This window comes from Talpa europaea (genome assembly GCF_964194135.1).
Source record: "Talpa europaea genome assembly, chromosome: 1".
Taxonomy (NCBI): domain Eukaryota; kingdom Metazoa; phylum Chordata; class Mammalia; order Eulipotyphla; family Talpidae; genus Talpa; species Talpa europaea.
The window spans coordinates 4563212-4631354 of NC_140073.1; the positions used below are offsets into that span (position 1 = coordinate 4563212).

At 53.8% G+C, this 68143-nt stretch overlaps 4 protein-coding genes across 7 annotated transcripts in view; 3 read left to right on the forward strand and 1 right to left on the reverse strand.

The window, feature by feature from the left end:
• Positions 1 to 19415: 19415 nt before the first annotated feature.
• On the forward strand, positions 19416 to 35155 carry MAJIN (membrane anchored junction protein; the record flags this gene model as incomplete). Its single annotated transcript, XM_084252438.1, has 10 exons — positions 19416 to 19516; positions 24566 to 24611; positions 27011 to 27086; positions 27260 to 27385; positions 28133 to 28164; positions 28467 to 28558; positions 29700 to 29763; positions 33219 to 33291; positions 34319 to 34436; positions 35041 to 35155. The coding sequence occupies 10 exons, from the start codon at positions 19416 to 19418 to the stop codon at positions 35153 to 35155; spliced, it is 843 nt and encodes a 280-aa protein (XP_084108564.1).
• A 2422-nt stretch (positions 35156 to 37577) lies between these two features.
• Positions 37578 to 38189, forward strand: GPHA2 (glycoprotein hormone subunit alpha 2; the record flags this gene model as incomplete). The annotated part of the gene is made up of 3 exons (XM_084230996.1): positions 37578 to 37680; positions 37819 to 38003; positions 38088 to 38189. The coding sequence occupies 3 exons, from the start codon at positions 37578 to 37580 to the stop codon at positions 38187 to 38189; spliced, it is 390 nt and encodes a 129-aa protein (XP_084087122.1).
• Positions 38190 to 39014: 825 nt separating this feature from the next.
• Positions 39015 to 44743, reverse strand: PPP2R5B (protein phosphatase 2 regulatory subunit B'beta; the record flags this gene model as incomplete). 2 transcript variants are annotated; one of them, XM_084228687.1, is made up of 13 exons in its annotated part: positions 39015 to 39162; positions 39547 to 39648; positions 39803 to 39930; positions 40666 to 40785; positions 40892 to 40942; positions 41013 to 41066; positions 41405 to 41513; positions 41648 to 41707; positions 42605 to 42735; positions 42863 to 42955; positions 43068 to 43169; positions 43719 to 43915; positions 44545 to 44743. In XM_084228687.1, the coding sequence occupies 13 exons, from the start codon at positions 44741 to 44743 to the stop codon at positions 39015 to 39017; spliced, it is 1494 nt and encodes a 497-aa protein (XP_084084813.1). The 2 variants fall into 2 exon arrangements, with proteins under 2 accessions (XP_084084813.1, XP_084084812.1); XM_084228686.1 differs by having other exon boundaries at positions 39015 to 39213.
• A 7318-nt stretch (positions 44744 to 52061) lies between these two features.
• Positions 52062 to 68143, forward strand: part of ATG2A (autophagy related 2A) — a gene marked incomplete at both ends in the record, with an annotated part of 17972 nt that continues 1890 nt past the window's right edge. Inside the window, 37 exons of one of the 3 annotated variants that reach the window (XM_084235211.1) lie at positions 52062 to 52232; positions 54264 to 54426; positions 54525 to 54677; positions 54833 to 54935; positions 55335 to 55470; positions 55597 to 55695; positions 55860 to 55956; positions 56058 to 56222; positions 56299 to 56439; positions 56719 to 56956; positions 57037 to 57181; positions 57266 to 57358; positions 57784 to 57942; positions 58055 to 58298; positions 58622 to 58718; positions 58841 to 59000; positions 60316 to 60458; positions 60538 to 60677; positions 60719 to 60921; positions 61321 to 61471; positions 61619 to 61818; positions 61923 to 62003; positions 62196 to 62302; positions 62382 to 62474; positions 63332 to 63402; positions 63617 to 63693; positions 64156 to 64320; positions 64436 to 64562; positions 64639 to 64853; positions 65336 to 65544; positions 65761 to 65896; positions 66898 to 67104; positions 67225 to 67326; positions 67418 to 67499; positions 67598 to 67730; positions 67808 to 67880; positions 68063 to 68143. The exon at positions 68063 to 68143 is cut by the window's right edge and continues 2 nt beyond it. In XM_084235211.1, the coding sequence (XP_084091337.1) occupies positions 52062 to 52232; positions 54264 to 54426; positions 54525 to 54677; positions 54833 to 54935; positions 55335 to 55470; positions 55597 to 55695; positions 55860 to 55956; positions 56058 to 56222; positions 56299 to 56439; positions 56719 to 56956; positions 57037 to 57181; positions 57266 to 57358; positions 57784 to 57942; positions 58055 to 58298; positions 58622 to 58718; positions 58841 to 59000; positions 60316 to 60458; positions 60538 to 60677; positions 60719 to 60921; positions 61321 to 61471; positions 61619 to 61818; positions 61923 to 62003; positions 62196 to 62302; positions 62382 to 62474; positions 63332 to 63402; positions 63617 to 63693; positions 64156 to 64320; positions 64436 to 64562; positions 64639 to 64853; positions 65336 to 65544; positions 65761 to 65896; positions 66898 to 67104; positions 67225 to 67326; positions 67418 to 67499; positions 67598 to 67730; positions 67808 to 67880; positions 68063 to 68143 (5160 nt within the window). Of the gene's footprint in view, positions 52233 to 54263; positions 54427 to 54524; positions 54678 to 54832; positions 54936 to 55334; positions 55471 to 55596; positions 55696 to 55859; positions 55957 to 56057; positions 56223 to 56298; positions 56440 to 56718; positions 56957 to 57036; positions 57182 to 57265; positions 57359 to 57783; positions 57943 to 58054; positions 58299 to 58621; positions 58719 to 58840; positions 59001 to 60315; positions 60459 to 60537; positions 60678 to 60718; positions 60922 to 61320; positions 61472 to 61618; positions 61819 to 61922; positions 62004 to 62195; positions 62303 to 62381; positions 62475 to 63331; positions 63403 to 63616; positions 63694 to 64155; positions 64327 to 64435; positions 64563 to 64638; positions 64854 to 65335; positions 65545 to 65760; positions 65897 to 66897; positions 67105 to 67224; positions 67327 to 67417; positions 67500 to 67597; positions 67731 to 67807; positions 67881 to 68062 lie in introns of all 3 variants that reach the window. The other 2 variants (XM_084235212.1, XM_084235213.1) reach the window with 2 other exon arrangements.

Here is a 68143-nt window from a genome sequence, read left to right on the forward strand (position 1 = left end):
GCAAGAAGCAGAGAGTAGTGAGGGCACTGTTGCAGGTAACTATTTGCTCTTGTGGCCCAGAATCTGCTCCTGTCCTTCCTCTTCAAATGCTTCTTCCTCCAGGAAGCCTCCTCTGATTTTCCAAGATAAAAGTGACCTCCTTTCCCTCAGGTTCCTCATCAAACCCACATGACTTTCACTGGCATCTGCCATCTTTTCCCTTCATGGGCAATGGTGCCTTCCTATTTTCTTATTGCTCTCATGGCAGCAACCAGTCTGGCACATCTTTAGCACTTTTAAAGAGTCTGTGCGTTGGCAGGCACCAGGCACAGTGGTTAGAGAGCTTAAGCTCCAGTGTCCGACCAGACTGGGTTCATTCCCAACTCCACTTCTTCCTGACTTAAATTCTTCAAGCCTCACTTTCTCATCTGAAAAATGGGCATTGAAAAATGTTTCTACCTAAAACCCACACTATCCATCCATCCATCCATCCATCCATCCATCCATCCATCCATCCATCCATCTCCTGTCCATATATATCCATATATGTACATGGAATAACACAGTCAGTCCCTGGCACAACTGTTATTTTACCACCGTATGAAAGTAGAACACACTCAGTCGAAACAGTATTTTGAGTTTTGATGCCCTCCCAGGAAAACTAGATGTAATATGATTCTCCTCCTAATGCTGGCCAGCGGCAGTGAGGCGCAGCTCCCAGCCAGCCCTGTCATCACAGGGGAAATGACGCATATTCTATGGATGATTCTTCACTTTCAGCACAGTGGTCAATAAATTGCATGTTCCGAGCACGTTTAAGGTCAGCTAGGCTATGTTATGATGTTCTCAGTGTTAGGTGTGTTAAATGCATTTTTGACTTATGATATTTTCAATGTATGCGTTTATGGGTTATAATCAGCAATAGTCATAGTGACAGAAAACTGGGAAAAGCCCGATCACCCACCATAAGTAGAATGAATAAATAGAGATATACTTTACACAAAGTAACACTATACAGCAATGAGAATGAATAAACGACAACTGTTTGGAACAATAGGAATAAACATAGTGTTGGGCTATTGAAGCCGGACTCAAAAGAAGAAACAACTTGTCTGATCCATTACATTAAGTTTTAAAAATAGGAAAAAAAACTAATCTATGGTGTTAAGGGTGAAGATAGTGGTTATGTTATAGGACAGGGAGAGGGGCAGCCCAAACCCCGCGAACCTGCCTATTCTAAATGGGTTCTGCCATCCGCCGCATCAACACAAAACACATGAGACTTTAATGGGAAGGAACTTTAATAAAACTAGGAAACTATACAGGTAAGGCAAAGAGTCTAGTTTCTAAATGAAGCACCCAAAGTTACCCATCCCCTCGTGGGTAAAACTCCATCCATATGGGATCGGCCCAGAGCAAGGCCCCAAAGCCTGCTACAAGTCTAAAGCATCTTCCAGTGGGGACCCACAGAAAAGGGTCACAAACAACCGGACAAGCCTGGAAGGAAAAGAGCAAAATCAACATCAAGATAAAAGCTGCCATTGTCACCTCCCCACGGGTCTCACCCACATCTGTGTCACCCAGTCCACGACCAAAAGACAAGCGCAGTTTCTTTACGTGTCTCTAGGCTCCATGCGCCTCCTCCAGGTCTCCTTCTGGCTCCATCCTGCTCCTTCCTTCCTCAGTCTCTTCTTCAGCTTCTCCTCTTCCTGCTCAGCTCCACCCTTCCTTGGGTGGGGCAGGGAACCTGGAACCTCCCCCTTTCCTGGGGACCACCTTGTTACAGTTAGAGTTGGGGGGCAGCACTAGGAAGGGACATGAGGGGCTCCCTGGGGTCCTGATAAATTTCTGTAACCTGATCTTTGTGATGTGACATGGATGTACTCTTTGTGTGCACTTTCATCGAGCTGTGTGTTTGTGATCTGTGCTCTTTCTGTTACGTCTGATATACCTCAATAAAAAGAAGTAAAGAAGCTGAATGGAAGACATGCCTGACACATAGTAATTGCTCAATAAACACTATGGTGACGGAAAGGTGAATAAAAGAACCTCTCTGCCTTGCCCCCAGTGAAAGCTCGTAATAATCAGAACCATGGACAGATCAGAGCCAGCCCCCAAGGAAGAGAGCTCAGGTCTGAAGTACTGGATCACAGGCAGGAAGATGCAGAGACCTTTCCTGCTGGGTTAGTGGTTCTGTGCCTTTGGGGGGCATTTCCAACCCTGCAGAAGGGAGAACATTCCTTGGGGATCATGTGCATCTGTGTGTTCATGCAGAATTTCATTCCATTCTAAAAGGTCTGCAACCCGTTGTTTTTCCAAGCCAATGAATGCTGAGATCTCCCTGGAGAGGCCAGAGCTGGATCCAGGATGTCCAGCAGCTTTCTCCGGCTCTTGCAGGCTTTGCTCACTGGGTTGGGTTTGTGTTTATATGGTTGGGGAGGAGGGGAGGGACAAGGAAGAGGTTCCAGGCAGAATAAAAATAACCTAGGACAGAAAAATTTCTCAGTCATGTCCAAGCTCCAAGAAGAAAGGCATATTTTGTGTCAGTTTAGTGAACTGTTTATATGGTAATGACTTCCCTGTGACTGGGAGTGTCCACACAGAAGCTACACAATTACCTGTCAGGATCTGCAAGGAAGACACCTCCTCGGGTGACCGCCCAGGGCTCGCCAAGCCCTAAATGTTATTATTTAATTCAACACAAAATTTCTTTGCAGTTATGACTGCTTCTCTCTGCATGCATCATCTCACCACTCCCCTTCCAAGTGTTTTTCTTTCTTCCTGAAAATGAAAGTATTTCACGCTCAGTAGAATATTTGAAATTCTGGGGCAAGACTCTCCATATCATTGAACAGTACTCAGCAATAAGAAGGGGTGAACTAGAGACACATGTGGATGGGCGTATATCAAAGGCACCCATCCATTTGCATGCGTTTCAAAGGCTTACTGCTGGGTGAAAAAAAGCCAATCTTTAAGGCCACACATTACCTGACCCCACTTATGGAGCACTCTCTAAATGACAAAATTATAGACATAGAACAGATCAGTGGTTACAAAGGATTAGGGATGTGGGGGCAGGGGGTGGGTGTTAGAAATAACTGCAGCTTCGAGGTGACGAAACAATTCTGTTTCACGTGTAGTGGTTACACAAATCAGCACGGGTGATCAAACCACCTAGAGCTCTACACACACTTTATGGCAACAGTTTGCTGGTTTCTACATTGTCCTCAGTCACGTGAGATATAATCATGGAGGAGAGTGAGTGCAGGGGACATGGGACCTTTCTGGGCTGCCTTTGCAACATCTTATGAATCTCTAATTGTTTCAAGGTGAAAATAAATTTTTTAAAAAGATTATTTATTTATTTATTTATACAAGCACTGGGTACAGTCAGAAGCACGGGAGGGTGAGAGAATTCACCAGAGGCAGAGCGGAGAGCAGAACAGGCAGACTGACGAAGCACACTGCTGAAGGGAGCAGTGGGCAGCAGGAGAGGTCTACCCGCCATGTGGGACCCTCACCCGGTGGCCGGGGATCGAACAGGCGCTGCAGAGGCTGCAGGCAGTTTCTCAACCCAGCGCTCAACCGCTGCGCCACTGGGGAGGCCCGAAAATAATTTTTTTTTAAAGATTTATTTATTTATGCATACAAGAGCTGGAGTACAGGCCAGAGATAAGAGGGTGAGAGGACTCACCAGAGACAGAGTGGGGAACGGAACAGGCAGACTGACTGAAGTACACTGCTGAGGGGAGTAGTGGGGGAGACAGGAGAGGTCTGCTGCACCATGTGGTTTCTCCCTGGCTGGCCAGGGATTGAATTCGTGGCTGTGGACTGCTTCATAGTGCGGTGTTTAACCCCTTGAGCCACCAGGGAGGCCAAAGTGAAAATAAATTTAAAGGGCATAGCAAACCCCATTTAACATTTTGCATATTTCCTGTGAATTGTTTTCATCACACAGGATCCTATTGTATTAAATTATATACACTAATTTGTTTAATCAAATCTAATATTATATGATAGAGTTCTAATATAACAGAATATCTATGGCATTAGCTATGCCACAAAACAGTCACTTTCATCACTGTACAACAGGCCCATTTCATGGTTATGTCATCATCCATATTTTGCAGATCACTTGGGCTGTTTCAAATTTTCACCATGATAACTAATCTCTCGATGAAGATGTGTGTGCAGAAATGGTGTCCAGAAGGGAAAATGATTGAGTCAAAGGAAATAATTAACGCAGTTAAGATAGTCTGTTTATTTGTACAGGGGAAGCCAGTTGCCATGTTATGAGGCCACTTGGGCAGCCCTATGGAGAGCTACAGGCTTCCTGCAAACAGCCAGCACCAATGTGCCAGGCATGGGAGTGAGCTGTGGAGGCACATTCCCCGGCCCCAGTCTAGCCTTCAGATGAGGTCAGCCCCGGCTTACATCCTGACTGTGACCTCAAGAGATCTCCAGGCTACTGTCAGATTTCTCTTTCCCACAGAAACTGTGTGTGAGATCATAAATATCCATCACTTTAAGCCATTAACTTTGGAGGAAAACTGTCACACAGCAATAAATAAGAAGTTGCTAGGTGATGGAATGATTCATACAGCAGGGAGAGAGTGCTGAGCAAAGGGTGCGAAAAACACACAAAATGGCTAAGAAATAAGAGAGAGGGTCTGTACACCCTCTGTGGGCCTCTTTGCCCTCCCCAGAGTGCTCCATGACACCAAGCAGGTCGGTCTAGACCTACAGCAATGCTCTTAAATATCCACCTTGGAGCAAAGGGGTGTTAGGGAGAAGGAAGGTGGGTGAGTTGTTGTCCTGGATTAGGGACCAGAGCCACCAGATGCTTGGGGAGGGTGGAGAAGAACAGAGGGAGGACTGCAAATAAGCTGGACTTAGGGAACTGGGTTTGGGCACCCAGACCAGGTCAGTTCCATCTCTGGACACAGCAGGCTGCTGCCTTGCTGTTCCTGCCTCATGACTGACTCATCTTTCCATAAGGTTTACTTCTTTATACAGACCCCAAATCTGCACTTGATCCTGACTTCTCAGCCTCTAGAACCATGAGAAATAAATTTCTATTGTTTTCATATATACCCAGCCTAGGGTATTTTGTGATAGCAACCTGAACAGATGAAGACACCACCCAAATAAATGAATAAAAGATCTGAACAGATACTTCACAAAGGAAGATAAATGGATAGTCAATAACCACAAAAAGTGTCAACATCTAGTATGCAACTTCTGCTGTCAATGAGCTCCCACCACACACCTACAGGATGTCAAAAGTAAGGAGAACTGACGACACCAGATGTTTGTGAGGACACGGAGCAACTGGAACTCATACACTATCGGTTGGAGCATAAAATGGGGGAAAGTCTATAAAGTGAAATGTATAGTGTGATGACACCACAACTCTACTTCTAGGTATTTACCTATGAAAAATTAAAATAATATGCCCCCCAAAGATGTGTCTATCTGTTGGAAATGAATACATAAATGGTAGTGTATCAACCATTAAAGGAATAAACTGTGGACTTCTGTAATTGGATGGATAAGTCTCCAAAATCTTATGCTGATAGGAAGTTTATACAACATCATATATACTACATGCTTTCATTTAAAAGAAATTCTAAAACAAACATATTTAATTGGTGGTGGAAAAAAATTAGGACCGAGGTAATTAGGACCGTGGTAACCTCCAGGATAGGAGTAGAGGTGGGGGTAGGACTGACTGGGAAGGGGGATGAGGGAACTCTCTGGGGTGATGGTCGTCTCATGGATCTGGATGGAGGTTTGAGTTACATGGCTTTATGCATTTGTTAAAACTCAGCAAATGTACATTTAGGATTTGGACTTTTTGTTTGTTTGTTTCATGTAACTTTTGTGTCAAAAGAAAACGCTTGTAAATCAGTGTTCATTTCTAACAGTGTGCATGAAGAGGTATTTAGGAGGAAGTGTATGGATGTCTGCAGCTTCTTTGAAATTCCTCAAAAAACAGTGAACTGATGGATGAACAGAGGGAGAGACTCATGGCTCTGTGGAAACAGTTAAGGCAATGATACTGTCTTGAGGGGTGAGTGTACTTACTCGGTTTCACGGTAAATTTCCTTCAACATTTCTACATGTTTGAAGATTTTCATAATACATTTTTAAAATCAAGGCAAAAATCACTTGGGACCCCTGGTACAGATGCTGAGTGCTGTGTCCCCCTTCACCCCACACCCTACTCCTGAATGTGACTCCCTGGGGTGGGCCTGAAGCCAAGCATGTGGAACAGGTTCCACGGAGCATCTGGGCACACTTGAACCTCTGGGGGCTCAGTATTCCAGCTAAGTTCAAATGCAAGACCTTTCTAAGGAATGTTCCTCCAGGCTCTCTTTTCCCTCCTCTGGGAGTTTCACCTCCTTCCTAGAGTCTCTGCGTCTGTCCTGTAGCAGCCACCACCCACAGGCAGCCAATCACAACTAAAACTGTCCAAAAGCCTCCAGGGTCCTCTGAGCAGCCCTGGCACACCCCATCTCCTCCCTGAAGCTCAGAGGCTCACACCTGGGTGGTCAGCAGGTTTCACAACCTCACTGTGACACAGATGCCTAACCTCAAAGAGGAAGAGATAATTGCCCACCCTTAGGGTCCCCACCATCCCCCTGCCTCTGAGCCTAATTGCTCCTGTTCCCTGCAGCCTCTGACCTGCCAGCCTCCCTGGCTAAGGGCTGAGCGCTGCTGTTGCTTGGTGAGTAATTGGCCTGGGGAGCCTAAGGAAGGGTGGCTGGGGACTCTGGGAGGCGGGAGCCCCAAGTGCTGCAGGAAGTGGAGCTGTTGATTAAGTGGCTCCTTCCATCAGCCTGGAGACGGAGCTGGCTGCAGAGGCCCAGGGAACAGCCGATCATGAAGAAGGCAAGATCTCGTTCTGACCCTTTTGGGATCAGGGGTTGGCCAGGGGGCTGCCCTGAGAACTGTGGGTGGGTTTGGGGGGGACAGGGGTGCTCTCTGGCTGCAAGTACACTGCTCTTCCTTCATACATCGGGGGCTTTGTTACTCATGCTCAGTATTTGTCTTGTCCTCTGGGTGGAGGGTGGGGGTGAGTAGGGGTAGGGAGGACCACTCAGTGGGAGGGAAGCTCCAGTTAAGGAACCCATGTGAGCCGGGCCCCTCTGAGCAGCCCTGTGGGAATCCTCGGGAGAAGAGGAGGTGGAGGTACAGTAACCCCCAGCTCTTAAGGGGTTGGGATACTAGTCAAGACCAAAGAAATTCCCCAAAAGAGCTGCTGGTCAGAGGGCTTGGCTCTGAGCAGCATTTGCATTGTGGCCATAGGCACATCAGGGGCTCTCAGGTGTGGCCCCTTCTATATGCCAGAACCTGTGCCAGGCCCCACGGAAAGTACAAAGTGGGATAAATTATAGTTTCCACCCTCTAGGCCGACTGACCAGTAAGTTCAAGGAGGACAAAGAGTCCCCTGGAAGGAGCCAATCTTTCTGGCTAGGAGGACTAGAGAGGGCTTCCCAGAGGAGGTAACCTTTGACCTGGGCCTTGAAGGATGAGTTAGAATCGGCAGGCAGGAAAAAGGGGTCAGGGGAGTGTTCCAGAAACATTTTTTGAAACCAAAATCTAGCTTTGAAAGCATTTTATTGCTTTTGGGATAATTTCATGTGCTTTGGCACAAATTTCTCCTTGGCTAGCCCTGCGCCTCCTTGCAAACATTATTATTATTCAGAATTCTATTTAAATGAGGTTAGGAGGTTAGAAAGAGAGTGCCTACACATGCACAAAGCACAAACTACAGGACCCAGCATGCCTTGCAGCTCCCATGGGAGGTGGTGCTGGTGGTGCTGGTGGTGCTGGTGATGCAGGGGAAAGGAGGGGCAGGTCCTCCAGGGGTAATTAAGGAGCTTGTTAGCCTTGGACTCCAGGAAGTGCACTTGGGTCTCACCACAAATGCACTCTCTGATCTGCCCTTATTTTGTTTCTCTTGTTTTGTTTGTGAGCCAAAGGTCCAAGAAGGGGAGCAAATGTGCCCTCCCACTGTCTTATGTGGGTTGGCCATTCCTTGCCACCCTCCGGGGTGGCCCACAGAAGCAAGTCTGACTGATGCTCCAGACAATTTCACAGGATTAAACCATTCTCCTTCCCCACCCATCCTTTCATCTAGTTCGATCGCCACATCATCTCTATATGGCAGTTGACTTTGTTCACCAAAGTATCCCAAAGGCCCGAACAATGCTCACATAAAACAGTCACTCCGTTTTTGTTGATTAAATATGTTATTACTTTATCTTATTGCCCCAAACTCCTGCATCCACTCTCTTAAATCTTCACCTCGGCCCCCCTCCCAACCTCAACTACTCTCCTGGCATTTTGGCACTAAACCCTGCTCAGGTGTTAGCCCTTCCTCTGGCTCTAGGCTCTCTGGTCTCAGGTGAGAATTCTTCCCTCTGACTGCCAGCCATAATGTCCCCCAGTGAGATTCCCAGTGGGAGAAGCACCTGAGTTATCATGAAGGCTGGAGCCCAATATGGGCTGGTAACTTCCTCAGGCAGGAAGGAGATGCCAGTGTGCCACATGGGCTGAGAAGGCACCTAGGGCTCTCCAGGTGCTGTTCCCACCTCAACAGCTCTGTGCGTGCTTGTGTGCACCGAGATCCTCTGGTTCAGGCTCTCTCCAAGTGTACGTGTGTTCCTTTTACTTCACTTGCCACCCCAATTACTGATGACAGGGAGTGGGGTGGTCTGTCATCTGGGGTTGTAATAAAGCCCTCGGGTTGGAATTGCCCTGGGGTTTCTGCCTATTTCTCTCCAGGGAGGTTGGAACTAAAGGTGATTTGTATCCAAACAGTAGGTATTTCCTTTGTCCTTCATACCTGGGCCTTCATTCCTCCTCTCTAGGGAATCCCCAAGCGATTTAAGACTCATTGTAAGATAAAAAAAGTAACAGGCTTTTCTGCCCACCCGCCCTCAGGATAGATGATGGAACCCAGTGGTCCTGAACGCATGCCTGATGGCGGGCACCTGGAGTAGGGTGTGGGCATGCGTAAGTGGGTACACCTGGGCTAAGACTGGGCTTCTAAGGGCGGTGTCACCCAGATGCCAGCAGAGTAAAAAGAGCGGAACAGCAGAGCTAAAGGAGCAAGAGAGCCAAAGAACCAGCAGAGAAGCAGAGGCCATGAGAGAACGCAGAAGAGCCCAGGAAGAGGGAAGACTCGCTGGGAGCTAGGTGGCCTGCTGGCCTCCCGGCCCCCCTGCACCCTTGCCTGCCATGTACCTGGTAAATCCCAATAAAAGCCTGCAAAAATCACCGAGAGCTCCTAAGATCCTCCTTTAACCCATCTGCTCGGGTCATAGAGAACCTGCTCTGTGCCCATTCCTGCCGATCTTCTTTACCACAATTTTAGGGACAAAACAATACCCATACAGATAGATTACAAATAAACAGCACAGGCACAGAACAGTTTTCTCTAGTCTCATCAAAAGCCTGATTCCTGTGAAAACTAACACACAGAAACTCTGTTTAAACAAAGCAGAGGCTAGAAGTTTCCAAGCATGTGCAATCCGCGAACTACAAGACCCCAAATTCCCTGTTGCAGTCAAAGGAAGGAGGTCCTCTTTCTACTCAACAGCAGCAGCAGCTCCAAAGGCTATATAAGGGGGCGCTGGACTGGGGAGACTGCACTTTCCAAACAGCCTTTTTGTTGTTGTTTCCAAATAAGCCCATTTTGTTGATGAAAAAACTGTTCTTTACTGGAGATCAACACCCCTTCACCTTGCACTGACTGCACCCTCACTCCTATCAAAGAAAGGGGGTCTTTCTCTTGGTTCCCCAGCTCTGAGAGTGCAAAGATTGTCCACCCAGCAGCAGCCAGAAGGCGGCCCTGTGCTGGGACTCAGTCCTGTCAACTTGGTCAACTTGTACTTTGCGCTGAGCGAAGTCAGAGTCACGATACACCTGCCCACGAACATGTTCGATTCAGTCCACATACGGCATCAAAGGATTTCAATTAGTTGCCAACACTTTTAATTGGGAGATTTCACATGAAAATCAGATCCGGCATTACTAAGTCCAAGTTTAATTCCGTGGGAGGCTAGTTAGCAGATGCCCCCTTTAAAGGGGATCCGGTTTCTTCTCTTCCAGTCTCCAACTTCGTTCGGGGCTCGCTTTCCCGGGCCTCTGCACACACTACCTGACAGTAGGCGCTGAGTTGTCCTGCGTGTGAGAAGACAGACCTGACTCAGACTTCAGGGGTGTCCCACCTGGTTAACGCGTGGGTGGGGCCTTACTCCCGGCAGCCGGAACAGCCTGGGCAGTGAAGACCGAGGCAGGGAACGCAGGGGGCTGCGCACCCAGCTGGGGACCAAACCCTTTATGAATTCACAGGACCCGCAGTGTAAGAGCAGGAACGGCCACTGAGCAGGTTTTCTGATCCCATGCAGACCGGGTAAAGGAGGAGTCAGAGTGCTCAGTGGTTTTTTGCAGGTCTTTTATTGGGGTTCACCAGGCATATGGCAGGCAGGGGTGCTGGCTGGGGGGCTGGGAGCAGCCCCCCAGCAAGTCTTCACTCTATCTGGGCTCTCTGGCGTTCTCTGCTTCTGCTTTGGGCTTCTTCTCTTTTGGCTTCTGCTGCTGCAGGCAGAAGGACCGAAGGACACTGCTGAGGGGAGCAGCGGGCGGCAGGAGAGGTCTGCGCGCCATGCGGGACCCTCCTCCGGTGGCCGGGGAGCAGCCGGGGATCGAACCGGCGCTGCAGAGGCTGCGGGCAGCTTCACAACCCAGCGCTCAACCGCTGCGCCACCGGGGAGGCCCTGATCCTGAGGAAATGGAAGGCGCGGGGCTTGGGAATCACGTCGAACCGCGCCCCACCCCTGGCGCCTGCACATCAGCGCCCATTGCTGGGGCTCAACAGAACCGGGGTGCTGGCACCTGCGGCACCGCCGGCTGGGGTGGGAGGAGAGCGAGGCCGCAGGGTGCCTGCGGGATGCCCCGGCACAGCAGGCGCTCCGCGGGCCACAGCCGACCCCCGCGTCAGGCCCGGGGCGGGGCGGGGGACCCCCGAGGAAGCCACTGTCTTCACTCGGGTCGCCTCGGCCCCGCGACCCCCGGCGGGGCGGCGGCGCGCACGCGCAGACCCGGCGGAGGCCCGGCGCGCCGGGGGGCGGGGCCGCGCCGGGCGCGTGCGCAGGAGGCCGGGCGGGCGGGCGGGCGCGGGCTGGAGGCGAGGCCGGCGGGCGCGAGGCCGCGCGTGCTGGGGACGCTGGTGGCGGCCGCTTGTGTGAGGCGCGAAGACACCCCGGCCCGTGTGTGCGGAGGCGTCTGGCCGGGCCGGAGGCCCTGGGGTCTGAGGTAACGGCCCGCGGCGGCCCGGCGCGCCGAGGTTGGCTCCGGAGCGTCTCCCCGCCGCGCCGCGGCGCCCCCAGGCCCCTTCCCGCCGCGGCCCCCGGACCCCTCACGGCCGGCCTCGCGGCCCGGGAGCGCCGGGGCGGCGGGAGGACGGCGCCGCCTTCCCCAGGCGCGGGAGCCGCGCGAGCCCGAGACCGTCGTGGGCCCCGCCGACCGCGGGCTCCGTCCTCCGCGCCCCGCGGCCCCCGGCGCCCCCCGCCCGCCCTCGTTGTGAAGAAGTTGGCCCCGTCACAGAAGCTCGAGCAAGATGCGTTCCTGGCGCGTCGCTTCCTCAGGGTTGGAACAGCCTCGGGCTGCCCGGCTGCGCCCAGGGCGCAGGTGCCCGAGTCAGGGCCCGCGGTGAGGTCTCCGCCCGCCCCGCGCCCTGAGGCGCCCGAGGCTCGCGCCCGGGAGGGGACCGAAGGGCGCGGGCCGTGGACGTCGCGCCGGCCCTGGACGTCCCAGAACGCCCAGGGGAACGGGGTGGGCAGTAAACCTGCCGCGGCGGCCCGTGGCCTCTCCCCGGCCCCGCCACGGGGCGTGTCCTGCTCGCCTCATCTTTTCCTCAAACACCGACTTAGTAGGTGGCACTTTAATCCCTTTAATTAGTTGCTCAAGCAACTGGGCTCATCCTGGACTGTTCCTTCTGCCTCACCCCGTCAGGCTAGACAGCTGCCAAGTCACGCCGCGTCTTTCCAGCTCACTGTGAGCGCGTAGACCGGCCACCGTCAGCTTCTGCCCAGAATCACAGGGGGCTCCTACCTGGGCCTCTTTCATCAGCTCTTGTTTTGGCTTATTTCCCACGGTACAACTGGAAGGATCTATTTTTCTTAAACTCACAACTCTGTGGTCACGTCATTTTTTACTGTACCCTCAAGTTACCTTCTCGCTGCTTTCAGGTTAGAATTCACAATCCATGACCCGGCCTGTAGGGAAGGTCCCCACCCCTTCTCTGCTTTCTCTCTAGATGATCTTATCTGCTCTAATAGCCTCAGTCCATCTAAACTCTGATGGCTCATTGATATTTCCATCCTGATTTCCATCCCTTGCACACTAGGGAACCACACCCTCGGCAGAGCCACTAGAATAGACCTCTCAGACTTAACCAAAACAGAACTATTGATTTTTCGCTGCAAATCTCTTTGCCATCTCAGTAAAGGCTATGGAGCATCATCCACCTAATTGCAAAGGCTGAAAACACAAGAGTATCCTTGATTCCCGCATCTAGCCTCTCAGTCTAAAATATACCTCCAGTCCAGCTGTTCAGGAACCGCTGAGATCTCTAAGTCCAAATATCATCTTTTTCAGGGACTGCTACAGAAACTTCCTAACTGATCTCCCTGTCTCTGCTCTTGTCCTCCCCTAGTTCTTCTGCAGCCAGAGTGCTTTTCAAAACCTGTCAAAACATTTCACTTCCCTTTATAAAAACATTGAATCCGAACTCTTTACAGTGGCCTGCAGGCCTTACATGATCTGGTCCCTGCCTGGCTCTTTGACTGCATCTCCCTCAACCCTCTCCATTCTCTACGCTGCAGTCACACTGGCCTTTTGGTTTATTAACCCACCCATCACAGGACATCTGTGCTGGCTGTTTTCCCTCTGTGTGGCATGCTTTTCCTTTGACTTCCTCGAATGGTGGTTTCACCTTCCATTAAGACCTGTCAACTCAGTTGTGAACCCTCTGAAAGGCCACACAAGCTAAAGCAGCCTCCCCATCACTCTATTACAACACTATTTTTTTTTCTTTGTCGTACTTAGATTACTTCACATTACATTTATTTATATGCTTATTATTACTCTCCACTCCTAAAATAAAAGCTCTTAAAAATTAGGAATCATGTCTCTCTTGTTAACCTACTCGGTTGATGCTCAGAACAGTGCCCGACGCATAGTAGGTTCTCCAGTGTGTGCTGACTGACTCGCTGCTTATCTGTGGTATAGCACTGTTCTTGCCCACTGTGTTTCAGGTTACTGTGCTGCTCTCTTGTGAAAGTGCCATGCTCTCTCCTAACAGGTTTCTTGCATCTGCTGTTTGTGCACTCTCCATTTGTGCCTTCCTAACTCATACTCCTCCTTCAGATGCAAGCCACTTACTTAGAGTAGAATTCTTTCCATGCTAGTGTAGGTTTCTCTGTAACATGTTCCCATATCACCCTACCCTCTTGTGTAGTGGTCATTGCATTTAAAATTCTTTTTAAGTTCTTTGGAGTCAGGGATCAAATTCTTTATCTCCAGTTCTTCCTGTCTGAACATAGTATTTGTGAACTCAATGAATGCTGAATGAAAACAAGATGGAGAGAATCAAATCAGGTAAAAGGAGACCAGTTAGCATGGAAGGTAAATTAGCTCAATCTGCGCTGCCTGCATCAATAGCTTTTTAGATCTTGTGAGATGTGGGTATGAAAGCATCATGTAAAGTGAAGGTGCTTTGCAAATGTGAGTTTTGTTTTTGTTTTTGCTAAGGCCTGTTCATCAAATCCCTATAGTTGGATGATTTTCAAAGTATGAAGGTTTTTATGTTTCTTGGCAATTATACCTGATTCTGTTTTTGTTTTTTGTTTTTTTTTTAAGATTTATTTATTTATACAAGCACTGGGTACAGTCAGAAGCGCGGGAGGGTGAGAGAATTCACCAGAGCCAGAGCGGGGAGCAGAGCAGGCAGAAGGACCGAAGTCCACTGCTGAGGGGAGCAGCTGGCGACAGGAGAGGTCTGCGCGCCATGCGGGACCCTCCTCCGGATCGAACCTGCGCTGCAGAGGCTGCGGGCAGCTTCGCAACCCAGCGCTCAACCGCTGTGCCACCGGGGAGGCCCTGATTCTGTTATTTTAGAGCTATGTTTAGGTAGTACTATATAGAGAGTTGAGGCTATTATTGAATCTAGTCCAGTTCATAAGAGAGCTACATTCTTTTTTTTTTTTGTAAAGATTGATTGATTGATTGATTGATTTACACAAGCACTGGGTACAGTCAGAAGCACGGGAGGGTGAGAGAATTCACCAGAGCCAGAGCGGGGAGCAAAGCAGGCAGAAGGACCTTAGTACACTGCTGAGGGAAGCAGCCGGCGGCAGGAGAGGTCTGCGCGCCATGTGGGATCCTCCTCCTGTGGCCGCGGAGCAGCCGGGGATTGAACCGGCGCTGCAAGAGGCTGCGGGCAGCTTTGCAACCCAGCGCTCAAACGCTGCACCACTGGGGAGGCCCAAGAGAGCTACATTCTTGACACCCTGCCTTCAGCTGGACTATCTTATTTGAACAATAAGTCTGAGTTTTAGTCTTGCCTTAGATGTGTGACCTTGGCCAAATTAGGCCATCTCTTCTAGTCAAGTATATTTGGTTGTAAACTTAGTGAATACAATTCTCATCTCTGCAATATCTCAACAGAATTGGGTTAAAGTTGGCAAAATAGCTCAAATATCCTGTGTAACATTGGTTCTCTTTATATAAAAAGTAGTTTTCTTATTAATTTAATTTCTTCAGAATCTACCATTTTTCCCTGCCAAGAACAAAGCTGTTTATTTTAGAGGCTTTCTTTTCATACTTTCTTTTAGCTGTCTGTCACTAAGACCCTCGAGATTTGTACATCAAGGACTCAGTGTTTTCAGCTCAAAATTATAAAGAATTTGTTTGGTCTCTACATATTCTCTCCACCACTTACCCTTCTGAAACGACTAATGCTTTTTTTCCCTTTTCCATTTTTAATCTTTTTTACATGTACAGCTTCAGGGCGGTTCACCCCATTGTGTAACCAAAAAGTAAAATGGCCTTCATTGCCTGCAGCTTTACATGCAAAATGCTTTTTAGGTTCCTGGGAGTTGGTAGGATTTTTAGACTGCTGTGGTGAATTCTGTGTGACGTGAATGCTAATGGGTTGATCTTCATGTAACAGGCCACATCTACCAGACAGAGTGGTGAGCCGAGATACCATCCTATTGCTTTTCCAGAACAGAGGCAATAATAATTCTGGACATACTGACCAAAGGTAGTTTTTCCATTAACTTTTAGGATGGTTAAGGTGGAGGTGAAAGAGGCACTTAGGTGCCTCTAGACTTACACGCCTTTCTGGTCCCGTAGGCCTTTTGATTTCATTTCAGGGTGTCTTTCTACCTCTCTGATGGAAGGTTTAGTTACCCTTCTCCCCACCCCATTCAAAACAGAACAAAATCTGACACAGTTCTAAGGGCAAATCTATTCCTGAACAAATGCCAGTGGCATTTTGAAGATTGTGTCTTTCCAGAAAGAGTAGAAAGAAACCTACTGAGAAAACAGAACGACATCAGTCACTATGGGAGTATCCTAGATATTCTTAGATCAGCCTCTTCCTGTCCCGTATTTTAGCACTTTGTTTTGTTTTGAAAAGAACGATTCTTTATTGGATAGCTTATGTGTAAAGCAGTACAATAAGCAAGTATACGAGCACCGTTTCATTAACTTCCCTAATCATCCTGCAAGGTAAGGACGTGGAGAATAGTTCCTTTTGAAGATAGAGCTTGAAGACAGACAAATGTTAATGTAACCCTTTACAAGATAGTATTTTCAGAACTTTTATTTGGAAAATCATATATATTGGTTTTATGCTTCTGTACCCAAACCGAGTTTGCCTTGAGTCATTCAGCATCAGGAGAGTGAGGAAGGTTACAATTTAATAAAATGACTCACCAGGTGCTATGAGATAATGGAAAATGTATGGGTAAAGGAGTCAGCAATCTTGGGGGAGGGTAGTCCTGCTTCCATACTGAGCTATGTGACCTTGTAGAAGTCATTTCCTTCTTTGGTGAGGTCACTTCCCTCTCATCCCCTCTGAAACAAAGGGCACTTCTGAATCTACTTCAGCAAAGGTGGGCACACTTGAGACCAGCTAGAAGCTGGGCATTGTCCTCAAACTGAATTTTAAAACTTGGGTGTTAGGGTCATAGCATCTTGTGGGGTTTCCCTATTGTGTTGCTCACACTCATTAGTGGTCTTTCGTATATTAGATCCACTTAGTTAATGTAATTTGAATAAGTGCTTGTGAAGGCTCTTATTCCTTAGCTCTGTGGAGGATGTTTCCATCAAGTATTACTGCGTATTTAGTGACAATATTTCCTGGGCATCTCCTAATGCCATCATTACCCTCATGTGGCATTCAGCCCTGTTTCCCATTCTGTACACTGACCCAGATGTTTCCTTATGTGAAATCTTGAAAAATCTCTCTTTGTAACATCAGTGCCTATATGCCATTTAAATCTAATTATTGGAGATTTTGAAGGAAAGATTCTTGATTGGTATTTGACATATTTTGCACTGAGATTAAAGCTAGTCAGTTTTCCTCTCTTGGATTTGCTTTTCTAGTGAAGTATGGAGAGAACATTTTCAAATCTATCAAAATAGCTAATGTTTATATAATACTCTATAGAGTATATAAAGTATCATTTACAACATTATTTAATCACCACGATTCCATCTACCCATTGGTAGATATAGAAACAGAAATAAAGAGGCTAAGTGACTGACTTAGGGTCTAATGACTAGTAAGAGGCAGAGTCTTGGTTCTCCACTTCCGAATCCTAGATCTTTCCCACTATCCCATATAGCCTGTGACTGTGCTTTTGTTTAAAAGCCATCATGTTTTGTGAGCACCTAAAAATGGGTTGAGAATCTGACCTTTCATCTGCAAGATCTAATCAACTTAATAATAGTTACGGAGAGGGAGTATAACCATGACTGCAGTGTTGGTGTTAGAAAATAACCTTGTGAAATCTTTGAACCACTACTACTATGCTTGTTTTGGATTATGCTGTCTAATCTTTATTTTCAAATGAGTTAATTAGTGTGTGGTGTTTGTTTCTGAAGCGGGCAGCCATTAATTAACAGGAACAGGCCCCAGCTAGAAAGGGGTTGTTTTCACTTCTTTCAGACAGCCAGCTGTGGTGCAGCACATGAAATTTCCTTTTTGGATTGTCATTTCCAACAGACAGCCTTCATTTCCTTTGCCCTGTTGCACCCCAGTCTTTAGTCTGTAGGGAGAGGTGTCTACATTTTAAAGGAATCTGAGAGCTAAATGTTTGTGCCAGCAATCTGAGTCTTACCAGGTAGCACTAAAATCCCCTCAGACTGAGCCTGGGTTCCTGCCATGCCTTGGCATGGGGAATCAGCAAGTTTTTTTTCCTCAGGATATGAACAGTATTTCCTCTCTGGTAACTTCACTGTTGACAACAACTATTTCTTTTCACTTTGACTGCAATTCTAGTCTAAATAGTCTCATGGGCTCTGGCTCCAGCCGCCTGTCATTCTAATCCCAAGCAGCCGAGATCAGACTAGTGGGATATCGCTTTACTGGCAGCCCCAGACTTGAACTTTGGAAATCATGGGAAATTCCGGTTTTTGGGCACATAGATCTTTTGACTCCATCATACAAGAGTTTTCCATGACAATAGTCCTTGATGTGTGCATAATATTTTACTGATTACAAAATGATTAAGAGTATCAAGTTTGGATTTACATTGTCTCTGTTTGAATCCCAATTCCAGCTTTCAGAGCTATAAGAAGATTATTTCCTTTCTCACTGCCTCAGTTTCCTTATCTATCAGATTTTCTCACAAACTTGTTGTAGGGATTGAGATAATATATATAAGGTACTTCAAATAGGGCATGACAAAAAGTAGTTGCTGCTAGTTGTTGTTATTGTATAAATAAGAAAGTAAAGGGCCAGAGAAACTAAATAGGGACACTGGGGCTGAGATTAAAAACCCAAATTATTCTTCTTTTGTGCCTGTTCTATCTGCTTCATCTTGGCTGCCTCTGAAATCAATATCTTAAATTTTATATAAGTAGCTTTGATCCTTAGGAACTCTGGACCTCTTACTGTCATTTATTATTTAATTTTTCATGAAGAGTCCAGCATTTATTATCTCTACTTTACAAATAAAGAGAGGCACAGAAATGTTCTAGTGACAGAAAATCAGTGTGTTTAATTCCTACTTAGGAGTGCATACCAAATGCCGTCTTAGAGCAAAAGAGACATGCCAGCCTTCTTTTTCCATTTCTCCCCTTTCCTGAGTTCCTGACAAAGAGAACCTTAGGTGAGCAGAAACTCTGGAGTAGGAAAAGTAAAACTCACAAGTACTAGGAGTCTAGTGGGCACTCTTGGGGCATCCAGCAGTCTCACCAACGGTGAGGGGGAAGAGTAGCTGAGAGGTCGTGAATATAACACATTCCTTGGCACCGCTGGAAACGCTAGTGAACGCCCTTACTTGCTGCATTGGCTGTAGCAGAAGGATGTGCTAGTCCCTTAACATCATCTGAAATTGATAGCAGAAGTCTTTCTAATCATGCTTTTTTTTTTCCCCCCTTTGAATTGTTGCATTGAGCTCTCTTCACATTGGCCTAGGTTCTAGGAAAAGTGGGGACAAGTGGAGAGAATAGATTCAAGAGATATTTAGGAGATAGATTTAACCCTAAGAAAAACCCTGTGAGTCATCAGATGTTAGTAGTGTTAGTTTTATGGAAAAGAAGTGATTTGCACAAAGTGGTAAGGACAATGACAAAACTCCAATTCACATTTTTTTTTTAAAGATTTATTTATGCTTACAAGAACTGGGGTGTAGACCAGAGGTGCGGGGATGGGGGTGTGTGAGAGGATTCACCAGAGACAGTGCGGAGCAGAACAGGCAGAGCTACTGAAATACACTGCAGAGGGGAGCAGCGGGGGAGACAGGAGAGGTCTGCTGCACCATGTGGGTTGCTCCCTGGCAGGCTGGGGATGGTAATAGCTCTTTGTCATGCAGTGGCTGGTAATAGCTTGATAGCTCTGTGTCTTTAACCCCTGCACCACCAGGGAGGCCCCCAACTCAAACATTTTTTGACTTCAAGTTTAGAAATTGTCCCACCATACCATTTGTGCTTCCCATGCAGGCAGGAGAATGGTTCAGGGGACTTAGAGCAGAACTGAGCCTGAGATGTAGGCAGTGGTGCTGAGTGTTGCACATTTTACTCATGAAGAGATATTGCATCATCTTTCCCAGACATTTAAAAGCTATCTTTAGCTTTTTAGTAATTATCTAATATTTCTACTTTATTTAGGTTATCTTTTGGAAGCAATGAGTTTAAAACCTTTTACCTACCCATTTCCAGAGACGAGGTTTCTTCATGCAGGACCCAGTGTGTATAAATTCAAAATCAGATATGGGAACAGCATCAGGTAATTTTAAAGTTAGGATCATAGACTGCAAATACAAGCTAGTGCATTCCCACAGGTCATCCTTGTCTGCCTTCCCCCAGCCTGGAAGACTGGCTGATATTGTAGGACTTTCTTTACCAGGTATTTTGTTGGTACATGCTGTATATTTATTACTCATGTAAGTTTATACATCAGCGATGGCAAACCTTAGGACAGTTCTCAAAAAAAATTTTTTTCCCTCGGGGCCCCATTGCACTCTTAAGATTATTGAGGTTTCCAAAGAGATTTTGATTATGTGGGTTATCCTGTCAATATTTATCACATGAAAATTAAAACAGCATACTTGTTAACTTTAAAATAATACATAATTAATTGTTAACATATATCAAAATAACTTTTTAAAATTTAATGAAAATATTAGCATTATTTACATTCCTGGGATTTACCTCAGAATGCAAGAATGCTTCAACATACAAAACCCAAACAATATAACACACTACCTTCATAGAATGAAGGGGGAAAACACATGATCATCTCAACTGATGCAGAAAAATCACTTGACTAAGGTTAGCAACCTTTCATTATAAAAACACTCGAGATATAAGAAGACATGTAGATGGCCAACAGGTACACGAAAAGATGTACATTATCTCTTATTATTAGGGAAAAGGAAATGAAAAAAATAAGCTATCACTTCATACTTGTGAGAATGGCTATTATCCAAAGGAGAAGAAGTAAGTGTTGGAGAGGATGTGGAGAGAAGACAACCCTTGCATGTTGTTGATGGCAATGTAAATTGGTGTCAACTTTATGGAATTTCATAATCATCAAATAAATCTACCCGGGGAAGAAAAATAAAGAGATACATGTACAAAACTGGATAAAAAACAAACAAAACCACTCAAGTTATAGAGGAACTTCCTCAACATGATAAAGGCCATATAAGGAAAACCTATAGCTAACATTATAGTCAGTGGTTAAAAGTTAAAGCTTTCCAAAAAAAAGTTAAAGATTCCGGGCCTCCCCCGTGGCGCAGCGGTTGAGCGCTGGGTTGCGAAGCTGCCCGCGGCCTCTGCGGCGCCGGTTCGATCCCCGGCTGCTCCCCGGCCACCGGAGGAGGGTCCCACATGGCGCGCAGACCTCTCCTGCCGCCCGCTGCTCCCCTCAGCAGTGTCCTTCGGACCTTCTGCCTGCTCTGCTCCCTGTTCTGGCTCTGGTGAATTCTCTCACCCTCCCGCGCTTCTAACTGTACCCAGTGCTTGTATAAACAAAACAAATAAATAAAAAAATAACACATGCCTCTATAAAAAAAAAAAAAAGTTAAAGATTCCTCCTTAAGGTCAGGAACAAGACAAGGATGTCCCACCTTCCCCACTTCTGTTCAGTATAGCACTAGAGTTGTAGCCAGAGTAATTAGTCAGGAAGAAGAAATACAAATTGCAAAGGCAGTCAAACTATTGCTACCTGATGGTGACATGATCTTATATGTGGAAAACCCTAAAGAATCTGTCACACGCAAAAACGCTTATAATTGATCAACAAAGTTGCAGGATACAAAATGAACATACCAAAAAAAATGGTTGTAATTGTATATAAACAATGTGAGCATTAATTAATAATCCCATTTACAAAAGGTATCAAAAAGAAAAAACTACTTAGCAATAGATTTTGTCAAAGAGGGGCAAAAACTTGGACACTGAAAACAAAAAATTGCTGAAAGAAAATAATATCCCCTGTTTGTGGATTAGAAGACTTAATATTGTTGAGGGGACAATAGTACCCAAAGTAATCTACAGAGTCAATGCGATCCCTATCAAAATCTCAATGACATATTTTGCAGGAATTGACAATCCCATCCTAAAATTTATATAAAAGTTTAAGCGATGTAAGATCGCCAAAACAATCTTACAAAAAATAAAGTTGACACCCCCCCTCCCGCAAGCAGTTTCTCAATTCCCAATTAAAAACTTACTACAAAACTACAAGTAATCGAAAATTGTACTGGTATAAGGACAACCTATGGACCAACAGAATAAAATTGAAGTCCCAGAATTAACCTTGACATCTATGGTCAATTGCTTTTCTTTTTTTTTTTTTTTTCCAACTGGTTAATTGCTTTTCAACTAGAATTTCAGGATCATTCCAGGGAGGAAGGACAGTCTGGCGAGACTGGCTATCCCACGTGTGGAAGAGTAAAATTAGACCCTTACCTTAAACAGTTTACAAAAGTTAACTAAAAGTGGTTCAAAGCATAAATTTAGACGAAAAGGGGCAAATCTTCATGACTTTAGACTTAGTAGCAAGTTCTTTACTATAACACCAAAGGCACAGGAAAGAGAAAAAATGGGAAATTGGACGTCATTAAAGTTTGTTTTAATTGTGTATCAGAGAGCACATCAGCAGGGTGAAAAGGCAGCCCACAGATGGCAGGAAACACTTACAAATAACACACCTGTTTCTGTGGGAGAAGTGTAGACGAGAAGCACCCGCAGGACCAGACGGGCACAGGACCAGAATGGACGCTTCTCCGGGGAAGACACAGGCCAGCGAGTGCGTGGAAAGATGCTCAATGTCACCAGTCGCTGGGGAAATGGAAATCAAAACCACTTTGATTTCTAAACCACGGAGAGACTTCACACCTGCTAGGATGACTAATTTTTTTTTTAAATGGAAAGTAAGAGTTGTTGCAAGGATCTGAAGAAATTGGAGCCTTTGTATATAGTGGTGGGAATGGTACAGCTGCTACGGAAAACAGTTCGGGAGTTTCTCAAAAAGTCAGACATGTCATTGTGTTTATGCCGTACGGCCCAGTGTTCTCACTTGAAGGAACATACCCCAGAGAATTGGAAACGGGCACAAACAGATGCTTGTGTATCGGCAGTGTCCAGGGGACCATGGTGCACAATAATCACAAGGTGTAAAGACTGAATGAATGGGGACCGAGTGCCCGTAAATAAGTGAATGAATAAACAAAACGTGATTATCTGTGTTGGTAAATACAATGGAATTTTGTTCAATGGTAAAGAGAAGTTGCAAAAGTAAGGAATACATGGACAATATGGATGACATTAATGCCAGGTCAAGTCACAGAATTACAAGGACAAATATTTGTGATTCCACTGATATGAAATACTAGGATAGAAAAAGTCATCGAGAGACAGTAGAGGAGAGGTCACCAGAGTCTGGGTGGAGGCAAGAGCGCTTAACGAGTACAGTATTTCTGGGTGGGGAGATAGGTTTGGAAATAAATCATGATGGCTGCATACCTGGTTGTGAATGTAGTTAGTACCACTGAATTGTGTACTTAAAGTGGTTAAAATGGTGAATTTTAGGTTATATATTTTACCACAAATTAATTTTCTTATGGTTATTAATTTTACTTTTAATTGAGGCAACTAGTTGACAACACTATGTTTAGGAGTACAGGTTCACACTTCATTATTTACATATCATCCGTGCACAGAGGCTATGCTGATCTTCTCTGTCATTCCAGCTTTGGTATATATACTGCCAGAGTGAGTATTACTGCTATTTTAAAATGTATTAATTTTAAAATAATAATAATAAATTTATTAAATATTAAAATTTTTATTGAAAATATTTTCAAAAAAATTAATGAGACATGGATTATTTTAAATTTCTATAAATCTCATCAATATCTGGCCTAATAGAAGACTGCTAGATAATCATATCTGCTTTGTAAATTTTTTTTGGTTGAATTACATGAAAAAAATCCAGCTTCACATCAATTTATAGTTGTGAAAGGTAGGGATATATTAACAGCCTTCTCAGATCATCGTGGATATTCTTTGACCAACCCTACATCAAAAATTGACCACGTGGTAGTTTTTTTTCTTAAGTAGCAGTTTTTGAAAGGTTAGTTGCAGTGTGGAACCTGAAATTATGGCAGTGAATGTCTTGACCGCTGCTACATTAAAATTCATTGGTCTGTCTTACTCTTTGAATGCATCTTTTATTACCTGCAAGGACTTTGGAACATGGTACATTTCATTGGTCATTTGGAAAACATTGGTTCTCTGATACATGCAAATGTCTGAATGTTGACACATTTCATTATGCAGTATCAAAAAATCATAATTGCTCATCTCACCACCAGTCTTATCAGAAAATGCTTATTTGTGTATTTGGAGGCTGTCAGCTTCACCATGGTGACATAGTGTTCCAAAGTTTAAAATTTTACTTGAAATCCTAAAATTTATCATTAACAGCAAATACTGCCAGTTGTTTTCCTTGAATTGATAAGCTCACTTTGTTCAATTTTGAGAAAATGTCAGATTCCCAAGTCTGAATAAAAAATGTAACTTGTCAGCTGATCAAGTAAAATATCAAATACCATTCCATGTCAAAAACAGTTCAGTTAGCAGCTTAAATTGTTGCACAGTGCTTTTCTTCAGACAACCGTCATATTTCCGTATGCAGCAGAAGCACATGTGTACTTCCCATTTTGTCACTTAATATATTAAAAATGCATGTATTCAAGGGTTGAGATTTTATAAAACTAGCTATTTACTGCTTCAAGAATATTAAGTGAAACTGGATTTTTTTTTCATGCGTGAAAGTGAAGACCACTTACAACTGCTAGTGCAGTTTTAGAGTAACTGGCTAGATTTGTGATAAGGCACCAGCAATTTTGCCCACCATTCCTTTTGCACTAATGTTTACAAATGTTAATTAAAAAGATAAATAACACCTTAGTGTTATTATGAAAATTGTTTTGCCCTTGGAGACCCCTTGAAAGAGTCTCCCGGACTCCTAAGGATCCACAGACTACAATTAAGTGCAACTGGTCTGACAGATCACTAACTTTCACAGTGGAAATCTCAGGTCTTGACAGGTTAATGAAAATATTTTGATACAACCTCTACCAGTTTTCAGACACACCACCTGGGAGGTCATGTCTTCCCATCAGCTCTGGGTCAGCACATGCAACTCTTTCGGTCATGTTTCTTTAGCTCAGTGGAAGTGTTGTTTTTACTGGAGAAGAATCTACTGTCTCCACAGCTTTCCTTCTTGATTTACGTGTCTGTCTCTTGTCTGTTTACCTTCTAGAGGGGAAGAGATAGAAAAAAAGGAAGTCGTCTCCCAGGAGCTGGAGGTAGGGAAAGAAGCGGACACCTTCTGGGAAACTTATTCTTCAAGCTAAAGACGAGTCCATATTCACATTTTAATTATCCTACAAACTAAGTCACGCTCTCCAGTAAATTACTTTTCCCTGCCATACTTCCTCTACAAAAAAAAAGAAGTTACTGTTTTTCCAAGGAAAATTAAAGCCTGTGTATCCTTTTTCAATTCTCATAGTTGAAGTGTCAGCACCTTTGAGGGTGGGAGTTGTTTCCACCAGAGTTCCCAGCCATGGCGGCTCTTTTTTGTGGCAGCTGGCACGGAGAAAGCTTCCGGAAGGCTGCCGCCTTCCAGGGCTCTGGGAAACCTCACCATCCCAACCGCTGCCTGGTACTTGACGTTCAGGAAACTCCACTGTAAACACACAGACAAGACTGCTGTGTCTTCACTTTAATTGGAAACATTTGCAATTACTTTATTCCCACTTCATTTCCAATCCTTTTCTACCCCTCTCCTCTACCTTAGACTCTCCAATAGGAAGAAGACTGAGCTGGTGGACAGCTTTGTAAATTAGTAAAAGCTTTGGACAAGGAGTTAGCATTCTGGGGACTGGTGCGGGATTCTAGTCCTGACAGATCCACTAATTGGTTGTGTGACCGCTCAGCAAATAATTTCTCCCTGGGTCCTAATTGCCTCATTCATGTTGAAAGATAGAGTAGGAAGATATAGTAGGTTGCAGAACCTCTAAAACATCATTATAAGTGCTAACTGCTTTCATATACGACTGTGACAATATTCTGCTTGTTTTAATTGTGAATAAAGCAGAGTTTACTTCACTTTGCTACCTTAATTTGGTCAGAGAAAAGCTCAGTGCAGCACAGTAACGTGCAGAGAGCATAGACCAGAGCCAGTCAAACCTGGATTTGAATTCTAGTTCTGCCTTCACAGTGTGACTTTGGGCAAGATACCTACCTTCTCTGAGTCTGTCTCCTTACCTGTCAACTGTGTTGATAATACCTGTTGCCAAGAGTGTGGTGAGGATTAGAAATAGGTGTGTACAGTGCCTGCCATATAGTAGCTCAATAAAAGGGAGCTAGAGAGGACTTATATACATTTACAGTCATTAAAGTTTTCCAAGAGCTTTCTATGTGGTCTCTCTCTCACACTCTCTAGTTTCGAGGCAGACATTACCATCTTTCATTCATTTGAAAACATCGATAGGCAGTGTGACCATGTGGTTAAGACTGAATTCTGGAACCCCATTCCCAGGTTCATGTTGTGGCTCCCTCATTACTACCTGTGAGACCTTGAATTAGTTATTTAACCTCTCTGTCTTGGTTTTCCCATCTGTGAAATGCAAATAACAGAAGTGTCTAGCTCACAGAACTTATATGAATGTTAACATGTATAAAAGCCATAGGAATTAATAAATATTAGCTACTAAAATTATAACCTAGATACTATGCTATGCAGAAATAAAAAGATAAACAAGACATAACTCCTGCCTTCTGTGAGTCCAAACATGAGAAAAATGAGATTTAAAGTGGCGAAATAGCAAAATTAGGACTAAAATTCAGATTTTATTCACAAGGAAATTCAGTGATGTTTAAAAAAGATTTATTTTTATGCAGATAAAAACTGGGGTGCATGCCACCCCAAAGGATTCACCAGAGACAGAGAGGGGGGCAAAGAAGGGGATCTACTGAAATACACTGCTAAGGGGAGCAATGGACGAGACAGGAGAGGTCTGCTGTGCCATGTGGGTCAGCTGCCTGGCCAGGGATTGAACTCATGCCACAGTGGCTGGCAATAGCTTGATAGCAGGAGACTTGACCCCTGTGCCACCAGGGAGACCCCAGTGATCTTTTTATGTTGCAAAATAAGTCTAGTAAGCATAGGTTAATTGGAGACTAATCAAGGTTTTTAAAGAGTATAAGCAAAGATCTGATTTAAGCAAAATAATAAGTGGGGTATTATCCATTCAGTATACATTTATTGAAGCCCTCTTGTGGTAGAGACCATGGAAAGGATGCTGAGATAGGCCAGATGTATGTTCTCCTTCAAGGAGCTCTCCCAGTAAGGAAAATAAAACAGCATGAAATGTAGCAAATACCCCAAGCTCACTACTGTGGAGTTTGAGATGAACAGTTAATTATAAGTGGGGGGATCAGGGGAGACTCTGGAGATGAGTTTTGAACTGTCCTTAAAGGACAGGTAGGTTTTGGAACTACATTAAAGTGGAAAGGACATTTCAGGCAGAAGGAACAGGTTATACAAAGGCACAGAAATGGAATAGCAGAAGGCACGTTCCGGGAAGAACAAGGTGATGGACTGTAATAGACTATGGAGCGTGTGAAGAACAGTGACGCGTGTAAAGGGAAAGGTTGGCTGAGCCTACAAAGTGTTAAAAGTAATTTTAAACATTTTTTTCAGGATTCTATTCGTGTGGTCTTGGGAAACTTGGAAAATCTGCAACCATTTGCTACAGAACACTTCATTGTATTTCCCTGTATCCTTTCTTTCCTAGACAGAAATGAGATTCAAGTGGAGGTAGATTCAAGTGGAAGTAGCAAACCCATTGGCAGTGTGGAGGGTAAATCAGGGAAGGGAACAAGATTTACCTCTAAAACAGTGCTCAGCAATTCCTGCTGACTTTCCTGACTCCTTAGCACCTTTCCCCAGATAAAAGCAAATGGGAGAGAGTGTCCCACCTGAAATTCAAGCACGGGGACATGGCCTTGGTCCCTTATCCATTTGTTTTCACTCTCTATGTGGAGCTGAAATGGTTTCATGAAAATCTGTCCCCTGGTAAGTAGGATAATGGAAATGTGGGTGATGGAAAAGAAAAAGGGGAATTGTGGGTGTCCGTGTTAGAAGTACAAGCTGAACGTGGCAATGAGTTTAGCCAGACTGGGCCCCAAGACTGCATAGTAAGAGGCCAGGAACACGTGCTCGGAGCTGGACTGCCTGGGCCAAATCCCAGTGGCTTTGCCATAGTAAATGTGGCCATAGTAAATGACTTAGTCTTTCTGTGCAACTTAGTGAAATGAAGAATATAATGGTACGTATTTTGTTGAGTTGTTAAAATGATAAAATATTGGTAGATGGGCAGTACAAAGTCTGGCTTACACATAATCACTCAATGAAAGATTCCTGTTACACAGATACTTCCATTTAGAGTGTTCAGTGTTCAGTGACTTTAACTTTAGTATCATCTTGAAGACATTGCCCAATTTTTATTTTATTTTTTTTAAGATTTATTTATTTATATATACAAGAACCGGGGTACAGGCCAGAGGCGCGGGAGGGTGAGAGGACTTACCAGAGACAGAGCGGGGAACAGAACAGGCAGACTGACGAAACACACTGCTGAGGGGAGCAGTGGGTGAGACAGGAGAGGTCTGCTGCGCCATGTGGGTTTCTCCCTGGCTGGCCAGGAACCGAACCCACGCTGCAAAGGCTGTGGACAGCTTCACAGTGCAGTGCTCAACCCGCTGCACCACCTGGGAGACCCAGAGTTTTGATCCATTATAATGTTCAAATTTCCCATTGTAGGAAAACCAATCAACGACAGTCCTCCTGGATTGGTAAGTTTGCCTTTTCTGCACAAAATGAAATTTGTCTTTACTTCTGCCTGTTGTGTGGGTCCTGCTTTTGTCTCTTCCTCCTTTGTCCCTTAGTTGCTTCCCAGGTCCAATCAGAATTGTACACCATATTTTTCCCTTTGGCTAGACTTCTCAGACTTGCTCCTACAGAATGTCTATCCTCACTTGTAAAGCTGGTGTTAAAAGTTGCTTTTGGCAGTTACAAATTGGGAGCTCACTGCCCTCATGAACTGTGAGCAACTCTAGAAAAAGAGGAGTCACAGGAGCCTGTTTCCACTCTGAAGGTCCTTGCTGACAGGAAAGCGGCAGGAGCCATGGTGAGGAAGTGGAAATGCATGGAGGTGCCCCGATCCCCCAGCGGGTCGGGGCTGGACAGGTCAGTGGTGGTAGAATGGCTAAGTCCTGCATCCCACGCCTTGCCAGCTATGTCCTCGTGGGAGTTACTTTCTCTCTTGAGGCTTCATTGGCCCTTGCCTATCCCAGGGGGGCCGAGGGAAGGAAGCAAGTTGATATTTGCAATGTAATTGCAGTCCCTTCCTCAGCAAGTCAGGATTTTTCTATTCATCAAGATGAAGTCTGAGAGGAAATGCAATCAGATCTCTACAACTGAGTCCAACACATTTTAAATGAGTACTTACTGAGGCAGTATTATCAGATAACAGGAGGGACAAGACTTAGAAAGTGCCCGAATATTTTACTAGAACTTAGAGAAACCCTCAAAAGAGTGATGACAAATCAGATGTAATTCTCTTTTACCCTGTGAGCAGTATGCTTTTGGAACTCCACCATAAGAGGTAATCCAGCTGAAATACAAGTGCCTGTGAGAGGATTTGTGTCAATTATCAGCGAAGGTGCTGTGATGTTTGAGAGAATACTGAGCACATCTCTATGTGCAGGCTACTATTTTCTTTTGACTCTCTGTGAGGGACAGGATGAGTGAGTAGTACCATTCAGTCATTCCTATTAAGACCCAGAGAGGCTGGTGGAAGAATCCAAGGTGTGGTTTGCTCCTAGCCCAAAGGGCTTTCACAGCAAGCAGCCGCTCTTTCTCAAGGCTGTGTGGGCCCCAGGATTTACACGGAGCAGTGAGGGTGGACCACGAGGGAGCAGACCCCTACACCCTCCAAACGTAGACAGCAGTAAGAGTCAGAAGACACCTTCCCGTGGCAGGTGAGGGGAGAGATGTGAAGCTTTGTGCAGTTTCATTCAACTGAGTTCCATGGAGGTGAGGCCTCACCTCCTCCCTTCCCTTGGGTTTTGGTGCACAGTTATTTCAAATCTGATGTCTGCTGTCAATCACACTTTCTTAACCCCAGCTCCCTAGATATCTCAAATTGGGATCCTACTGTGAATTAAAGCAGCACCCAAAAAGAATTGGCCACACAATTTATTCTGCAGGCCAGGCGTGGTGTAAAAATAGCTAACCTGCTGAAATATTCATTTGGGCCCCATTTGCTTGAATGTGGTGATGTTGCCGCTGCCAGTAACATATTCTGGGTTTTTTACCCCCATCTCAGCATCAAGATGGGGACTTCCAGCCAAGGCCCCAGGAAAAAGAAGCCCCTCATGGAAACCAGGAGGGTAAGCACCCGAATGGCAGTCTGGGCCAGATCCCTGCTATGAGCACGTCTAAGTGCAGACTGAACTGACCTCTTCCTCGTGTTTCCTGGTGGGCAGAACAGTACCCAACAGTTCCACCCTTGCCACAGCCTGTCCTGAAAGTGGCTGCACAATACACACATCAGTGAATCTTTTTATTAAAAGGTCCTTACTTCTCAGCTTAAAAAGCTGCTTCTCATTCTCTGCAGTTGAGATTTTTTTTAAAAAAGTCTGTCTTTCACCGAGGTAAGATCCAGCATAGAATTTTCTCTTTAGAAATCTTTTTGCCTTCAGCTACACTAGGGTCTGGGTATGGGAACATCTAGTTTTTACAGAGGAACTAGGCAAGTGTCAGCTAAGAGCGCTGGTGAGAGAGCACTTCATCAACAGTGGCCTGAGGTGGCCCCAGAGTATTGGATTTCACTTGTGGGACTTATTCCCCCTTTAGAGATTCACATTCTGCTACTCCTCCATTTCTGGGCTGCTTTTCCATAGTGGTCTCTAAAATGGTACCTTTTTTCTTTTCCTCCCTTTTAAAAATTATGGTTAATCAAGTCTTTTTCTTCTAGCTCTCCAAAGTAGCTCTGATGTTAAGTATCCAGACACTCACAACTCACCTCCCCCACCTTCCTGGGACTCATAACACCGTCGCTTTTCCAGTATTTACACGTGCGTTCTCTCAACGAACTCTTACTGGGTATCCAGTATGTGCCAGAGACTAGGGACAGCATACCCTCTCCTAAAAGTGCCAAGTGTAAAGCTAGCCAATTATGATGGATGTGCTTCAGTCAGGACTAAATGTAGCACAGGGTGCACAGGAGCCACAAAGAAGAACCTTACCCGGGCCAAGTAGGCATCCAGAGGGACACCTTCCCAGAGTCACTCTGAGTAGCTCAGAGCTGAAGCCAGGAGGGAGAGCATGTTGCTTCCAGTGACTGCAAGCCGGGGCAGCTTCAGAGAGCACTGTGCAGAGAAACATCACTGCACACCCCAGCCTGGACCATGGAAGGTTGCAGTCGCCTTCCAAGATCGTGGGAAGGACCTGAACTATTTTTAAGTAGAAAAGTGAAGTGATGTTCATTTTTAAAGAATAATGCTGTCCCCTGTCTGCAAGGTATTGTGTTAGGTGCTGGGGGGCACCCAAGCCTGCCTGAAACCCAGTCACTTCTTTCGAGGGACTTGTAGTTTAGTTGTGGGAAGAGTGAACCCAGGGCCTCAGACCTCTGCCTCTGTGGGCAGGAGAGTTTTCACTGTGCCATGGCCAACTGGCCCTTGGAGCGATTTTAGGCAGATGGTTGCCCTGTTTTATCGTATCTTTGAGAGGAACACAGAATTGAGAAAGTACAAGAGGAGTACATGAAACTCTAGAGAACAAAGACGCTTTATACAACCAAGATAATTGCTATTAAAGGAACATTTCCCTCACTCTCTACCCTTCGTACCTTCCTATTCTTAGTTTGACACATCATCTCCCTCAAGAACAGTACCCACAGCTTCTTATTCAACATAATTACCTTTTCCACCTGATACTGGGTTTAGAAAAAAACTCTGAGTGAAAAAAAAAGAGAGCATGTTTATTGATTTTGATTCAAAGCCCAAAGACAGTCTTCACTGTAGACCCTGTTCCCAGAGAGGATTTCTCCTAAATTGAAATGATCACAGTGACTCTCAGCGTAAGTCACTTGAGCTGAATAAACTGAATTTGCTCCTATGGTCCAATGCCTAATATTTTCTCTCCCCTTTGGGAGATATTAGTGTGCAGGATCATGGTGTGGATTGTGCACGTCTGAACACATTGGGAGCCTGTGCAGAGAAAGCATAGAAAAATACAACACGTGCATGAATGAGGTCTGTTTCACAAGAGGTATTTGGCGAGAATGGGCAGGAAGGACAGACCCATTCCCTTTGTTATTTCAGCTCCCAGACCTGAGACCCAAATTTTGGAAGGATAAAACATGGGGAGAGCAGGTCCGGAAGTGGAATGGTCCAGAATTGAGCAGACTGATACATACCTTTTTTCCACCACCTCTGCTTGAACCATACGTGTAAGCAGATCTGGCCCAGAACCTTCAGAGGACAACCTTGCGTCAGGTTTTCGGAGTATCGTGTAGCGTTGGGTGTCCCAGAAGGCACCCTCGGGCTTGTTTCAAGCTGTTGCATTTTTCCTCTCACATTTGCCTGAGAAACCCCCCTGAAGATTTCAGGAGAGCACAACAGCTGAACTGTCTTGTAAGGGGTGTCTCCCCTGGTTCAGAGGCCTTTGCCCTCCTGCTCCCCACTGCTCATCTTGGTAGATGCTTTCATTTGGGCCAGCACAGTCCCAAACCATAGTTTCAATAATGCACAAAATCATCCCTTCAAGCTAGAATTCAAGGCTGCTGCGCCTTCCAAATTCCATCTCCATTCTGTGAGGAGGAGGAAGAGCTGGCCTCCTTCCTCCCCAGAGTCCCCTTTCACTTTTACAGGAATATGACTAGGTGGCTGCCTTTGGGGTGTGGGGCTGGAGGGGGGTGTAGAAAAACTCATCTCAGATACACCAGCTGATGCTTAGGATGGAGACTACATTCCACTTGCTCCGGGCGTGCCATCCTCTGCCTCCCAGGCCCGCCTTGACAGTCTGTGACCCCTTGCTATGGAATTCTCCACCAGCAAAGTGACTCAAGGAGCTCCCCAGCATGCTCTCTGTGTTCTACCCAGGGCCTGGAGTGCCACTTGGCAGAGTTCCCCAAAAAAATATATGGGCTGTGTTTCTATCAGGGCACTCACTGGAAATGAAGGGGCTTAGAGCCAGGTGGTGGGATGCCCCTTTAAACAAGTTCTATAATGCCACAACACAGGGAGGAGTAACGAGATGGTGTGGTACTGCACCAGAGTTGCATTCTGCTGCCCTGGCTCCAGCCATGCTGGTCATGTTCATGCTGAATGGCACAGTACCTCTGTACACTGTGTCCCTGTCTGGAAGGCCCTGCTCTCCCTGACCCCCTCCCCACCCCATCATCCATCAGTGTCCTGTTCAAATATCACTCCCTTCCCTGCTCTGTCGGTCCTCCCCAGCAGGTTCCTGGGGTAATCTCATCACATTATCTTAACAAACGAAGTTTATATGTCAGTCTTACCACATAGATTGTACATTTTTCCAAGGTAAAGTTAAGATTCCTCCTGACTTCTGAAACAATATTCTGTCCTTGGCAGTAGTTGGTACCTGGTAACAGGGATGGTAAGTTAAACCTAGGTGGGTTGGTTCTCAGCTCTTACGGTTGAGAGCGACAGTAGTGAGGAAGCTGAGATGGGAACAGGAAGGACATCTGGAAGCTGCTTGGGCAGTCAGGAGCCAGGCCCCAGCACCATGTGAAGTCAGTTCACCAGCAAGCAGCATTCAGATGCTCACGCTCAAAAGGGGGAAAGTTTAGGACTTTCCTTGGTCCTCTTTTTATCAGAACAGGGACAGGAAAACCCAGCAGGAATGGCAGGAGACCCCAGCGTTTGATGACACTGATGTCCAGGAACAGGGTAAGTTTTGGCAAATTGCTACTCATTTTCTGTAATATTCATCTGGAGAATAGAGCAGCACAGAAGTGAGTCTGGGCCTGCCCAGCGTGTGATGTTACTCACTCCCACAGAGGTGCCTGCTGGCCATCATCAGGGCTGGGGGCTGTCTTGAGTAACAGAATCCCCCCGCCCGCCCGCCGCCTGCCCACCAGCAGCAGTGTGTGTCCTTCCTGTGCTGCTGATGGGAAACTGATGCTCCCACTCTTTGAAAACATTTCCAGGGGGCGTGATACATTTTACAGAGAGTTGGGAGGGATGTGTTTCACTTTTCTGTCTTGTTGGGGTGATCCCTGGGAAGCTGTCTTCTCTCCTCCGGGGCACCCAGCAAGGATGGGACCACCCAGGCTGATCTTTTACCAGCACGAGAGCTCAGTGTGGACTGCAGTTATCACGGACACAGGGACGTGAGCGAGTGCGTGCTTCAAGTTGTTCCATGGGAAGAAACACCAGCTGTGGCAAGTGGCTAGGACTGGAGCAGTGTAAAAATCTCAAGGGCCTGACTTTGAAATATTCAAAGGTCAAATAGCATCTTTTTTTTTTTTTAAAGATTTATTTTTTTTTAATTTTTATTTATTTATTTAATTTATTTATACAAGCACTGGGTACAGTCAGAAGTGTGGGAGGGTGAGAGAATTCACCAGAGCCAGAGTGGGTTGCAGAGCAGGCAGAAGGAGCGAAGTACACTGCTGAGGGGAGCAGCAGGCGGCAGGAGAGGTCTGCGCACCATGTGGGACCCTCCTCCGGTGGCCGGGGAGCAGCTGGGGATCGAACCGGCGCCGCAGAGGCTGCGGGCAGCTTTGCAACCCAGTGCTCAACCGCTGCGCCACTGGGGAGGCCCTCAAATAGCATCTTACTAAGTGGAGATGAAATCGGGAAGGGCAGGGCCAACATTCACCTTCAAACCTGGGCTCATGCTGCGTGTCCCGCCTTCTGCTCACATGAAAGTGGCCTACAGAATGACGCCATTTCCTTCCTGTTTTCCTGACAGATTCAAAGTGGGGGCACAGCCTCGCAGGGCAGATCACCCCACCACTGCAGCAGAACAATGCACCTCCGCCTAGAGGACCCACAGAGCAGGGAACCCGTGGCTTCTTTGGGTTTCTAAGGTAGGACAGACTCCTCTCCTGCCATCAAGCGGACTCAGGGGACCTAGGTCAGAGCCTACCTCGTGGAGCACCTCCAGGAAGTTAGATGAGAGAGGAGAGCACATCCTTGCATCACATCTGTTTTGTCCAGGTAGATGAAGGACATGAGTTGGGTACCAGGGCAGGCCTTGAGTGTGCACTTAACAAAGATTGTGTCTTGTTCATTTTCACACAGCACACTCCACCCCACTGTGCCCAGCAGCGGGCTGGGTAAGTGCTGCTTGGACAGAGACTGTTTGTAATGGTCTTGGTCATTTAGATGGTTGGTTACCAAAATGTCCCCATTCCGCACTCTGAATCTGGGCTGTGTCTTCACAGTCTTTTTTGTAGAGGTCAGTTAGCAAAGCCCTTATTTATCTAGAGGCTCAGCCTTCCTTGCAGTTCTCCTTCGTTTCCCCCACCTGAGTATACTCTGATTCCATGCCTTTCCTGATGCTCTTCCAGACCTGAATTTCCATCCAGTGCTTCCCCAGAGCAGAAATGCCCCAACTAATGGGGCACTGATGGGGCCTGGAGAAGGCAGGGGCCTCTGGAGTCTCAACCCGCTCTGCTCTTCTTCCTGCAGCTCTTTATTCCCGTTCTGGGATTTCTTCAGGAAGAGCAGCCAGCGGGCCTCCCAGCCGCAGCCGTCTGCTGCAGGGGGTCCTCCCTGCTCACGGCGTTCCGGTCTCGGGAAATGAGGGCCCCAAAGTCCCTGAGTCTTCCTGTGACTTCGTCCCGTCTTTTCCCCCTTTACAATGAAATGGGATTTAACCCATTTAAAACTTGAGAAAAGAACGGAACTTTCTAAGATACTCTAAGAATGTAGTCTCCTTGAAGGTCCGTTTAGGGCCATCATCTCCAGCACTTAGGACGCTAAAGACAATAAACTGTTTATGAAGCGTGTGGCTGCATTTAGTGCACTGGAGAGAACGAAAGAGCAGATTCCTCCCTCGAGGTTCAGAAAAGCAATGCCTGAAACCTCCCTGGGCCCGCCTGGTTAGTGTTTGCGTGGCTGGGGTCTGTGCCCGACCTCAAGCCTTCAGCTCCCCTACTGGGGTCCTGCAGGTCTCGCTCTCCTGAGCCCTGCTGCCCATCAAAACAGCATCTCCCCTAGTTTGCCCGCTGGCCCCTGCAGTGCTGCTTCTCTGTCATAAGCACTTCCTGCCTATCTGGCCCTCTGGCCCGAGAGTGATGCACATCAGTTCGTTGCATTACTTGGAAGCCCATCCGGGTTAGGGCCCTAGAGAAGACCAGAGCACCCGAGTTCTGTCTTCATGTAACTCAAAGGCTGACCGCGGAGACAGATTACGCTTGGCTGAGCAACCCAGGGAGACTTGTTTTAGCTCAGACCAAAGGCTTAAGTGCTGCGATGTCCAGTATTAGATGGGTCACTGGGGGGAGCGACCGTGTCACCCCCAATCTTTAAACAGCTGATTATCTCTCAGAGGCCGGAGGCTTCATGAGGAGTGGAGAGTCGGGGCTGGACCACTGAGGTCCCGTGGAGTCCCCTTGTTTCACCACATTGACCTTGGTGGGGAGAGGAAGAGGTGGGCCGTGCAGGGGCCGGGAGCTGTGGAGGGAAGGACTGGAGACAAGTGTCACATACAGCCTCGCCTGCTGTCCCACGTGCAGCCCGCTTTACAAAGCTGCCGAAAGGCACAGCTCCGAGATCTGGAGATCTGGGTCTCACTGGCTCTGACCAGCTTATGGGGACGCCTTGGCAAAGTCACTTTCCTCTCTGGTTCTTATTTTCTCATCTGGAAAACGAGGGGTAGGATTATGATGAGCTCTCAAGTGCCTCCCAGCACTGGCAGTGCAAGCAGTTGGCTGGCCTTTCTGAGAAGGTCTGGGAGGCTGCGGCCCTAGGGGAGTGGGTGCTTGGGGATGGGAGCAGGGCACCACAGGCTCTGGAGCTCCACCTGCCCGCCCCAGTGGCTGCGGCTGCCCAGGAGTGTTTCCGCGTCCTTGCCCCCAGCGCAGCACTGTGAGTGGCAACAGGTGTGGTTCCAAGTCGGCCCAGCTGTCAGTCTGTGGTGTGGGCTGTAGCAGCCTCCCTGCTCTGAGCCTTAATTGCCTCATCTGTAAAACTGGAGCCAGAGCTGGACTAAAGGTTCAGATGTCTTGGGGTTGGCAGCTGCAGGCTCTTTGCAGGAGTCGCTGGGAGAACCCTCCACTCTGGCCCCTGAGGAGAAGTCATCCACTGACAAGCAAGTGAAGCTCTGACGCGGACTTGGACCCTCCCCCATCTCCCCTGGCTCTGCCACTGGCACATGTCAGAGACCCCACCGGTGTCCTTCCCCTTGTCGGTAGAATCTGTTCCCCCATCCCTGTCTGCTGCTGCGGTTGACAGAGGCAGGCAGGGCTGAGTTTGGGAGTTGTAAGGCAGAGGTGGTGAGGCCCTGAGCCTGCTTAAGGTCACACAGCAAGAGCCCAGGTGGCCACAGCTCAGCCGAGTCTCCAGCCCCTCCCCCACAGCACACAGGCCTCACCCTCCAGCAGCTTGGGGCTTCCTCCACTCCACATCCTCAGCTGTGGGCAGAAGGGAAGCAGAAAGCAGCAGAAGCCTCTCCGAGGAACACACCTCAGAAGAGCAGATGTCCCAGGTGGGATTGCTTGGAGGCCCGGGCTGGGAGGCAGGCCTGAAAGCTGATCTCCGAGAGGGCGTGGCCCCAGCATGCGGGCAAATAAAAACCCGGAGCGTCGGCATAGCTGGAGACCAGCAGGAGGCACAGGAGACTGGAAAGCCACTTAGTTCCTGGGTCTTGGAAGTGGTGAGCTGGCTGAGGCTGGAGGGGCTCAGGGAGGGCCTGGGACTCAGGTGAGGGTTCTGCAGGCCAAGACGGGGCAGCGGAGGGCAGAGGGCGGCAGATGTGTGTGCTCCAGGCGGTGGGGAACATCCAGGAGACAGTCACCTGGGGGGGCTGACACCAGTCACAGCGAGACAGCCGCCCCCTCAACACCAGCCAGAGACCCTCAGCACACACACAGCACCCAAGGCAGATACAGGGCAAAGAGCCCCATTCACAGGCAGGCTCGCCCCAGTCCGAAAGACCACCCAGCCCTGCCTTTCACCTGGAGGCGTGTGCCCATCCAGAGACATCCATCTGCCCACTGTTGCAGATGCCCATGGCGTCCTCCCACACCCTGCTCCTCTGTCTGCTGGTCCTGGTGCTCACGGGAGGCTGGGGTCGACGGGTGGCCTTCCCCGGCTGCCACCTGCGCCGTGAGTAACCCCGGGAGCAGAGAGCCGGGTGGGAGCGAGCACTGGTGCCCCGACGAGGAGCAGGCAGCACCCCCAGGGGCCCACACTCAGGTGCCGGGAGCTGGGGGAGCCCATCTAGCCCTGCCTGTCTCCTTCCAGCCTTCAACGTGACGGTGCGAAGCGACCGCCAGGGCACCTGCCAGGGCTCCCACATGGCACAGGCCTGTGTGGGCCACTGCGAGTCCAGCGCCTTCCCGTCCCGCTACTCTGTGCTGGTGGCCAGTGGCTATCGGCACAACGTCACCTCCGTCTCTCAGTGCTGTACCATCAGCGGCTTGAAGAAGGTGAGGAGGCCCCGCTCAGGGCGGCTGGGCTCAGGTTGGGGAGACGGAGGAGACTGCTGGATCACAGACCCCCCTCTCCCACAGGTGAAGGTGCGGCTGCAGTGCGGGGGGGACCGGAAGGAGGAGCTGGAAATCTTCACAGCCAGGGCCTGCCAGTGTGACATGTGTCGCCTCGCGCGCTACTAACCCCTCTCCCCCAACATCAGTGCGGTCTGGGGGTCCAACCCTGAGTTCCAGCCCTGCAGGGGACTCGCTGCAGGGCTCCTTAAGTGAGGGATCCGGATCCGCCAGGTCTGACCCGCTGAGATTTGAGGGTCACCTGGGAAGAGAGGAGTCCCTGCCTCTGCCCGACCTCCTAGCCAGCCTCCTCGGTCACGTCCCTCTGTCCCCCCCAAAATAAAGCAAGCGGTTCTGGAGTTTCTCAGTTTATTAAGTCTGCCCCCAGCCAGGGGAAGGGGGCTAGACCATGGGTACTGCGACCCCCCCTTGCCCGGGACACGGGGAATCTCTTCTGCCTGTGCCCTCACCCCTCCCCCTGCCCAATAAATAAAAAGGGGACAAGGAAGGCCAGAGAGGAGGGAAGGAGGGTGCCCCAGGCCCAGGCCAGCATCTGTGTTGGGGTGAGCTGGGGAGAATAAATAGACCATGGATCCCATGGTGGGGTGAGGAAGGACCTCGCGCTGGCACGAGGTGGGGCGGGCAAGGGGCAGAGTCCCCTCACCCTAAGGCCGGGAGCAGGGGTGGGAACCGCCTGCAGTCTGGAGCCCAGCCCTGCAGGACGGGACAGACCCCCGCTGGCAGCTTCCTGGCCCGGCTGGCCCTGCTCAAGTCCTGCCGCGAGGGCCTGCGAGTTCGGTTGCCAGGACCTCCGGCTCCTCTCCTCTCCCCCCCGCGAGCCGCCTGCACTGGCCAGGCAGGGAGCCCTGTGACCCACCCTGGCAAGGCCCCTGGGCGGGAGAGGGGAGGGAGGGACTGACAGTTCCGGGTTAGCGCCTCCACTTTGGGGGGTCCCTAGCTCTGACCCCCACTGGCAGCCACCTGGGGTGTAAGCCGTTGGACGGGGGCCTCCTTGGCCCCCTGGGTCCCCTGTAACCGGCGCAGCCGCAGCTCCTCCAGGCCCTGCCACAGCTCCTGTCGCTCCCGGGCCTTCTGCTGCTCCCTGGAGAGAGGGGGTGGGGCAGCTCCCGACTGGCCCTGGGACCCACCCACAGTCCAGCCCCCCCCCCACTACCCCCCACCTGCAGCGGGGCAGCCAGAGAACCGAGTTAAGGAACCTCGGGCCTAGGGAGAGGCAGGAGAGCCCTCCTGGCACGCGGGCATGGCACGAGACCAGCCTGCACCGGGGCCCACCGAAGGGCTGGAAGCCCCTGGAGAGGAAGCTCCAGAGCGGAGAATAGAATAGCCCCCGGGACAGGGCGGAGGAGGGAGCGGTGGCCGCAGGGGCAGCACCCAAGGGCAGACTTCCTCCTCCGCCTGGGCGCTTCAGGCTGTGGGCTCAGGCTGGCTGCTCCCCTCCCTGCACGCCCGGCCCCGCAGCACTCACTGCTGCTTTTCCAGCTTATAGGAGGCCGTGAGCTCGTCGAACAGCTTCCCGTTCATCTCCATGAAGGTCTTGAGCACGTTGTAGATCAGAGACACGATGGTTCTTGGCGGCGAGGGAGGGGTGGGGGTAAGAGCAACTTGAGCCTCTCCACCCTCAGCCTCCCCCGGCCCGGGGGCTTGCTGCAGCCCTTTCACCGCCCTCAGGTCTGAGTGACCCCAGGTCTAGACCAGGGCTGGGGTGAGGCCGGGGCACTCACTGATTCCAGTGCTCCTTGGAGACCTGGTAGAGGGTCCCAAACACAGCAGGCAGCACAGTGTGGCAGTTGTCCTCAATGAGGCTCAGGATATACTCGTTGTTCCAGAAATACAGAGCCCGCTCTGCAACCTGGGGCGGTGAAGGGGCAGTGAGCGGCGCGAGGCTTCCCTGACGTCCCCTGGCGCCGTCCCCAAGCCCGCCACATTCCCCGCCTCAGGCTGGTCTGACCCCAGCGAAGCCACGGGAGGAGAAAAGCACTGGATTTGGAGCCGGGTGCTCAGGGGTGAATCCCGGCTCCCCCTCACACTGGCCGCACCACCTGGAGGGAGGCCGTGGGCCTCCAGCCGGTTTTCTCATCTGTCCACGGGGGGTAATACCATCTGCCTCCATGGACAGCATTAGGCAGACTCACGGGGTGAGGGCCGCTGGGGGAGGCTCTGACACCCCAACAGAAAGGCTGCACAGGCTCGCAGAACAGGCTGCCGGGCTGCGGGCTGGCCCTGAGGTGGCATTGAGTGGAGGCTAAAGCCCAAAGGGGAATCACAACGACGACCCGTGCCCCTGGCGTTGGCAGATGCCCACTGTGGTCTGTGCTACCAGGTCCTCGGCCCCGGTCACCGCCCTGAGCTCGCTGTGGCCCATGTCACAGACGAGGAAGCTAACCAGACCTGAGTGGTGACACAGCTGCCCAGGGCCCCTGGGCCAGTGGGAAGCAGGGCCGAGGCCTGACCGCAGGCCCCCTGACCTAAGGCCAGGGTCTCCCCCTTTCAGACCCACTAGGGTCTGGAGGAGAAACTACAGGCTGCTTTAGGTCAGCCAGCACAGTCTCCCTGCCCACAGTGGCCCCCACCCAAACCCCCATACCTGGAAGTGGGGGCTGGACACACATCGAGCCACCTGCTTGAACAGGGGCTCCTGGATCTTCACAAATTGGGAGGGCTCGATGACATCAAGAATCTCTTCCATCTCCCCCAGAAACATCACCTGGGGGTAGGAACACGGGCAGCAACTCCCATCTCCCCCAGCACACCTCCCAGCCTGGCAGCTGTGCCCTCCTGCCTCCCCGGGGAGGCAAAGCCCGTCCCCATACCTCCTTCTGGGTGCAGGTTTTGGGCCAGTATTTGAGCAGCCCCCGGATCACCTGTGGGAGGCGAGGCAGAAAGCAGTCAGACCCGTAGGGGAGGGGGCGGCCTCCCCCCAGCGGGACTCACGTGCTCCGTCAGGGTGGCGTCCTTCTCAAGGAACTGCACCACGCAGTACGCCAGCTGCAGGGGCGGCAGGGAAAGCGGACAGGTCAGACGGGACGGGCTGCCAGCAAGCTAGGCCTGTGCGTCTTACAAAAGGCTCCATAGGGAGCTTTGTATCACCAGCCTCGGGAGGCAGGAGAGTTTAAGCCTGGGCAGGGCAGACTGGGCAGGGGCAGAGCGGATGTCTGAGCTCAGCTCTCAAGGGGCAGTGGGATTTTCTAAAGCAGACGGGATGGGGTTAGTAGAGAAAGGTGAGCGAGGACCCCACGCGGTCCTGACTTTGTGGCGGGAGCCCAGAGGGGCAGGCTGACCCTGCAGGCGCAGGCGATGTCCTGACTGCCGGGGCTGGGCCTCACCTGGGCGTGAAAGACTGAGAGAGACTTGACGGAGTGCAGGGGGATCAGCACCCGCACCAGGAACTGCTTGTGCTCTGTCTTCAGGGGCAGCGCAAAGCCGTTGATGATGCTGAGCAGGGGGCAGGAGAGAGGGGGGCGGTGCTCAGATGAGCGGGCCAGGGTCCCTCCCCCAATGCCCCCCCCCCCAAAACCCCCCCCCCCCGCCGTGCTGCCCTGCCGCTGCAGACCGAGGCCCAGCATCACCTTCCCAAGATCTCCAGCAGCTCCGCCACGCCGTTGAAGTGCTCCAGCTCATAGATGAAGCTGCGAGAGGCAGAGAAGGGGGGATGCGGAGGCCTCAGAGACCCCTCCTGGCCATCCTGCCCACCTCCCCACCCTGCACCCTAATCCAACTCTCTGCCAACCCCGGGGCCGCAGGGGCCGCTTCACAGTAGCTCAAACCAGGCCCCTGTGGATCCTCGGACACACCCTGAGCCCCAGCTCAAGCCTCTTCCACGAGATACTCCCCGCTCCTCTCCTCCCCCAGATCCTCACCCTCCTGTCCTTCACGCTCCGTGCCAGTCATGCCAGCCAACACTGGGGCATCTACTCCGTGCCAGGTAGTTCTCAAAGCTGCCCTGCCCAGTGGGTCTTTGCTCCATTATACAGAGGAAGAAATCAATCGAGCCTCTGTGGTTCAATGAAACTTGCCCAAAGCTCCTAAGCGGGGTGCTCAGGGGCCCCCGCTCCAGAGGGGAGGGATCGCACACCTATTTTGCAGTTGATGGCAGTAAGAGCTGATGTTTCCCATGGTCTCTAGGTCCGCACGACTCCCACTCCCAGTTTTGAGAAACTGGGGAGCACTTAAGTGATTTGCCCAAGTTCACCCAAATATTTGAACCACTCAGACACAGCCCATCAACCTCCAGCCCAGGGGTGAGAGCACATTTGCAACAAGAGAAAGGTGAGGCCTTAGAGCCCAGGCACCCCGCTGCCTGACCTCGTCCCTGAAAGACACTTGTCCCTCAGCCTCTATTTCCTCATGTGTGAAATGAAGACAAGTACTTCGTCCTGCTGAGCTCACGGGCTTTGTGTAGTCACCCCTATGGAATATATTCCCCAGAAAGAACTCAGTGAGCCAGACTTCGCAGGGCCCCCCAGCCTGGCCTCTGCCCGTCTCTTCCTGTCTCCCCAGGTCCCGGCAGGAGATGGGGCACCCACCGGAGGAAGATGTGGCTGCACTGCTTGCGGATGTAGGCCCGGAGCCCCAGGAACTTGCCGTAGACCCGGTGCAGGATGGTCTTGAGGTATTCCCGTTCCCGGGGGTCCTCGCTATCGAAGAGCTCCAGGAGCTGTGGACAGGGACAGAGGTCAGGGATCAGGTGAGAGGCCGAGCCCAGGTTGCTTGGGTCCCAACCCTTCTCCCCTCAGAGAGCTCCTGCCCCTGCCTCCGCCCTGGCCTGGGCTCCCCCACTTCACCATCAGGACAAACTTTTGATCCACATATCTCTTGGCCACAGAGGGCTGGAAGTCAGGGCTCTCCAGGAAACGCAGGAAAAACTCATAGACCAGCTGAGACAGGGACAGACAAGAAGGTGAGTTCAGTCACGGCCTCCCCCTGCCCCCTGCCCGGTGGCCCTGGAAGACTCCCCCCAACACACACCCCTGCCCACAGCCCTTGCACCTGCAGGTGTGGCCAGGAAGGCTCGAGGTTGGGCTCATCCTCTTCTGGGTCAAATTCAGGGCTGTCGCTGGGCGGGAGGGTCCGGAAGATATTCACTGAGATCTGAGGGGCGGTGCCAGGGGCTTGAATCAAGAAGCGCCTCAAAGGCAGAAGCAGGGGGTCCCTGAGCCAAAGTTCTAACAGGCCTCAGGCCTGTGCCCCAGCAGAGCTCTCCTGGGTAACTGTCACAGAGGCCCTGGAGCAGGGACTGGGGACCCAGCGTGGGCCACACCACCCTGTCCTCTGTCGGGTTCAGTCCCATGGGGAAAACAAGACGGGAAGCCGTGGGTCTAGGGGCCATGCCCACTTGGGCACTGAGACAGGCATCCTAGAAGAGGCAGCGCCTGAGCCAGGCCTGAGGTAAGGGGTGTGGAGGTGCACCCCAGTCCCAGGGAACACAAGGACAGTGCGGGGTGAGCAGGCCCAGAAGGCACTGAGTGGCCCATGCTGCCCAGGCGGCCTGGACAGCGGGCTTGCCAGAGAGGGAAGATGTGGACCTCAGGGCCCAGCCAAGGAACACGGAGCTGACTCTGTGCTGGGACCGGCAGGCCGGTCAGCAGGGCTCCCAGGCTCCCCAAGTCCTCCCCCAGAAGCTGGGAGGCAGGTGCTCACCATGCGGATGATGTCAGGATAGACAGGCTCGATGAGCACCCCCCGGGTGCTCCCCACACACTCCACCAGCTCGTTGAGCGCTGCCCGCTTCACCTCTTTCCCCTTCAGGTCCGCCACACAGTCCAGGAAGTCAAACATAACCCCGCACTGGGCCAGCTTCCGGCTCAGCAGCTCGTGCAGCTCCGAAGCTGGCACATCTGGGGGAAGCAGGGGATGAGCCCTGGCAGAGTGGACCCTCCCGACTCTTGCACCGCCCCTCTTGCCTTGCAGGGAGCAGCCCCCTCCCGTCCCTCCTCCTGCCCTGCGCAGGAAAGGAGCCTCTTCCTCCTGACCAGAGGCCAACACCACGCCTGGCTGCAGAGCGTGGCAGACCCCACCGGCGGGGCTCTCCGCAGGTGCCCGGACAGCCACCCTCACAGGTGGCACTCTGTTCTAAGTGCCATGGGGAGGGGGTTGAGGGGACAGCATCTCTTGGGTACCCTCAGGTTCCACCAGAGGTGGGGTGTGAGGCTACGTGATGACCACGGGGAGCCACGCTGAGCACCTGCTCCAGGACCCCGGCTGCAGCTAGGCTGCCAGTGGCCTCCTGGAACTCAGGCTTGGGCCCCACCCTTGGCCCCCGTCTGCCCCCCAGGATGGCGCCAGCTCCAGATGCCCCACCTCCAAGGATGACAAGCCAGTCAGGCCATGCGTCAGCAGAGAGGGCAGGAGGGTGGGGGTCAGTTCCCGGCCATCTGAACTCCCTGTGAGGGCAGCTGCCAGCTGCCTCTCACTGCCTCCCCGGCTGCCCACTAGGACCCAAGTGCCCTGGCAGCCGCAGGCTCACCTTTCAGCAGGGGCAGCGGGGTGAGCTCTTGCTGGTTGCTCTGATAGCGAAACTGAGAGGAGCTGTGGGACCGCCGGGGCCGCGCCCTGCGGAGGGAGCGGCGGGAGAAGCCATCCACCTTGTCAGGTGGAGGCACAGGCGACAGCCCCGGGGATGAGGGGCTGGTGGGGGTGCTCGCAGGGGGCAGCTTCGTCTCCATGGTGGCCAGGTGGCAGGTCAAGCCTTCAGAGCCCCTGGGGCCCCCTCTGGGCCTGGAGGACACTGAGTGAGGATGGGTTAACTAACTTGGGCCCATCCTGAGAGGTGGGGGGGGGGCACAACCACAGTCCTGAGCCCCCCCCAGGGCCTCTGGCAACTGCCCAGTCCTGGGGGGGCAGGCAGAGCAGAGAGGAGGTAGCTCAGGTCTCAGGTCGTTTCCGGGGTTCCGAAAGAGTCCAGTAGGGTTCCCGCCCTGGTTCTTTTGAAAACCAGTCAGAGCAGAGAGATCAGCAAGAAAGAGAGGGGAGAGAGCGCCTGTCAGTTCTTCCAGGAAAGGCAGGGGCGGGCTTCTTTCCTCCTGCCTTGCCCAGGCCCCCAAGAGCGGTGCAGCCCCCTCCCACAACAGACCCTGCTGCCAGGCTCCCAAACCACCTCTCTGAACAGGCCTATGCCCCTCACAACAGCACCCACCTAGAATGGGGGTCCCCACTCTCATCCCGGCCTCTGACAGAATAGAGTCCCTTTCTGCTCCACTGACCAGTGAGTCTTCCCGCTATATGGGGCCCTATCCCCAGGCTCCCCCTTCAGAGGACCCTGCACCCTCCCCCAACTCAGCTCCTCCACTCGCCCCCCCCCAACCTTTTCTGTCCCCAGGAGCAGAGGACACTCACTTCTCAGATGCCCAGACTTTGGACCCCGACCCCCAGAGGCTGCCCGCGGGGAGGGGGGCAGCTGCTCAGGGCTCCCGCGCAGCCGGTTCGCCGGGGGCGCTGGCGCGGGGCGGCGGCGCTCCTGGGTTCTCGCTCGGGCTCCGGGTGGGGGGGCCGGGCATGCCCCCCGCTCGGCCGCGGGTCAGGCGCGGGGTCCCGGCGGGCTCTCGGCCGGCCCCGGCGGCGCGCGGACCTCTGCCCAAGTCGTGGCCCCGACCCGACGCGGCGCGGCGCCCTGGGCGCCCCGGCTCCGCGCGCACCGGCACCCGCCGCCCAGCTGCTCAGGATGACATCAAGTCACCTCCCCCCGCCCGGCCCGCACCTCCCCGCGGGCTGGGGGCGGGGGCTGCGTCAGGCGCTCCCGGGGCGGCTGGGAGATGTAGTTCCCGCGGCGCTTAAAGGGGGCTGCCCGCCGGAGGGGCCACCTGCGGGCGCCCGGGCCGGAAGCTGCCCCGGGGGGGCCGGGGCCGGGGGCGGGGGGCGCGGGGCGGGGGGCGCCAGGGTCGGGAGGGAGGCCGCGCCGGGAGAGGGGGCACCGCGGGCGGCCCCAGGGAGCTGCGGGGATGCCAGGGCACGGGCGGGTAAGAGGACCAGCCCTACGCCAAGCCCCCAAACTTGGCCTGCTCCATCCGTGCCCCTGGCACCGACCCCCAGGAGGCCCCGCCCTCCCTCACCCCAGAACGGCCGGACGCTCCGGAGCCCGGTGGAAACCGGCTCCCCACTGGTTAATAGTCTGCGGTGACCCAGGGCCTGCTGGGAGGGGTGTGGCGCCCCAAAGGCCACTGGGAAATGTAGTCCGTTCTCAGGCCTGCAGTCCCCCTCCCGTCCTTTGCTGTCTATGGTGACATCATGGTCTGGGCTTTAAAGGGCCAGCCTTGGAGTGGCAGAGCGTGAGTGCAGGAGGTGCCCCCTGGCATTGCCACCCCACCCCGGGCAAGCTGGCCTCCCAGCCCCTTGGCCCTAAGATGTGCTAGTGGGGTCTCTTGTTCAAAACTGTGCTGTTGTAGGGAATCCAAGGCACCAGAGGATGCCAAGAGTTTGGTAAAAGTTCCCTCCCACATTCCTGGGTCCCCTTCCTAAGACCCTCCCTGGGCCTCCATCCTAGGACCCTAGACCCCAGCACTCTTTATCCCCCTAAGCCCTATATTCCTCCACCCAGAAGTTTCGGCTGGATGAACAACCGGCCCATGTGAGCAGCAGCAGTGAGCGCTGAGACCAGACAATGAGGTCAGGGAGGGAGTTGAGGCTGGGGCCTACTTTGGGCTTTGAAATCACTCAGTGCTTCAGTGGGCCCACCTGTTCATCTTCCCCGCTGCAGAGGGAGTACAGCCCACCTGCTGGAGCAACACAAAGCAAAAGCCCTGGTGTAGCCAGGCTGGGACCCCAGAATCTATACCACTGAGAGCTGGCCAGCAGCCCTCTCGCTCAGAAATCTTCATCAGGCTTTGTCCATCTGGCCCTTAACACCTTCCTCTGTCCAAGGAACATCCATATTCTCGTTGCTCACCTCCCAGGCTCAGAAAGTGAAATCTCTCCCACATCCCTGAAAAGAGCAAGCTCGGGAGGGCTGGCCCAGAGAGCTTTATACAGCCAGGTGAGGCCCCCAAGGCACAGAGAGAACTGCTTTGCCCAACATCACAGCACCTATCCCCAAAAGCTGGGACCAGGGGGCAGTCCCCCACCTCCCACTTAGGAGGGTCCCCATCCCAGGCTTCCAGGATAGCGCCCTGGGTTCCATGGGCCCCAAGGCCAAGCTGGCTGTGGAGTCGGTGCTTTGTACAAAGATAGGGCTCAGTTGAGAACTGAAGGGCGGAGGACAAGCATGACAAGTTCTGTACCAAGGGGCATTTGAACTCGGTCTCAAAACAGATAGATTGTCACCTGCTGTTGCAGGCTTGAAAATTCTTTTCTTTTTTAAATCATGTTTGTTGAGATATTTTCACATACTATGGAAATTCACCCACGTGGGTATGGCTGGTTAATGACCATAGAGTTTTGGTTTTGCAAGATTAAACATTTCTGGACATGGGGGCATAAGAATGTTAACATACTTAATGCTACTGAATTTGCCCTTTAAGAATAGTCTAGATGGTAGATTTCATGGAACAAAATGCAAAATCTAGACCCTCAGGACCAAGTCAAATGCCATTGCCCCAGGCTGATTTCCATGATTCCTCCACATCATCCTGATTCCACTAAAGAGATCCCCAGAAGGGTTTTGGGATGGGACACTCCAGAAGGAGAATCTCCACTACAAACCCACCCCAGACCTGCTGCACATTGGCTGAGTTCCCATCTAATCTTGCGGGAAGGTTCCAAGGAGCCCACCCCTAGGAAAAGCCTGTCCCTTCCCTTTTTCTCTCTGGGGAGGAACCCTGGTCCCAGTCTTCCCTAGGTCCCCACAGTTTTCCAAGACCCAGATGTTCAGTAAAAGCTTGCCACTGCAGTGACCATGGATGTAGGTTGCCGGACCTAAAATAGGGCCTAGAATTCCACCCCAGAAATACATCTAAGAGGTCCTCAATACCACCTTCCCCGCCAAAAGAAGACCACCCCTTTACCCTGCCAATATTTGTTATTCTCTTGCCTGGTGGCCACCTAGGATGTGTATGTCTTTGAATTTAGCTTGCTTTTTTTTTTTTTTTAAAGATTTATTTATTTATTTATTTATTTACTTTAAATTTATTTATATAAGCACTGGGTAAGGTCAGAAGCGCAGGAGGGTGAGAGAACTCACCAGAGCCAGAGCGGGGAGCAGAGCAGGCAGAAGGACCGAAGTACACTGCTGAGGGGAGCAGCGGGCGGCAGGAGAGGTCTGCGTGCCATGCGGTACCATCCTCTGGTGGCCGGGGAGCAGCCGGGGATTGAACCGGCGCTGCAGAGGCTGCGGGCATCTTCGCAACCCAGTGCTCAACCGCTGCGCTACCGGGGAGGTCCACCTTTTTTTAAAAAAAAAAAAGATTTATTTATTTATACAAGAACCAGGGGACAGGCCAGATGCGCGGGAGGGTGAGAGGATTCACCAGAGACAGAATGGGGAACAGAACAGGCAGACTGACGAAATACACTGCTGAGGGGAGCAGCGGGCAAGACAGGAGAGGTGTGCTGCGCCATGTGGGTTGCTCCCTGCCCAGCCAGGGATTGAACTCATGCTGCAGAGGCTGCATATTACTTCATAGTGTGGCGCTTAACCCCTTGCGCCACCAGGGAGCCCCTGAATTTAGCTTTCTGTGGAGGTCAAGGTACATTGTCTGGGGGCGGCAGTGGGAAGGGCAGTGGGAAGGGCCTTTGTGCCCCTCTGAATCCTCTGTTCTTTTGCTGTGGTGCAGACACAGGGGACGGGCTCAGGAATGACTCAGATGCCAACTCTTAAAACACAGTGTTAACATACAGTGGCTCCCAGTCATGTTACAGTGAGAGACAGAGAACAGCCTCCCTGGGGGGAAGCAATAACCCCAGAGGGGGGACCTGAGTATTGGAATGGTCCTGTGTTCCCAACCTTTGTGCTTGTGTTCCCACTGCAGGGGAATGACCTCCTCCTAGACTGGGCAAAGGGACACCTTTCTCAAGAGTTTAGAACATGCTTTTCTCTGCCCACTGCCTTTGGGAGAAGAAATGCTTGTTCATCTACTTGCTCGGCAGGAACCTAGCCACAGGCTCAGTCTTCCTCTCCCATAAATACGGATACTAATAGTGCCTTCCTTACGAGCACATGGCAAAGAGCAGATAAACACTTGATGCATATACAGTGACAAACCAGAGCCCAGGACATCACACAACTCAATTCATAGCATCTGTTACTTTTATTATCATTAATTTAATAATGACTCGGTGAACACAAAGCTGCCCGTGGCCTGTCGTGGGGCACAAGCAGATAGATCTCTTGATTCACTCTGTAAGCGTTTTCTTTTTTCTTTTTTTTTTTTTTAGGATTTATTTATTTATGCATACAAGAACTGGGGTACAGGCCAGAGATGTGGGTGTGTGTGTGTGAGAGGATTCATAAGAGACAGAGTGGGGAGCAGAACAGGCAGACTGACTGAAATCCACTGCTGAGGGGAGCAGCGGGCAAGATAGGAGAGGTCTGCTGCACCATGTGGGTAGCTCCCTGTCCAGCCAGGGAATTGAACTCGTGCTGCAGAGGCTGTGGACAGTTTCATAGTGTTGTGCTAAACCCCTTTCACCACCAGGGAGACCCTCCATAAGCGTTTTCTGAGGGGTGTACAGATTAGCTTGCCTCCTGGAATGGGGGCTGTCCAAAAGTTTCCCATATTCTCTTGGGGGATGTTCCTGTATTCCAGTAAAGAGCTCTGCCACCTACAGACCCAACCCCAGGTTCCAGAGTTAAAACAGGCTCAGAGGAGTAGACACAGCTGCTTGGACTCCAGGGCCTCGCCCCTCAGGCCAGGGAAGTTGCCTTTGTTTCAGGCTGACTTTCTGCTTTCCTTTGCAATCCAGCGGATCTCCCCTAGTATGGCTAAAATAGGGTTATCCCTAGCTGTGGTTATCCCTTGATGAAGCTTATTAGGCGGGGCTTGACAACTTTTCCTGCAAGGGCCTGTTAGGGGGAAAGGATGTCCTGAGCTAATCCCATACAGGCTTTGTGGACCCCACCCCGACTCCAGACTAAAGCCATCAGGACATTGGGAAAGACAAATCCCATCACCACCAAAGGGAGGGTGGCTGGGACCTGAGGGTGGAGTTGGGCAGCCAGGTTGGGTATAAAAACCAAACACGTGGGCCTTGGGGGGCTCGCGATCACTGCTCGCCTCCCTGCTTGAGGCCAGCTCTCAGGGTGCCATTTTGGGATTCCTGATTGGCGGATCGGGTAGGACTCATTTAAAACTTTGTCTCCCACTTTTCTCCCTGAGCTGTACATTTCCTCATTTCCCCTTCCCTTGTAAATAAACCTTTATTAACCTTTCGCGCGTGCCTGCAGTAGAGCATTGATAAGTCCTTTTAAGCGCGCGGGTGAGGACCCACAGTCAGGCACCCCGTTTTGTATCGGGGTTGCTCTACAACGGGCTGACTGTTTTAAGCCTTGCAGCCCTCTCTCAAGGGCACAGCTCTGCTGCTGTGGCCAAAGCAGCCCTAAAGCTCCAAGCAGAGAACTTCATTGGTGGGCACTGAAATGTGATTTCCTAGGATTTTCATGGGTCGTGAAATCTTACTCTTCTTTTTATTTTCTTCCCAACTATTAAAAAAATGAGAGCCATTCTTACTATACAAATACAAGAGATCCTGGACTGAGGATGTTATAATTCATTATTGATTTCAGAATTAGTGATACGAGGGCCTCCCCGGTGGCGCAGCGGTTGAGCGCTGGGTTGCGAAGCTGCCCGCGGCCTCTGCGGCGCCGGTTCGATCCCCGGCTGCTTCCCGGACACCGGAGGAGGGTCCTACATGGCGCGCAGACCTCTCCTGCCGCCCGCTGCTCCCCTCAGCAGTGTCCTTCGGTCCTTCTGCCTGCTCTGCTCCCCGCTCTGGCTCTGGTGAATTCTCTCACCCTCCCGCGCTTCTGACTATACCCAGTGCTTGTATAAATAAATAAATAAAATTAAAAATTAAAAAAAAAAATCATTATTATTCCAGTGATGTAACCAAGTGACGAGCCCAGGGAGTCCTTTCCCCGCCTGTTGAGCCTTCCAGGGGAGGATGGGAAAAAAGGCCTCCTAGGAGATGGACTCACAGCGACCTTTCTACTCTGTTTTCTTTTATTATTTTTTTTTAAAGATTTACTTATTTATTTATTTATTTATACAAGCACTGGGTACAGTCAGAAGCGTAGGAGGATGAGAGAATTCACCAGAGCCAGAGCGGGGAGCAGAACAGGCAGAAGGACCAAATACACTGCTGAGGGGAGCAGCGGGCGCAGCAGGAGGGGTCTGCAGTGCCATGTGGGCCCCTCCCCGGCGGCCGGGGATCGAACCGGCGCTGCAGAGGCTGCAGGCAGCTTCGCAGCCCAGCGCTCAACCGCTGCGCCACCAGGGGAGGCCCTCTTTCATTATTTTTTAATCTAAATCTGTTTTCTTATCTGTCGTTGGTGGCAGTAATCTCCAGCTTAGAGCGTTAAGAGTGTGGCATGAGATCAAAGAAGCAAGACGGTTAGTAACTGCAAATGCTGATCCATTCACTTGTTTTCTGCAGAGGCTCCCGCGTGGGCAGCTTGCCAAGAAGTTTGATGGGACGCTGTTTCTTTAAATCCTCCCCAACTCCTTCAAGTAGTAGGACGAGTCGGCACATGCGCACTCCTTTGCCGGGTTGACACCGCCTGCTGCAGCCGCGCTAGAGCCAGTAGCAGGGAGGTGAAAGGTCCTCCCACACAGAAGTTATACGCAGGCGTAAATCAACACGGGGCGCACTATGTGATGCAGAGCGCCCAGACCCTTTTTCGCGCCTGAAGGCTCCGCCCCCTGCGGCCAATCAGCAGGCCTCGCCCTTCGCAGCGGCCAATGGCAGGGCGCGTGGGGGCGTGGCTGGGCGTCCGGGGGCGCGGCCTGGCGCTGTGAGAAGCGGCGGGGCAAGCCGGGGGCTCTAGTGAACAGCGCAGCCGGACGGGATCGCCGGCGGGCGGCGAGCGGAGGCGGCCCGGGCCCGGCGGTCTCCGAGATGTCACGATGGCTGTGGCCATGGTCGAACTGTGTGAAAGAGCGGGTCTGCCGGTACTTGCTGCACCACTACTTGGGTCACTTCTTCCAGGAGCACCTCAGCCTGGAGCAGCTCAGTCTCGATCTGTACAAGGGCAGCGTTGCCCTGCGCGACATCCACCTGGAGATATGGGTGAGCAGCCAGGCCTGGGACGGGACGGGCGGGACGGGACGGGCGGGACGGGCCGGGGCGGAGGCGAGCCGAGGCCCCGGAGAAGGGGTCCGGCTGGGGGACCTGGCACCCGGCGTGGAGAGGCCGGGGGCGCCGAGGCGCTCCTGGCGTCGGCGCGACCCGGACTGCCCGCCCCCGGAGCCAGAAGCTGCGCGGGAAGGGGCCCTGCCTCCGCGGAGGAGAACCCGAGGCTGCGGAGGGGATGTCTGGTCGGGAGAGCGCCGGAGTAAGCGCATTAGTTTGGGGCCTGCGTTGAGGTCCTGCTCGGTGCCAGAGGGGCCGGGAAGAGGGTGAGGAGGGCACCGAGCAACTGGGAGGCTGGGGTCGGGACCGGGTCGGACCCAGCCCGCGCGGTGCCAGTGCAGGGCGTGCAGCAGCTCCGGGAAGACTGGCGGGGCTCGAGCCCGGCCAGGGGCCCCGGCGGGAATGCTGCCCTGACCTGCTGACCCCGGGATCCCCAGCGGCGGGTGGGGTTCGCCTCCGGATGTGGATGTCAACAACCGCGTCAGCGCCGTGTTGATCAACACCTCGTGCGGCTGCAGCCTCTGCCTACTTCCTGCTTTGGGGAGAGTGGGACGGGCCCAGCGGGTGTCTGGGAGGGGCTTGGGGGTCAACACTCAGCTTGGAGGGAGGCCTCCTCGACTAAGGTGGAGAGGTTTGGCCCCCAGCAGGGAGGAGGCCGGGCGCTTGCTGGGGAGGCTCTGGAGTGAGGTCTGGGTCAGGGCCTGAGGCTGGGGGCTGGTAAGGGGCGGTGACTCACGGCTCAGCTGACCTGGGAAGATCCAAAGGAGCCACCAATTAGAGGCCCCAGCCCAGAACTGGCCCAGGGACCCGCCTCCAGCCTGGAACAGCTGGGGTGGGCTAGGGCCTGGGGCTTGGGGTTTCTGCCTGGCCTCTCTGAGTTCCGCTTGGAAAGGCTGGCTTTCGGGGGTAGGCCAGGCTTTCCTGAGCACTTTTGGGGCCAAAGTTGGGACACCTCTGTAACCTCTGGCCTGCGAAGCCCAGTGTAGGAGGCCGTCTGTGATCCCTGACCTGAGCCTTTTGGGCCGGCCTGAAAGAAGGGACCCGGGCTTGCAGCTGCAGTCTCCTTCCAGCTCCAGACAAGCTCCCATCCTACCCTGCCCTCCCCTCACCTCCCTTTGGGGGTTGAATTGGCTCCTGGTGAGGTTCCTGGTGAAATCTGGTGCTTGCTCAATAGCCAGTCCCCCTCCCAACTGCTAGGTCTGAAGCCCCTACTTTGAAAACTCCAGAAGAAGCCGAGTGCCCGGGATCTGGGATAGGATGAGGCAGGCCTGGTCCAGTCCCAGTCCCCACAGGACCCTAGGTGACTAGATCGCTAGTCTCTAGGCCTCAGTTTCCCCCTCCATGCATCTCTGGGTGAGAGATTTGGACTTGTTCTCTGTGGGCCTTCTAGTTCTGCCCTGTGTTTGTTCAGTGTTTCTGAGGTCCTTGGGCACCTGGAGTCTTATGGAGATGGTAGAGGTGGGTGGGCTCTTGCCCTCAGGGAACTCCCAGGCTGTCAGCAGAGCAACACCCACTTGGTGACCAGGGGCTCAGCCTTGAGCCTCCGAGAGGTACTGCTATATCAAATGGTTAGAGTCGGGGAACCCTCCAACTCAGGCTGGCCCCTGCCTGCCTCTTATTTACACTCTCCTGAGACTCCTTGCTTACCCCATATAAATGTGGGGTGCGACTGCTGTCTGCCAGGCCTTTGCTCGTGCCTGGAGCGCACCACTTCCTCCCCTTCCTTCCACTCCCCTTCCCTATGGCTTGAAAGATTGGGCAGGTGGATGGTGTGGTGATAGGGTGGCCGGTGTGGGAGTTGGCAAGAGCAAAGGTAGAGCCTTGTAAGCAGCAGGTAGAGGCAGTGGGAGCGTGAGAGTGCTCCCTTAAGGGGAGCCACCAGGTGAGACTGCTCATGGGGTGCAACAGGCAGGAAGCCAGCTGGATTGGGGCTTTCCCTGAGCCATTCTGTCCACTCTCTGCCTCCAGTCTGTGAACGAGTTGCTGGAGGCCATGGAGTCACCACTGGAGCTGGTAGAAGGCTTTGTGGGGTCCATCGAGGTGGCCGTGCCCTGGGCCGCTCTGCTCACCGACCACTGCACCGTGATGGTGTCCGGCCTCCAACTCACCCTGCAGCCCCGCCGAGGCCCAGGTGAGGACAGGCACGGCTGCCGTGGGCTTGGGGGTAAGGGGACAAGTGGCGTGCATGGGCACCCGGGAACTTCCCTGAGACCCTCTTCCTACCCACAGGGCCCGGGGCTGCTGACTCGCAGACCTGGGCATCATGCATGACCACCAGCCTGCAGCTGGCGCAGGAATGCCTGCGAGATGGGCTGCCAGAACCCTCTGAGCCACCGCAGCCCCTGGAGGGCCTGGAGATGTTCGCTCAGACCATCGAGACTGGTGAGCAGGCCCTCCTGGCTATCCTGCCCCCTGTTCCTCCATGGCCCACTGACTGGGGCCCAGATAGCTGCCTGGCCACCCCACTGCCCCAACTCTGGGAAAACTTAGCTTGCCCATGGCTGCTCCACCTGGCCTGAGACACTTCCCTCACTCAGTGCTGCGAAGAATCAAGGTGACCTTCCTGGATACTGTCGTGAGGGTGGAACACTCGCCAGGGGATGGAGAGCGAGGTGTGGCCATGGAAGTCCACGTGCAGAGGTAGGGGCAGGCCCAAGGGGTGGGCTGGTGTGAGGAAGAGGAGCGAGGGGGGCCGATTGGCCCTCATGCTGCCTTCTCCCCCCAGCCTGGGGAGTAGTCCCGCACATTTGGGTGGGCCAGAGGTAGATATGGAGGGAGGTGGGCTGTTTTGTGGGCCTGGAGTGGGCTTCAGGGGCTGGGTGGTCCAGGCCTTCAGTGGCAGGGACCCCAAGGATTGTGGAGTCTGGGGAGCAAGGCCTGGGCTGAGCCAAGGTGGCTAAGGAGGGCCAAGGTGGCCTGGCTACAAGGGGGCAGCGGGCAGACCAGCCTCCCTACCGCCTGAGAACCCTTGCTGGAAAGAGAGCAGGGCTCCAAGCCGTGGGAGAGGCAGGTCCGGAGCTGACCCTCCACCGCCCCCAGATTGGAGTACTGTGATGAGGCAGTGCGGGACCCAAGCCAGGCGCCCCCAGTGGATGTGCACCAGCCCCCCGCCTTCCTGCACAAGCTGCTACAGCTGGCGGGAGTCCGCCTGCACTTCGAGGAGCTCTCCCCACAGGTGGGCCTGCCTGACTCCCACAGTCTCTTTCTCTTTCTAATCCCTGTTCTCTCTGAACTCTCCGTCTAGCCTTTTGACCGTCTCTGATCTCATTTTCCCAACCCCCTCCCTGCTCAGGATGCCCAGAAAGAACACCCAGAGCCCCCCTTGCAGATTGGCAGCTGTTCGGGGTATATGGAACTGACCGTAAAACTGAAACAAAACGAGGCCTTCCCAGGCCCTAAGGTGGGTCCCTAGTCCCTTGGGGAAGAGAAGCAACGTCCCATCTCAGAAACTGAGACTCAGAGAGGTTTAGATGCGACCAGGGTCACCTAGCTAGTTGTTGACAGAGCTGGTGGCGCAGCAGCTAGTGGGCAGGTGTCCTCCATGGCTGCTCCCTCCTTCCCTAGCTGGAGGTGGCTGGGCAGCTGGGCTCCCTGCACCTGCTCCTGACCCCGCGGCAACTCCAGCAGCTTCAGGAACTGCTCAGTGCCATGAGCCTTGCAGGTGAGGCCTCTGGTCAACCCCTGGGTGGGGGTGGGGGGGTTGGGGGGTTGGGACAGGTCCGGGTAGAAGGGACTAACATAAAAGAGTGCCCTTCCCTGTAGATCCCGAGGGCCTGGCCGACAAGCTGAACAAGAGCCGCCCACTAGGTGCTGAAGACCTGTGGCTGATAGAGCAGGACCTGAACCAGCAGCTGCAGGCGGGGGCTGTGGCCGAGCCCCTCAGCCCAGACCCCCTTCTCAACCCCTCTGTCAACCTGGACAGCACTGGTGGGTGCAGGGCAGCGAGTGGGTGCAGGAGTCAGTGCCCAGCCGGCAGTCCCTGATGTCCTCCCGTGGCCCACAGACCTCTTCTTCTCCATGGCGGGCCTCACGAGCAGCGTGACTTCAGCTGTCTCCGAGCTCTCCCTGTGCGACGTGGACCTGGGGTCCTCCCTGCACAGCGACACGGCCACCCGCCGGCTCTCTGCCCAGGGCCACCCCATTGGTGAGTGCTCCGGGCAGGGGAGGCCTTAGGGCTGCTGTGAGCTCACAAGCACTAAGGAGGCCTGGAGGTCCTCGGTTGGAGACCTGGTTCTCCAGGGACACTCGGGAGGCCGGGGTCCTGAGGGGACTGTCATTGGTGGGGGCCGAGCATGCCATCTCGGCAAGTATCTCCCCTGCCATCAAAGGGGTGCAAGGAGATCTGACCTAGCTGAGCTGCATGTTTTTCCCAGGGTTTCTTGAGAGCTCTGGGGAGCCCCTGGTGAAGCCTCTGTCCCCTCAGGCAAGACGGCCCCCACGCCCCTCCCGGACACCCTGCGCCCTGATTCGCTGCTGAAGATGACCTTGGGGGGCGTGACACTGACCTTGATTCAGACATCCGCCCCGTCTTCTGGACCACCCGACCTCACCACTCACTTTTTTGCTGAGTTTGATGCCACCAAGGATGGGCCCTTCGGCTCCCGTGACTTCTGCCATCTCCGACCGCGCTTCCAGAGGGCCTGTCCCTGTAGCCACGTCCGGTACAAGCCCAAGGCCGGGGCCCGAGGAGAGACTCGCAGCACCCCCAGCCCTGCTCTGATGCCTAGCTTCTTCCTTGCAGGCTCACGGGTGCAGCTGTGCAGCTGTCGTGGGAGCTGCGGACAGGCCGGGGCCGGCGCACCACCAGCACAGACGTGCACTGTGGGCAGCTGGAGGTGCTGGAATGTCTGTGGCCCCGGGGTGCTTCGGAGCCTGAGTACACGGAGGTGATGGCGGCGGGGCTGTGTGGGAGGGCTGTGGGTGGGCACAGGGGCTGGTCCTGACCCTTTCATCTCCTGTGTCACATCCAGATCCTGAACTTCCCCAGTGGCATGGGCTCCCAGGCCTCAGCTCGGCCCTGCGCCCACCTGCGCCACACACAGACACTGCGCCGTGTGCCCAAGGTGATGCAAAGCGGCGGGGCCCTGCGTGTAGGGCTTGGCTGGTGCTCCTGCTTCCTCCACCCACTCCCATGTGCTCCAGCAGCGAGCACCTCCCCATCTGGGCTCCTTGAACACCTCTGGGCCCTGGACATGCCCCTCCCCTGCTGTTCCCTCGGCCTGGCTCATTGGCACAATCGCTGGCTAGCCTCCAGAGTTGAGAGTGGCAAGTTTGGGGTGGGTTTTATTAAACAAGCATGGTCATCTGCCTCACCAGGGTGGTGAGTCTCCCCGCCCTCTCTCGGATCCCCTGCCCCAGCTCTGCTGCCTCCCAACCACCCCCACACACTGGGTGGGGCCCTGTGTTCTCTTTTGCCCAAGGCAGTTCCTTCCCATCCTGCCCTCGCCCACCCCACAGCCCTCCCTGACCTGAACGTCCTCACCCTCAGAGCCGGCCCCGGCGCACAGCTACCTGCCATTGCCACTCAGAGCTGGCCCTGGACCTGGCCGACTTCCAGGCGGACGTGGAGCTGGGGGCCCTAGACCGGCTCGCCGCCCTGCTGCGCCAGGCCACCATCCCCCCTCCCGAGCCGCCTGCTGGCCTGATGGTGAGATGCCCCGTCAGGGCTGTTTGCTGCTGGGAGGGGGCCTGGGTCCTCTGGGTCTTGACCACAGTGGTGGGGGCCCTGGAGACAATTCTGACTGCCCCCACTCCTGCAGACAGAGCCCCCACCAGCTGCTGAGCAGCAGACAGTGGTGCGGCTCTCGGCACCCAGGGCCACACTGCGGCTGCACTTCCCCATTGCTGACCTACGACCTGAGCGGGACCCCTGGGGGGGCCGGGCTGTACGGGCTGAGCAGCTGCGGCTGGAGCTGAGTGAGCCCCAGTTCCGGTCTGAGCTGAGCAGCGGGCCTGGTCCCCCGACCCCCACCCGCCTGGAACTTACCTGCTCCGACCTACACGGTAAGAGCCTCTGGGGACCTACACCTGGTGCGGGGCCTTCGGCCTCTGGGAGAGGTACAACTGGGGCTCTGGAAGGAGCTGGGTCACTGTGGGGGCCTCCAGTTGTGTGGGACTCCAGCTGTCCTGCCCTCGGCTCCCGTGGGTACCAGGCAGTGGACTCTGTCCCGGGACGTGGGTGTGAGGGGGAGGGTGCAGGTCTATTGACTGACCACCGGGGTCACCACGGCGGGGGGAGGCTCCAGGCCTTCACCCTGATCCCACCTGACACTGGGGAAGAAGCGGGGAGAGGTGGCAGTGACAATGCCTCCCACCATGTGCTGCAGGTACCTATGAGGATGGAGAGAAGCCTCCTGTGCCCTGCCTGCGTGTCTCCAAAGCCCTGGATCCCAGGAGCCCCGGGCGGAAATACTTCCTGCCTCAGTCAGTCAGGGTTGCAGTAGGGACTGGCAGGAGTAGAGGGCTTTGCTGCCAAGGGCGGTGGCCAGCATGGGGAGTGGGACCCGGGACCCGAGCAGTCCAGTGACAGGCCCGTGCCCTGACAGGGTAGTGGTGACCCTGAACCCCCAGCTCAGCAGCGCACAGTGGGAGGTGAGCTCCGAGAAGAGGGAGGAGCTGGAGCTGTCAGCCGAGAGTCCGTGCGAACTACGGGAGCCTGAGCCCTCACCCTTCTCCTCCAAGAGGACCATGTACGAGACTGAGGAGGTGAGACTGAGGCCCTGGGGTTGCTCATGGAGGCCCCTCGTGGCTGTGGGCCAGGGGGCCAGGACCACCTGGGGCGCCCGCTGGTGCGTCCCTTCCTTCATCTCAGGTCAGTGGGGTGTTAGAAGTACCCTGGCTTGTGAAGCTTGGGGGCGAGGGCACTGATGAGGGCAGCCCTGGGGAGTGTGGATCCCCAGTTAAGAAGATCAAGACCCCAACCCATTCAGGCCTGGCTTGGCAGTGTATGTGTGGGCCCTGGAGCCTCTTCTCTGAAGGTGATGAGGGTTGAGTGAGGCAGTTAAGAGCGTCAGCCTGGACTCGAATCCAGGCTCTGCCCATTGGTGGCATCTTGGGGAGTCACCTCTCCTTGGAGCACTACCTATGGATGAATTTCGTCACCTAGAGAGTGAAGGTGACCTGTAGCCTCCACAGTGCTTGCTGTGGCATCATTCACAATAGCCAGGACATGGGACCACCCAAGCGCCTGCTGATCGAGGCTCAAATCGAGATGCGGTCTGTCCATGCGACGAGTTATGTCCACACCTGCTGTGCAGCCTGGAAGAAAGATGAAAGGCTGCGTGTGCAGCAGATGGAAGCAGAGACTGGTGTGCAGTAAAGCAAGTCGGAACGACAGACACACGTTGGATGTTTACCTAGTGGACTGTTAAACAAAACATTATCAAAACTAACACTGGAAGTGGAGCTTCGTGAGGCTGAGAGAAAGGGTTACAGCATGTGTAAGGGAAAGTAGGAAAAATTAGAGTTTAAAAAGTTTGGAAGATTCTCAAATAAAAAGCAAATAAAGTTAGGGTTGAATGATTGGAAAAAAGTTTAGAAGCAACGCTCAAGACGCCCAAGGTGAGATCGCGCATCAGAACAGAACAGGCCCGGGTGGCCGGCAGGGAGTCGCTGGAGCGCCCTCCGTGCTTTTTCCCCTGGAAAGTGGAGATATGGAATGAATGATTTTTATGGCCTTTTTGTAGCATTAAAAAAGTTTAGGTTAGAGGGGAATTCCCATGCCTCACCTATCAGATTGCTGACGACATTTGGGGAGTTCAAGAAGTAGGGCTCACGTACTGCTTATGAAAAAAACATGAACACTTGAATAAACATTGCTCCCCCCACCCAAAAAACACAGGTTAACCTCCAAGACGCCCTGAGTGGGGTGGGCATCCGGTCAGCATGGGGTGTGAGGCACCATCCCACATCCCAGCCAAGACGAGGGAACGAGAGACTGATGGGAGGTCAGGGTGCAGACCAGGCCCCTGCCAGGGACAGACAGGACCCCACATCACAGATGCCGCCCCCACCTGTCTAGATGGTGATTCCTGGGGACCCTGAGGAGATGAGGAGCTTCCAGAGCCGGGCCCTGGCGCTGTCCCGCTGCAGCCTGGAGGTGGTCCTGCCCAGCGCCCACATCTTCCTGCCCAGCAAGGAGGTCTACGAAAGCATCTACAACAGGTGGCGATGCGGGTGGGCAGGGCAGGCAGGCAGGCTGGCCGGGCCCCCCCCCAACACCGCGTTCACCCGCCTTTCTCAGGATCAACAACGATCTGCTCATGTGGGAGCCCGCGGACCTGCTCCCCCCCGCCGCCCCCGCCCCCGGCCCCCCTGGCTTCCAGGGCCCCTCGGGCTTCTGGCATGACCACTTCAAGATGTGCAAGTCAGCCTTCAAGCTGGGTATGAGGGGCCCCGGGCTGGGCCAGGCTGGGCGGGGCCAGCCCTCCCGGTCCCTTCTCACTCCACTCCTCATCTCACCCTAGACTCGGACTCCGACGAAGAGGATGCCCATTTCTTCTCAGTGGGGGCCTCAGGCGCCCCCCAGCCCCCTTCCCCGGAGTCCCCCAGCCCTCACTGCCAGAGCACCTTCTCTACACTGGTAACGGTGGTGAAGGGTCGCATCACCGCCCTCTGTGAGACCAAGGTGAGGCAGCCCCAGGGAGCTGAGCCCCTGACTCCAGCGCCCCCTTGGGAGTGTGGAGCAGGCTCTGGGGGGCACTGAGCCTGGCCTGTCCAGCGAGGAGCACCCACTTGCCACCCACTGACCCGCACACGCCACCCCACCTACACCCTCACCATGTTAGCCATTGGCACCATGCTAGGGAGGCCAGGGCTCCGAATGGGTGCAGCAGATGCTGAGGGCAGGGCAGGGGCTTCTTCCCTTCAGGCAAAAGAGGCAGGTTTGTCCAGGGCCTGCAGTAGAGTCCAGGTAGAGGCTGGAGCTAACCCTCGTCAGGCCAGGGTCCCGGGAGACCTATTCACTCAAGGACAAGAGGGTTGCTGAGTGCAGCTGGCGAGGCCCAGCCACATGCCCTGCCTGCAGGATGAGGCTCAGAAGCCGCTGGAGGCCGAGCACGGGGAGCTGGTGCTGGACGTGGAGCAGGGCACCGTCTTCAGCGTCTCCCAGTACCGTGGCCAGCCGGGACTCGGCTACTTCTGCCTAGAAGCAGAGAAGGCGACACTTTACCACCGAGGTGTGAGGGCTGGGGGCCAGTTGCCTCAGGGTCCTGGGGATCTGGTCAAGTGTGGGGCTTTCACCTTCTGGAACCCTGGTTCCCCAACCCCTGGGTGAGGTGGGGGGTCAGCCGCCTTGGCAGGGCGCTCACCAGGTCCCTCCCCAGCGGCCGTGGATGACTACCTGCTGCCCAGCCGCCTGGAGCTGCCCAGCTTCGCTCCTCCAGCCCGGCTAGTCCCGACCATCTACCCGTCAGAGGAAGGGGTGATTGAGCGGGGAGCCTCGGGCCGCAAGGGCCAGGGTCGGGCCTCCAACATGCTGTCCACCGCTGTGCGCATCCACCTGGACCCCCATAAGAATGTCAAGGTACAGCCATGCCTGCTGTGGCCCACCTCGCGGTCTGGGGAGACTACCTCCCTGGTCTCAGTGGCCTGGGCTCCCTGGTGCTGACTGTGCCCCTCCCCCCCCAGGAGTTCCTGGTGACACTGCGGCTGCACAGAGCCACCCTGCGCCACTGCATGGCCCTGCCGGGGCAGAGCTGGCACGCCCAGGTGAACGGGCAGTGTGGGCTGGCAGGCCTGGGCAGGGCGCTAGGGACAGAGTGAGGGGCAAGGGCTGGGCCAGAGCTCACCTCCTGGCAGAGCCCCCTGGACGAGGGGTGTGGTGGCAGCAGATGGTGTGCGGTGCAGGGGCATGGAAGAGGCCCCTTTATTCTCACCCACCCTCCCACCTGGTCCCCGAAGCTCTTGGAGTTTTTAGATGTGCTGGATGACCCTGTGCTGGGCTACCTGCCCCCCACGGTCATCACCGTCCTCCACACGCACCTGTTTTCCTGCGCCGTGGACTACAGGTATCTGGGCGGGCAGGGGGCCGGGGTGGGGGCCAGGCCCAGGGGTCAGGAGCCCACCCCAACTCACATGTGCCCCCAGGCCACTCTACCTCCCCGTGCGTGTCCTCATCACTGCCGAGACCTTCACCCTCTCCAGCAACATCATCATGGACACCTCCACCTTCCTGCTCAGGTATGAAGATGCCTGCCCCACCCTCGCCCCCTGTCTGTCCCACCCCCAGCTGGGCTGCAGCTGCTGCTCCCCCAGGGCCACTTCAAACCTATGTGCTCATGGGGTGATGAGCCCTCCCTGGGGAGGGGATTCGCTCCTCCTGCCTGGAGGGCTACGGGGTTCTCCCTGGGAGCCAGAAACGGCTCCCTGGCCTGACGCTCTCATGCTGGCGGTCGTCCTGAGGGTACAGGAGGGGCCAAGACATAGTGAAACTTAGAGCAGCAGGAAACACGCATAAGCTAGACGCCCCCAAAATACAACATGAGTCGGTAAATGCGGCCACTGAGCACCAGGCTGCAGAATTGCAGGAGAAGAGGCGGACTTGGGACCCCGGCCCCCGCAGCAGGATGGGCTCAACCACCCCATGCCAGAGGGGAGGGGCCGCGTCCGTCTCGGTGTGTCATCACAGGAGAGACAGGAGATGCGTGTGGTGCTTAGCTGGGAACTTGGGATTCGAGATGACATGTGACATCTGTTTCTTTTTTGTTGCTATATTTGAAGATACCTTTGTATTATGTTGCCATGAAAATATGCAATTATTGTAAAAGAATAAGTGCTGTGGGGGAACAGGACACCGGCCTCCCAGGCTGCTGTGAGCCCCAGAGTGGGTGGTGGAGCTGGAAGTTCTTAAATGCGCTGCCCCCTCTGAGTGGGTGCCTAGGCCAGACCCCCTGTCCCCGCTGCACAGACCCCAAAGCTGGGGAACCGGGGCTGCAGTTCTTTGTGGGGTTGAGGCCCCCATGGGTGCCACCTCTGCCTATGCCTGGGAGCGTCCCCCTTGCTGGCTCCGGGGCCTTCTCAGCCCTGTCCCCCACCAGGTTCATCCTAGACGACTCGGCCTTGTACCTGTCGGACAAGTGTGAGGCGGAGACACTGGATCTGCGGCGAGGTGGGCAGGGCAAGGCTGGGCAGCCTCCTTCTGAGGAATCGCAGCCCCTGGCCACATCCAGGGCAGCCAGATGTCCTCTCCCAGTCCTTGCACCCCACATGTGTGCATGCACACGCGGGCTGCCCACCGATAAGCCCCAGCTTCCTCCCCTAGTGGTGGGCCCCGCTCTGGGCCGAGGAAGCTGTAGGAACTTCTCTTCTGCCTTCTGCCTCAGATTACGTCTGCGTCCTGGATGTTGACCTCCTGGAGCTGGTGATCAAAACCTGGAAGGGGAGCACTGAGGGCAAACTGGTGAGCGTGCCTGTTCCCCGAGTCCCCCGGAGCCCAGGAGGTGCAGGGGTAGAGGGGACCTTCCCCACACATGGTCTCTGCCAGGGCCAAGTCATTACCTGCTGGGCCTTCTGGACTTTGGTTATTGGGCCTCCCTCCCTGGAGGAGCCAGACCCCCATGGCTGCCTCTCGACACACGCCCCACCACAAGAGGGCAGCTGCCCCAGGGAAAAGCTGGGCCCTAGGAGTCAGACAAGTTTGGCCCCAGGTCCCCCCACCTCCCTCCCCATCTGTAAAATGGAGATGGTAGGTCTACCTCTGCTGTGGGGAGGGGAGAAGACCCACATGCATCCCTTTGGGCAGAGGCGCAGTTCTGCTTTGGGGTATGGGCTGGCTGGGCACCTCAGGGAAGTGCCTGCTCTGGTGCTATCTGTGCCTGCAGGGGTGGAGCTGGGCTGATGCCTGGTGCATCCCGCCCTGCAGAGCCAGCCACTGTTCGAGCTGCGCTGCTCCAACAACGTGGTGCACGTGCACAGCTGTGCTGACTCCTGCGCCCTGCTGGTCAACCTGCTGCAGTATGTACTGAGTGCGGGCGACCTGCACCCCCCACCCCGGCCCCCCAGCCCCACGGAGATCGCTGGCCAGAAGGTACAGGTGAGGCCTGGCTGCACTAGCTGCTGGAGCTCACGCCCTGCCCTGGCCCCAGGGAGCCCTGGGGGCTGCCCCCTCCTGTCACTCATTGCTGCTCCCCTGCCTGGCCCAGCTCTCCGAGAGCCCCGCCTCCCTGCCCTCCTGCCCGCCCGTGGAGACGGCCCTCATCAACCAGCGGGACCTGGCCGATGCCCTCCTGGACACAGAGCGGAGCCTGCGGGAGCTGGCCCAGCCCTCAGGTGGGGCGGGGTGCAGGGCCAGTGGGCACCATCAGCGTCCATCTTGGCATCCTCCAACCCAGCCTCTCTCCCGCAGGTGGCTCCCTCCCTCAGGCCTCGCCCGTGTCCGTCTACCTGTTCCCAGATGAACGGAGTGGGGCCCAGCCTCCCTCATCCTCCGATGGGGCCCCCACTGGCAACTTGGGGTCCTGCTTAGAGACCAAGGAAGATGAAAAGGAAGAGGAGGGGGACGGAGACACCCTAGACAGTGACGAGTTCTGCATCTTGGATGCGCCTGGCCTGGGCATCCCAGTGTGTGGAGGGCGCGCTGGCGGGCTGGGTGGCGGGGGGCTGGGCTGTGGGCCCTTCTTAGAACTGCCTCTGGGAGCGGGGCCTGCGGCTGCTGTCACCTGGAGACAGGGCCGCGGTGGGGCCAGGAGTGTCCCCCTGAGGGATGCAGGAGGAAGAGGGAGGTGTGTGTCCTGGGAGGGGGTGAAGGGCGCAGGGAGCAGGAGTGGGGTGGCTTGTGGGAGGGTTGTGAGGGTGCTGACCTCCTGGTCCCCATGTGCCAGAGGTTGTCATGTGCCAGCAAGACCCTGCCCCAGGGTGCGGGGCTGGCAGGAGCAAAGGGCACTCGGGCCCCTCTGGATGGAGCACTCGCCTCTGGGGGGCGGTGGCCCATGAGGGTCGTCTTTGTTGAAAATGGGAGGGAGGTGTGGACAGGGGAGACCGAGAAAGGCACCTGGACTGGGGGGACGCGGTGCCCGTGTGCTCACTCTGTCTCCTCCCCACAGCCCCGGGACGGGGAGCCTGTGGTGACGCAGCTGCACCCTGGCCCCATCATCGTGCAGGACGGGCACTTCTCCAGGCCGCTGGGCAGCACGGACCTGCTGCGGGCGCCCACCCACTTCCCAGTGCCCAGCACTCGGGTGGTGCTGCGGGAGGTTTCCCTGGTCTGGCACCTCTATGGGGGCCGGGACTTTGGCCCCCACCCCGGGCACAGGTAAGGAGGAGGGTGCGGTGGCCCCACAGTAGATGGCCCGGCCTGCGCCCGTGACAGCACTCATGGCCGTGGCGGCTCCTCCGCCTCAGCTCTTCCTCTTTCGTCCCCGCCCGTCGCACAAGAGGGGATCTCCTGGCCTGGGCCGTCAGGCCGCTCTGAGGGTGGGGCAAGGGAGCAGGCCCCCCAGGTCAGCCTGCACCCCGTCCCTCTTCCCAGGGCCAGAGTAGGCCTCACGGGCCACAAGGGCTCTCCTTCCCGCTCCTCCGGAGCCAACCGGCCCCAGAACTCCTGGCGAACGCAAGGGGGCAGCGGGCGGCAGCACCATGTCCTCATGGAGATCCAGCTGAGCAAGGTGAGTTGGGGGCGCAGCTGCAGCGGCTGGCTGGGGTGGGGGACGGGACCGGCCACCCCGTCCTGCAGCACTGCCAGCCATGGCAGGGCCTGCTCAGATGCCGGATCATAAGAAAGCCCGTGGGGGCCGGAGATTGTGCACCTGACGCCCGGGCAGCCACGGCAGGGGGTGGGGGCGGGGGCTGCAGCGGCACAGTCTTCTGCAAGGTCCTGTTTGCCCAGAACCTGGGAAGGAGCGGGAAGCTTTCCGGCTGAGGGCACAGAGAAAAACCTGCAAGCTGGGTCCAGGTGTGCTGGAAAGCGGGGAGACCAGTGCTGGGTGGGGAGAGCAGACCGGGGTCAGGCCACCGGAGGGCTGGGTTCTCACTAGGGCAGGCACTGAGGGGGCAGGGGCCCCAGTTCTGGAGTTTCCCCTCTGGGAAGAGCATGGGTTTGGCAGCTACACTGGACGTGCGTGAGATCCAGAGAGCAGCCAGGGTTGCCGAGACGCATGGCGCACCCCTGCTCCCATGCCCGGCGGTGTGGTGCTGCGGGAGCCTCCAAGACCCCCGGGCGTGGGCATGGGCGCCGAGTGAGTGGGAAAGGCCGTGACCTGTTGAGGGGCCGGCGCGACGGGCACCGTGGTGTGGGTGCGCGGGGGGCTGTGGAGGACCGGGCCTGGCTAGGCCCTGCTGTGGCCACGGGCTGGGAGTGTGGGGAGGGGCTGGGGGGGACGACAGGGTCATGGGGTGGAAGTGGCAGCCGGGAGGTGACAAGTGCGGAGGGACTGGAGTGCTGTTTTGAGGAAGAAAAGCCACCGGCTTTGGTGAGAGGTGGAGGCCAGGGCAGGCGAGGGCTGGTGCTCAGGGTGACGGGGGCGCGAGGCGGTGCTGGAGCCTGTGGGATGGGGCAGGCCCTGCAGGTAAGGAGGTCTCGGCCCTGTGGCCACCTGGCGGTGGGACTGGGATGGGGCTGGCAGAGGGGGTTTCGCCCACTGACCTCCGGCCTCCGGTCACCCCACAGGTCAGCTTCCAGCACGAGGTGTACCCAGCAGAGCCCGCCACAGGCGCCTCGGCCCCCGGCCAGGAGCTGGAGGAGCGGCCGCTGTCCCGCCAGGTGTTCATCGTGCAGGAGCTCGAGGTGCGGGACCGGCTGGCCTCCTCCCAAATCAACAAGTTCCTGTACCTGCACACAAGCGAGCGCATGCCGCGGCGCGCCCACTCCAATATGGTAGGCCCGCAGCGCGGGGGCCAGCGGGGAACAGGGTGCAGGCCAGGCACCATCGGGTGAGCGTTGGGGACGGGAGCCCTGGAGCCCGGTCGGCGCCCAGAGCTCGCCCTCTGCCCCCAGCTCACCATCAAAGCTCTGCACGTGGCCCCCACCACCAACCTGGGCGGCCCCGAGTGCTGCCTCCGCGTCTCGCTCATGCCCCTGCGGCTCAACGTGGACCAGGTGAGTGGATGGGGTGGGGGCAGACCCCTGAGGGGAGCCCCCCCCGCCTCCAGGCCCCTCAACCTGACCTGCTCCCCTCACCTCCCGGCAGGACGCCCTGCTCTTCCTCAGGGACTTCTTCACCAGCCTGGCGGCCGGCATCAACCCCATAGTCCCCGTGGAAACCATGGAGGGTAAGAGCCGGGCTGGAGAGGCGAGGAGAGTCCAGGCCGCCCCTCCCCCCATCTCACCCTTGATCCCCTGATCTGTGCCCCCCATCCCCAACCCCCAGCTCGGCCTGAGACCCAGGTCCAGCCTGGCAGCTCCCAAGAAGGGGAGCCCGAGGGTGCAGAGATGACCGGCTCCCAGGAGGCCGCAGGTGGAGGACACAGCTCCTCCACGGAGCAGCAGCCCATCTACTTTAGGTAGGAGCGCGAGTGGGGCCCGGGCTGGGGGCAGGGGCCCGCGCAGAGACCCATGGACCTCCCCCACCTCCCGGCAGGGAGTTCCGCTTCACGTCCGAGGTGCCCATCTGGCTGGACTACCACGGCAAGCATGTCACCATGGACCAGGTGGTGAGTGGGGCCATCGGGCGCAGGGGCCACCTGGGTCGCACCCTCAGAGGTTCTGCCAGGTGTGGTCTTTGGGGGCCAGGGAGCCAGGCTTACAGCCCAGTTCCTGAGGAACCAGAGGCTGCTGAGTCAGTGCCTGAGCCCCATCTCGTGATCCTGAACCCCTCCTCCCTCCTCCCCCCCAGGGCACATTCGCGGGCCTCCTCATTGGCCTGGCCCAGCTCAACTGCTCCGAGCTGAAGCTGAAGCGGCTGTGCTGCCGGCAC